The sequence below is a fragment of the Eptesicus fuscus genome, chromosome 16 (genome assembly GCF_027574615.1).
Source record: "Eptesicus fuscus isolate TK198812 chromosome 16, DD_ASM_mEF_20220401, whole genome shotgun sequence".
Classification (NCBI taxonomy): domain Eukaryota; kingdom Metazoa; phylum Chordata; class Mammalia; order Chiroptera; family Vespertilionidae; genus Eptesicus; species Eptesicus fuscus.
The window spans coordinates 40791336-40862966 of record NC_072488.1 but is presented as its reverse complement, the minus strand read 5'-3'; the positions used below and the strand labels follow the sequence as shown (position 1 = coordinate 40862966).

General features: G+C 43.5%; 2 protein-coding genes, 1 long non-coding RNA gene and 1 pseudogene across 5 annotated transcripts in view; 2 read left to right on the top strand and 2 right to left on the bottom strand.

The window, feature by feature from the left end:
* The window catches only part of PLEK (pleckstrin), a 24056-nt gene extending 3749 nt beyond the window's left edge, over positions 1-20307 (bottom strand). Inside the window, exons 1-7 of the mRNA XM_008147519.3 lie at positions 20190-20307; positions 9984-10139; positions 9540-9721; positions 7851-7942; positions 7073-7257; positions 5299-5403; positions 235-318 (exon numbers count right to left, since the gene is read on the bottom strand). Of these exons, the coding sequence (XP_008145741.1) occupies positions 235-318; positions 5299-5403; positions 7073-7257; positions 7851-7942; positions 9540-9721; positions 9984-10139; positions 20190-20231 (846 nt within the window). The 5' untranslated portion in view covers positions 20232-20307. The remainder of the gene's footprint in view (positions 1-234; positions 319-5298; positions 5404-7072; positions 7258-7850; positions 7943-9539; positions 9722-9983; positions 10140-20189) is intronic.
* Positions 20308-32130: 11823 nt separating this feature from the next.
* Positions 32131-37745, top strand: LOC103291527 (RNA-binding motif protein, X chromosome-like; annotated as a pseudogene).
* Positions 37746-39813: 2068 nt separating this feature from the next.
* Positions 39814-51770, bottom strand: LOC129151875 (uncharacterized). 2 transcript variants are annotated; one of them, XR_008558579.1, is made up of 4 exons: positions 51429-51770; positions 50952-51097; positions 47540-47630; positions 39814-40275 (listed from the first exon to the last, which is right to left on the bottom strand). It is a non-coding gene; the product is annotated as an uncharacterized LOC129151875 (long non-coding RNA). The 2 variants fall into 2 exon arrangements; XR_008558580.1 differs by lacking the exon at positions 39814-40275 and having other exon boundaries at positions 47345-47630.
* Positions 50794-67087, top strand: CNRIP1 (cannabinoid receptor interacting protein 1). Of its 2 annotated transcripts, none has more exons than XM_008147521.3 (3): positions 50794-51142; positions 53415-53565; positions 66104-67087. In XM_008147521.3, exons 1-3 carry the CDS (start codon positions 50964-50966, stop codon positions 66266-66268), a joined length of 495 nt encoding a protein of 164 aa, XP_008145743.1. In that variant the 5' UTR covers positions 50794-50963; the 3' UTR covers positions 66269-67087. The 2 variants fall into 2 exon arrangements, with proteins under 2 accessions (XP_008145743.1, XP_054584287.1); XM_054728312.1 differs by having other exon boundaries at positions 51019-51110.
* Positions 67088-71631: the final 4544 nt, after the last annotated feature.

Here is a 71631-nt window from a genome sequence, read left to right as displayed (position 1 = left end):
ATGACAATTTAGATATTTTCTTCCATCCCCGAGCTTATGCTCAAAGCCTAAGATCTCAAATCTTTGCAAATAAGAGGAGGTAGAAAACCGCAGAGACAGGTGGCAGAAAAATAAAAGTGGGAGGGTGAAGAGGGGAAGGGGATATCAGCAAAGCAGAAATGGGAGTGGAAAGCCCCATGAGCAGATGCAGTGGAGGCTTCCAGTAGAATGGGTTTATTGGCCACAGAATCTCACCCCAGCTGGGTCATAGTAGTGCAGATATGCAGGGTCTTCTCTCAGAATGAACTTCCTCACTTTCCAGTTCTTCCTCCGATGCCCCTATATCCAGGATCAACATAAGAAAAGGAATGATGAGTTCTTGGCATCACTCTGTATATATAGCACTTGCAAAATAAATCTTGGCTGAATTGGAAAAAAAAAAAAAAGATGAAATACTAATTCTAGGAGAAACAGGCCCCAACCCAGATCTTTGTCAGAGAGTTAGCACGGTGGCCCATGAACAATTTGAATGTCATTAAACTATAGATTAAATTATTTCTAAGATTGCCTTCCAACTTGATATTATACAAAACAGTACTCTGTATGTGCAATGTACTATGTTAGGTAATGTGGGGGCTATAAAGAGATTTAATTTAAGACATGTCCCTTCTCTTCATAGAGTTTATAGTCCATGTGGGAAAATAAAATATCAAGTATCCAAATGAAATAGTTGGTATAGATAATGGATTTGAAAAAATTAAAAGAGAGATGTGTAATTTGGGGTTTGGATGTCAAAGAAAGTCTTATGCCTATCCACCTGGCTGAGAAAAAGATAGGTGAGAAGACAATTGACAACAAAACAGCAGTAAGAGCAGTCAGACTAGAAGGCAAGGGTCATGAGGAACAATCAAGTCAAGTTTGGAAAAGTGGAAAGAGAATTAATAAAAATAAAAGGTGGGGTTGTTGCTGAGTCAGAAGTAAAAAGATTACAATCACATTTTAGGAAGATCCATGTAGTGACAACATACAGGATGGACTAGCTGGTTAGATTAGAGATAAACCAGGGCAAGATAAGATAATAAGGTAAAAAGAAAGTCATTAAGAAATGATTACAATAATTCAGGCATAAAATTATCAGGGACTAACATCAGGTAGCAGCAAAGGAAATGGGAAGGAATAGCTGCTGTGCCAGATGTGATGAGAAAGAAGAATAGAACTTGGCCTTTTCCAATAGAATTAAACACTGACACTGTTTGAACTGTGGGTTTTGAGGGCAGAATTTGTGTCTTGTTTGTCTTTGGTCCTCCAATGCCCAGCACTGTGCCTAGCACAGGGGAGTGCTTCATGTCTATTGCCTTGAATTCCCAGTTATTTCAATTAGCTTATAGCAGTTTATTAAAATGTCATGATAAAACTGATTGCATGCTTTCCCACAGAAATTCAAATGACTTAAATAAATCAGAAGCCAAAAATTTATTAGATTAAAAGATATGGAGTTTCTATCTTGCCAATACGAAGAATGTTGTTCTCTAACACTCCACACATTGACAGGCACATAAATGAATTTTCCAATATTTTTTCATTGTATGCATATAGAAAGCAATGAAACATTTACAATTTTAGCAAACAGTGCCTCCTTTATAATTCCGGGTCAGAGGGGCTTAAAGGGGGCTTTCAAGAATGGGTCTAAAACCAGAGGGAGTCAGACCTCCATTACCACCATTTGTCCACCATCCAGAGCTGAGGGGTCAGTGCTGACATGTACACATAAGGAACTACTGGACATCGAAATTGGGTCTCAAAAGAACTGTTGGTCCAGGGGGAAGCTCGCTACATATTGATTCATTTGCCTGTCAGCATAAATATTATTGCTCGTCTCACATTCAGTTCTTATTAGTATATATCTAGTGACATTTGATCTCGTTCATCTAGAGGAAATGATGAACAACATAGACTGAGGAACAAGAACAGAACCAGAAGCAAGGAGGCATCGATCGGACTATCGGGCCTCAGAGGGAGGATACGGGAGGGTAGGGGGAGGGTGGGGGGGAGGGGGAGAGTTCAACCAAAGGACCTGTATGCATGCATATAAGCCTATCCAACGGTTAAGTTCAACAGGGGATTGGGGCATGCGTGGGGAGAGGGGTGGGATGGGAATGGGGGGATGAGGACAAATATGTGACACCTTAATCAATAAAGAAATTAAAAATAAATAAATAAATAAAAAAAAAAAAAAAAAAAAAGAATGGGTCTAAGTTATTTGGTCAAGGAGCTCATCTCAAAAGAGTCTTTTACTTGCATGAAGGTTGAAGCCAGGAACTCTGTGAAGTCATATGGGAGAATACAGAATATTTCTATCTGCTATTTCACGTTCATAATGGCTTTTGCAAAGCATCAACTTCTAAAGTTCTTATGAATTTCTGCTCTTTGCCTTAATAGATGTTGCCCATAAGATGTGGACACTAACGTTTCGGTCCACACCATTTTATCCTGATCTGTGTATGTGGCATATCCTCCTATGAAATAACAGGGTGAATACCAACTTCTCATGAGTCAATAGAAGAGGAAGGTAACAGGAAGATGTGAAATCAGCCAACCCTGACTCCACCATAATCCCTTTAAGCCCTCACTGGCATCACAATGTGACAAGTTGAAGAGTTTGCTGTTCTGTCTGAACATCTTTCATCTAATGAGCATTTCCTGAGGGATTTTAAGGAATGCAATGGGTGCCTAGGGCTTCTAAGAATTGTTGCTGCTCTGTCAAAGTAATCTACTTACATTTTATTTAATTCATCCTACAAGTGTTTTTTGCCTATTATAGACCAAGAAGATACAAGAAAAACATACACGTATAACACATTATCCTTCCTCATCAAAGAATCTACATTGGTTGAGAAACCAGATATTTTATCCATTGTCACAACAGAATGAGTTATATTTAAAAAGATTATATTGGATATAATCCAATTTCATTTGTCCTCAAATTTGTTACATTCCCCCAAGGAGAATTACTAGTGTTTCCTCTGGGATGGGAGAAGTGGGGAGGAGAAGATGGGGAGGAAGGGGCCTGCCTCCGGTTGGACACTGCTTCTTCACCATTTAAGGTGTCGAGCACAGGTGTCCTTTTTCAAGATAAGCATTCTATGCAGGTTAATGGTGGCTAACTCCTAGCAGTAGACACAGGGTGGGTTAGTTTTTGTGCCACTTAAAGAGGACATTTTGAAAATTCCCTCAGATGACTCTGATATAAACCAGGGTTATAAACCACTGAACTAAGAGGTTGGAAACATTAAAGGGGGCTGTCAATTCAAATAGAAGAGGTTTTTGTTCTTTTCTCCACCTGCCTCCCAAAAATGAGAAGAAAGAATATTGTAAAAGAACAGAATTCCTGAATGCACATAGATTTCTGTGGGTTTTTTTTGTGTTTAAAGGAGGTTTATAAGGATGGTTATTTAAATAGTAGTGTTCTGATAATAGGATAAATTAGCTTTTGGGTAAAAGGCTAGCTCTGTGGTTTTCAGCCTGGCCACACACCAATGGGAGCTATAAAATCCAGAGACTCTAATCTAATTGGCCTGGCATGCAAGTTTAACAGGTCCCTGGAGGATTAGAGTGTGCATCAACTGGGCTGGCTAAGGCTAACCGGTAGCTATCAAAGGCCGAGTAAAGAAAGGCGAAGGAAAACATGGAACACGCCTACTCTGGTCCCCACTGTCTTCAACAGGCACTCAGGCACCCATTTCCATCAGCCACTTTTTGACCATCCAGGGCCTGCATTGGGGTACTTATGCAGTCCAGCTCAGACTTCGTTCAGCCCTTTTCAACCCTCACGTTCAGTTTTCTCAGGGCTCCTCTCTAGACTAAGGCTTCTCAGGTCAACTAACTCAAGAACAGTCATTAGTGGCCGATAACAATACAGAATTATAGAAGGAATCAACAACATAAGAAAATAATGAAATCCCCTCCTAAGGAACTTTTGTCTTAATGGCCACCTCCCAGCACCTGTAATCAAAGAGCGAGGATTAAACTAAAGAGGAAGCCAGCAATGGGCAAACTGTCTATCTTCCCTACGTAAGGCTGGCTTTGCTCCTATGATTTTCCTTTAATTTAGTCACTGGCCACCCTGTCATAAAAGTCATTACAAGAGTCTGTGAAATCTTTCTAAATCCTTGCTGTACTATTTCTTAGGACCCTGGTGTTAAGGTGGTTTACCACACTAATGCCCCACTCCCCCTAGTGAAACTCAGAATCCACATCTATACCTAATTTCAACTAGCCCAAATCCCTTCTTTCTAAAAGTAAACATATACTCAATATTGGTTCTCCCTTCTTTGCCCTGAAAGTTCAGGGGCCCATTATGAGGTAAGTCAAATCGCTCAGTCCCACAGGGCCTATAGACGGTGCACAAAAATCTCCTTACGGCAACCAGATTCTCCCTGTTACATGCTGAGCAGTGCCTGTAAGACAGCTCACAGCACAATCAGAAGGGCAAAGCCTTGGCTTCATAAACCTTTTGCTTCTGTGTCACCATGTGCTGGTATCAGTTGATTTCATCCTGATATTCCCATGTCTTCCTGTTGCTTCTGCCTCTACCAGGTGTTGGCTCTGGTTTTCTCACTCGACACAGCCCTTAACTCTTGGCATCTCATGCCTTGGCACCTGGTAACTAACTATAGCTCTTCAGCTCACCTAGCCCTTGCCTCCCAGTCTAATGCTAGCCTATACCTGCGGACACTTGGGAACTGCACATGACTTCCCCCCAGGACTGAGTCCATGCCCTCTCGCTGGATTTGACCTTCGTCTGCTGCAGACTTGGCCTCAGGCATGCCCTGGATTTGGTTTCACTATGTCCTACTCACAGGCTGGAATGGCATTTACTTGCTCTCAAGCATATATGATGTTCCTCTCTGGGTGTGGCTTATTCCTGTTTCCTGGTTACTTTGGGGGAAAGTGGGGGAGGAGGGATAAGCAAATGGAAGTATTTTTAATATGAAATATCTGTCTTTTCCATGCCATCTCATAGCCAACTGATTTCTTCCAGCTAATTAAAAGATCAATAATTTTCTTGAAACATCTCTTTTTCCCATGATATTGATAAAAGAGTTTCCTTTTTTTGAGGTGCATCTTCTGCCCTGCCTGCTTCGGTCCTCCTGTCCTAATGCCTCTTTGATCATTTACCAAGCTATTTGTCCATCTCTCAGTCTGCTGGTTTCATTTACTGGTTGACTATCAGCCAAATGAAATACCGTTTGGTGGTTTAGAAAAGAAAAGAACCTGAGAAGAGGGAAAGGCTAAAAGGGAATAGTAGTGGCCACTCACCTGCTTCAGTAAACATCCTTGCTTGATAATGACCCCTCTGAATTCTTCTTTCAGAATTACATCATCATCACTGGAATTCTCTTCACAGAAGAACCCACTGTCTGGCTATTGGGAAAGGAAATAACAAGTTTATTTTACCAGTCTTAGGCATATTGCTATGTGTACCATCTTTATACACACACACACACACACACACACACACACACACACACTTCACTACTTCCAGCCACTGGGATAGGCTCCTTCTCCTCCAGTGGTTCATATACCAACCTGAACTTTAAAGGCTGTCCTAGGATCTCAGAGGGAAGGCGAGGAGGGGGGGTGGTGGAATCAACCAAAGACCTTGTATGCATATATGCATAACCCATGGACACAGACAATCGAGTGGTCAAGGCCTGGGGCAGAGGGCGGGGACAGGCTGGAGGAAGTCAATGGGGGTGGGGGGGTGCGGAAATGAGGACATATGTAATATTTTCAACAATAAAGATTTATTTTAAAAAACATATAAATAAATAAAATAAACAATAAAAAAATAAAGGCTGTCCTTGGTTATCTCATTTCCCCTCCCCCTTAATCTTGTTTCTAGATGCTCTTCCTCTCTTTCCACTCATGCGATCTCGCTGATATCCTTTCATTTCTTTGGGTTCCCCATGCTATACATATTTTAAGTCTAGCTCAGCACATTTCTTCCTTCAAGGCCTTCCTTCTCTTCGGACCTCAAAGCCACATCCTAAAAAGCAGAGTTGGCTACTTTATAAGACATTGCACAACAAGATCTCCATTATGATCTCTGCCACTCAGCCCTCTTCTACTTTGAGAAGACCAAGAGCAGGTGCCCAGCCTCAACCTCTGAGGTCAGCAGGGAACTGGGACTTGCTCAGCCATAAGCAAGCAATGAATCATACAGAGAAAGAGGAGCCACTTTTTAAACCTTCAATGGGGAGGACTTCAGAAGTTCTAGCCCAATACCCTGGACTCAGTAACACATTAAACAGGAAATAAGCCTGGCCTGGACTTTGTGGCTGGATATTTTTAGAATCCCACATTTGAATGGCTATAAGCAGCCAAATTAGAGGTCTTAAAAATATGTATACTGACAGCGGAACTTCCCCCAAAGTGAAATGAAACTCTCTCTGGGACATTCCCATCATTTTTGTAAAAGGCTCTTAAGTAGCTTCCTAACTTCTGGGCTCTGACCCCACATAGAAACAAAACTGCCAAAACTCCCCTAGAAATTCACTGTTGCAGGATTTCTCACGTGGCCCAGGTTTAGGTCCACACTGTGTAATATCATGTGTTTCCTCATCTGTGGTAAGCAAGCCATGGGAACACAAGATGATTGGGGGAGGGAATGCAATACATACGTTTTGCATGAAATTAAATATTTTCATGTATATTTGGGGAAAAATACGATCAGCATAATGTGATTTTATAGATCTCCTCTTGAAAGGCAGCTCCATGCAGGCTGCAATTTTTTTTAATTGCTATACCTTCTTTGTTTTTATAAATGAATTATTACTTAGAATAAGAATAGATGTAAAGCTTTAAAAGTCCTTTTAAAGAAAACTGCTCAAGTAAACAATATTTTCCTTTAAACTGACTCACTTGGATGTGGCAGGTATTGAGCTGGGGGACAGCTGTCAAGTCAAAAACAGCTAACAACTCTGGGTAGAGGGCTGGGCCTCTCTTTCACATATGTGGGTGGCCCAGCCTCGAATCTGCCCAGAGCAGTCTCCATTACAGAAAGAGTAGCTAAGTAGCTTCTCTCACTTACAAAGTAGTAGAAGGCATCAGGGTTGTCCAGGAAAGGGTTTTCAGCAGTCCCATCCACTGCATTCTTGGACAGGTCTCCAGCAGGCTGCAGGTACCCTTCGTTGAGCAGTGAGGAGGCGATCATGAGGCCTTCCTGGCGATTCCGAACAGACTTGTTGGAAAGCAGCCAGTCGATGACACAGTTACCTGGATGGGACCATCAGAGGGAAGGTTAACTCTCCTAATCAAAGAACAAACCACTGACCGTCACCTCTGGAAAGCCCCAGAGCACCCACGTGTCTGACTTGTCTCATCTTCCCTGTTATTCCAGGAAGGAAAAACAAAATCAGTGGGATAGATACCCGGAAACAAAAGGAACTATGTGAAGGGTTTTGTTTTGTTTTTCTTTTCTTAAATCTACAAGCTCTTGAAGAAGCAATGCATCATTAAAGAAATAGTTCTTTACCCACTCGCACTTAAGTCTTATATATCTTGATTCTTGTCTATTCTTTTATTCAACTCTGAGTCTATTTTAACATAATGCCATTTATTGGGAGAAAAATGACTCTTTGATTGATATAGCTGGCATTTCCAAAACAATATCTTGGACAACAAAGTTCTTTTCTAACCTTCATTTTATGTCCATGCTGGAGAAGTTCAATTCTCATGTTCACCAGTCATCCTCCTATGACCCCATCTACCCAGCCTGCTACACACGCCCCACCCCACACGTAAGGCTGAGCGCGAACTCCATATTGCCTTCTCCAGCTGCCCCATTTCAGACTTGCAAGACCTTTTACCTGTGAAGCAGTGATTAAAAATCTTCTTGTCCTTCTCTAGGTTCAGCTCTTTTATTCCTTTTTCCGCGTCTTTCATGGACAAATACAGAGCCCTGCACAGAGTTGAAAACAGACGGATGAGTGGGGAGCATTTCAGAATGGCAAGTTCTCACAGGGACTTTGAGGGGCTGGCCAAGAGCACAAGCTTCTCCCCTCCCAGGTGGCCCCTGTGCCTAATCTCCCCACCAGAACACAAATAGTTAAAGGACAGAGCTGATATTTGCATAATTCTGTGTCCAGCATGGCATTCAACAGAATGCAGTAGGGAGGTAATTATTAGTTCTTAAATTTATTAAGCTCTTTGTTGATTTAAGTCCCAATGCCTGAGAGAGAAAGTTAGGTGGCAAGGATTAAGGTTCTCAGGGCCAGTTTTTCATAAACACTCATCTTCAAGGTCCCTTGATTTTCACATCCCAGTCCTTCAAGTGTCTTTAAGAGACCATCTAGTCTAGACATTGCCTCCAAGAAAGCGAATGTTTTAGCCAAGCTTATCTCTTATTCTAAAATTATGAGACAAGGCAAAATAGTAAGTTCTCATTTTTGTCCTTGAAGTAATAAACTCAAGATAGCCTTATAAGAGAAACTGCCAGCAAGTAACCAGAAAGCCTCTTTCATGTATCATGTGGTTCCATACAGCAGAAACACCATTCCCACTTAGCTCTGACAGCCATGGCCAGAAATGTGGTCACTTGATGCCCCCAGCCAGCAGCTACACTAGACCAGGAGCCTGTTCTTGGGTCTTTACCCAAAAGCTTTGCTGGTGAGAGAAGATTCTAAGTCTCCTCAAGCTCATTGTACAAACTTAATTAAACTCCTGTGACATGCCAAGTCCTGTGTTAGGCTGCTGAAAGGGTTTGTCTTTGGTCCCTCTCAGGGACAACCACATTGTGTAAACAGAACCCTTCTTAAACATTTTTAGCAGCCAACATGGAATTCTTTCTGGCTGGGCTCCTGTTTCAGGTTATACTCGACATAAATGCAAAACTATCAGGAAGCAATGATTCTTCTAGGAAGAAAAACAAAAGGCTCATGTGATAGAGGGAGATATGAAACATGCAGGAAGGAAAGAGCCCTGTTCTTATCAGGGGCTGAATTTTCCTGTGAGCCTCTAACAACCTTTAGACAACAACTATCACCTGCAATTCCAAGCCAGCCAACATCATAGGACATTAAACCAGGCCAGGGTTTCTGCCCAGGATGGGTGTTCACCTTGACTGGTCCTTGCTGACAGTATGAATGTATACACTTGAACTCAAGACCTTGCATACTTGGATGCACACCCCCTGCCTTTTCCTCCCTACCTAGAGATGCTGGAGCATTCTTTAAAGACTAGCTTATTATGGCTACTTCATAAATGCAATAAGTTCTCTCTCTCTCTCTGACTCTCTTTATCTCTTTGGATCTCTTTCTCTGCCAAGGTTTTCCAAAATGATGGAATGTATATTCCAGTAGCTTCCTCTCCTCAGCTGCTAGGCCTTGCAGAAGCCATGATCACTCCTTCAGATCCAGGTAAACATCTTAGTACACCTAGAGCCAGTATCGACGTGAAAGGGTGAATACAGCCTTCAGAGGTGACCAAAGCAAGCCCTGGAACATCTCCTCAAAGGGGAAAAAAACAAGGGGTAGAAGGAAGCAAACACAGAAAATCACCCTAAGTCAACGGTTTCTGGCAGTCGAATAGATCTCCTGGTGGATTTCCTCGCAAACTTCTGGCCTCCTTCAATGCACTTAATGGCCTTCTTGATGTCTCGAACCCAGCCATCTCTCTCTTCCAGGAAGGCTGCCTGGAAGAAGTTGTCCTGCTGTTTGGTTGTAGTGATCTTAAACACAAACTAAAAATAAAAATACATGCCATTAGGAATCATTCTTTTCAAGGGGCTGAGGTCCTTAATGAAGCACAGCAGTTGAGCCAACCCTGTCCTGGAAGTACTTGGCCAAGAGAGACCCAAACGCCCAGGGTGGATAGTGGAATGCAGGTGGACTAGCTCCTGAGGGAGCTAGTCCAGGGGGGAACCAATCATACTGTAGGCTATGCACAGACTCAAAGGTCAGTGTCTGACCAACCATTCATTGCGGCTATTCATGTCAACTCACCATCCTTTTGCCGAAGTCCTGACAGGGACTAGTCAGAGTGCTTCCTTTCAGGGGAATCATTCCTTTGGGGCTGTTGTCACTTTTCTTCTTATAGAATTCAATTCCATCTTCTAACAATACAACCCACATGGGTTTCCAGGTGTTGAACATACTCCCCTGTAATGACAACAAAAAGTCATGTAACAATATTTTCTGAAATTGTTCTATAGATGAGGTAGGACTTGGTAAATAGCCTACTGTTGACCAGTGTGGACTCAGGTGACCCACATTGGTGTGACCAGGGTGCTAGGCAAGCAGCCTTCAAGGGAGAAGCGACTGCCATTCTTTTGGAACTTTAAAAAAATATTTTTAAGATAAACTGTATGCATGTCCATCATCAGCCATAAGCCTCTCATGGGTCATTACCAAGGGTATATGGGATGGATCTCTACTATTCTTGTGCATTTCAGGTTGGCTTTCTGCTCCCACCCCTGCCCATTGTGTTCAGTTCAACTCAGGGATGGCAAATAGATTCTATCTCAAGTGCCAAGGTAGACTGAATAGTAGCCGATGCCTGAGGCTGGACTCATGGGGAAAGTGACATGACCCAACAGCTGTGTGTTTCTCAGGTGTGGAGGCCATGAAGGTGGCGTGCTAGCTGCAGTTTCTTCCATCCTGTGGTCTAAGATTTTATCTGAATGTGGATGTCAAGAAGAAACTCATACAGCAGCCTTGCATTCAGGATGGCTAAGTTGTATGAAAATCCCTTGCAAAAATGGTCTGTAATGCCAGAGTGTTGCTGTCCATGATTTTAGGAAAATCCTTATTGGAAAAGTTTTCAGTTTGGGCTAATGTCAACTTTCCCTGTAGCAGTACATTAACTGTTCTGACTAAATCAAGGAAGTCTCTCTTTCTTGTCTATATTTTGGGAGAGTTTGGGAAAATAAGGTTCTTTGCCTCTCACCATAGGACCCATGAGGTCACCCTGTCATGACTTCCACAAAATAGAATTATCATCCAGTTCCCAGAAGACCCTGCGGCTTATCTTAAAATGCAAAGAGCCTCTATATCAAGGTCAGTTGCCCAAAAGGAAGTCTATTTATGCAAAAAGGTTAAGTACTTGTGGGACTATCATTTTGCTTGTCCAAGTGTTTCCTTTATTTAGTTACTAAAAAAACTTTTAAAATTAGAACCCACTATCTCTTTGTTGCACAGGCAGAATGACTATCCATACTAACACTAGACTGTTTTTCTTTCTTAAAAAATGGGCAAGGTCAGACACTGCAAACACAGGAAGTAATTTCAGTTAAATGCCTTCCTATTTTGCATCTATCTGAGAGAAACTTATATCCAAAATATAAAGAGTTCCTGCAAACCAATAAGAAAAATAAAATCTACTTTTTAAATGGGAAAAAGACTGGAAGAGGCATTTCACTAAAGAATTTATCCCACCCAGCTCAGTGGTTGAGTGTCAGCCTATGAACCAGGAGGTCATGGTTCAATTCCCGGGCAGGGCATTTGCCCGGGTTGCAGGCTTGATCCCTAGTAGGGGGCATGCAGGAGGCATCATTGATGTCTTTATCTCTCTTTCTCTACATCCCGCCCCCTTCATCTCTGAAATCAATAATATATATATATATATATATATATATATATATATATATATATTTTTTAAAGAGGTTACTGGTGGGGGGCAATGAGGGAGTAAGGGTACATATGTAATACCTTAATCAATAAAGAAAAAAATTTAAAAAATAAATTTTAAAGAAGAGGTTATCAAAAAAGTATCTGAAAGGTTGTTTAACATCATTATTCACCAGGAAAATGCTGATTAAAAGCACAGTGAGATACCTCTACACACCATTAGAATATCTAACATTTACAAAAATTAAGAAGAGCAAGACTTGGCAACGATGGTAACTGGAATCCCCATATGTGGTGGGCAGGAGTGCAAAATGGCACATCAAACTGGAAAAGAATGTCCTAATTCTTAGGAGATATATGTTGAAATACTGAGGAGTGAAGTAGCATGATCTCCGAATCTTATTCTCATAAAATCTGTGTGCATACTTATATAGAAATACAGAGATATGAGAGAGAAAGCAAGTGCGGACATGTGTTAACAATTGATAAATCAAGGTAAATAGTATACAGGTAGTCGTACTCATTTTCTCATTTCTCTGTGGGTTTGACATTTTTTCAAAATAATTGGGGAAAAATAATAAATAAATGAACAACACAGGACACTACTATATATTAAAATCTAGGCTATACTTTCAGGGAAACATAGAAACAGGTCTATAAAATACTGAAAATAATAAAAACGATACAGAGCTAAGAGCAAAATGTTGGACTAAATGACTATGAATACCTTACAAGTCTAAAATTGTGTATTCTACCTCAGGCCCCTCAAAGATGAGTAACTGCCACAATCACTCAGCAGTTTTGACCTTAGTATTGGGATAAATTGGGAGAGGTCAGCCAGCACTGCATTCCTCCTGTAGGCAATTAAGGTAAAGCTACTTCTAATTCAAATGTAGCCTTAGGGGTCTGTCAACTCTCAGAGCAGGATGTGTCATTTGGGATTCAGGGCCATTATGCACATTGAGAAGGCTGATCCTCTGTAAGACAAGAGAAATAAGGCCAGCCTCGCAGAGTGGAAACTTTCTTCCAGGCTTGGTAGGGGTTAGCTGGGTTAGGATGATGGAATTACGGGGATCTCTCTTCTCCTAGCCATTGCTACAGCCACCAGCTTCTCACTGCAGTAAACTGACAGCACCTCCTCCCCACTACAACTGTACTTACCCATTCTTGATCCCAACCCTCTTGGCACTCACCCAAGAGCAAACCTGGAAGTGTGATCCTGGAATGTCCAGGGCACATTACACCTGGCCAGTACATGTGGAACTGGAACTAGAATCCAGGTCTCTTCATTCTCAATTTTATGCTCTTTCTACTTCCCCTCAGATGCCATCTTTATTTTGGTTCCTATGTACCTTTGAGTAATTCTGAAATCTAAGTCAACTTTTTCAGGCTGCTTAGCTAGTTATACATATGATCTCATAAAATCATGATTATAATTTTATATAATCATAAGATATAATACATTTTAAATATATATATAGCGTATGTCTGAAGTATTGAGGGGTGAGGTATTGTTTGTATTTTTCTGTAATGCCTTTTTTCATTATAGAAGAAAACCTATACAATGTACAATGGGTGGGTTTTAGATGCCGAATCAGGTTTATTAAAGTTTCCCAGTGAACAGCTGTTGATCATCGTGGGACTGGTATAATTTAGTGCTCAAGAGTCTGCCATTGCATAACGCCCAAAAGAAGAAATCTCAAAGGATGAGATATTTGACTGTATATTTTTTTTAAAATGAACTTCTGTACATTAAAAAAGCAGCAAAATAAAATATGGATATTTGTAATATATCATATAATTAAAAGTTAACATGTTTTTAAGAATTCTTTAGAATCATTAAAAATGTATAGAAGCACTCCTTAAATGAGAAAACAATGTAAATAGACCATTCTCAAGAGAAGAAATACTCAGGCTCAATAGACATAAAAATGTACTGCTTCAATAGTATTCAAAGAGACAAAAATAAGATATAATTCTGCTCATTGATAAGATTTTTTTAAAGATTTATAAAATATATTGGTAAAGATTTGGGGAACTGGGCATGAAAAGACAAAAAGGAGCATTATGAGCAGCAGTTTGATGTGGACTATTTCTTTAAAGCCTAAAAAAATAATAATAATAAATTTTTAAAAGCCTAAAGTGCCCTGGCTGGTTTGGCTCAGTGGATAGAGTATCGGCCTGCAGACTGAAGGATCCCGAGTTCAATTCCACCCAAGGGCACATGCCCAGGTCGTAAGCTCTATCCCTGGTGTGGGGTGTGCAGGAGGAAGCTGATCAATGATTCTCTCTCATCATTGATGTATCTATCTCTCTTTCCCTCCCCTTTCCTCTCTGAAATCAATAAAGATATATATATATATATATATATATATATATATATATATATATACATATATATATATATATAGTCTAAAGTCATTGTAGGCCATATAGAAGCATAAGATCTAAAGTGAGGACAGTAATATTCTGACTTTAAGTAGCGCATAACCAGTAGGTGACCATGGCTCTGGAGCTGGGTGGTCCAGGCTCAAATCCCAGTTCTGCCACTGGGTTCTTGAGCAAGTTCTTATACCTCATTTTCTATATCTGGCAAAGGGGGACAATGTTACTATCTATTTTTCAGCCTTATTGGGAGATTAAATAAAACAATTCATGTAGATTGCCAACGGCAGTATCTAGAACATAGTAAGCACTCAATAAGTAGTACCTATGTCCTAGGACTCTGTACTTATCAGGTGCACCTGGAGAATGACCTTGCGTTTAGGAAACCTCAAGGCTGCAGGTAAACCAGAGCCTGTTCAAAAGAGAGTGACAGGATGGCATCTCTTTTGGGAAATTGTTGAAGAAACTGGGTAGGTTTTAGCCCAAAAAGGAACAAGCAGAACTGACGAGGACTGACTTCAAAGGTGTCAAACATTGTCATAGATTATGGAGGTTTCAGAAAAAAAACAGTTTACGCATAACTTAGGAGAGAAAGTTAAATTAGTGAGTTCTCTGACACAAGAGGCATTCAAGCATGCTTGGTAACAGAATGGTAAAAGAAATGCGGCCTCCTGTGGAAAATTCAGTTAAAAGTTACTTTAATACTTAATACTCCTTTCAACCCTCACATTCTACACATCTATTCCAAACAGCCTGTTGTCCTTACTATCCCTGTGGCTATCCTCAATTTCAAGATACCCCTTTGAGTCTCTCCTACAAGCCAAAAATAAATACAGTTTTAAAACATATTTAACATGATCGTCTAAAAATGAATGCCCCATTGGAAAATTTTTCATACATTAAAAGTTACTGTAATATGGACCCCCGATTCCTTGGTTTCTGTGATTTAGACAAGTTTCTTTCTCTGAGACATGTTCATTCAACAAATAATGATAGAGCAACTCCTGTGCTTCAGACACTGGCCTGGGTGTTGGGGTGGAAAAATGAGTAAGACACAGTCTCTGCTCTTAAATGACTCACCATCTGACAGTGGGGGAGAGTGACCTTGAATGACACCTCCAGTTCAATGGGAAGGATGCAGAGTATGAGCAGCGTCACTGAAAAAAGCCACGACTCACTGCTGTGGGTTGGGGCAACTTTATTATGTTGTTTAGAACCCCTCCCCAGTCACTTCCCACGGAGTGAGAACACCTCCTTTAACTTCTCCTTTCCCTCCAACTTCTCTTTTCAGATGTTGACGTATAGCTGGAATTCAAGGAAAATTACCTGATGCTCAAAACTACGTGTGTAACTAAAGCAGAACTGTGAGTTGGCATGACCTATTCTCCCACACTCGTGGGCGTGTTGCTTTAAGTTGGTGTTGCATCAATTTACATCCTTATTTCTGCTGCATTGTAAATTGTATCTTCTGGTTTTCCAACCTGATCCATGAAATCACTTGTATAAAATCCCAGATAAATGGTTGTTTTGTGCCTACTTAAATTATCTGAAGGCAAGGAAACCAATCTATTCCCTAATATGTTTTTTTAAAATATATTTTACTAATTTTTTTACAGAGAGAAAGGGAGAGGGATAGAGAGTTAGAAACATCGATGAGAGAGAAACATCGATCAGTGGCCTCCTGCACACTCCCTACTGGGTATGTGCCCGCAACCAAGGTACATGCCCTTGACCAGAACCGAACCTGGGACCCTTGAGTCCGAAGGCCGACGCTCTATCCACTGAGCCAAACCAGTTAGGGCCCTAATATGTTTTTTACATTAATAAAACCTTCCAGGTTGGACAATTTCTCAATAAAATCATACTGGGTAAGCAATAGAGAAATGGTACGGAGTGCTTAACAGCATGATTTCTGTCTTAGGAATTTGAGTTCAAATTTGAAGACAGTCCTCATAGGCAAGTTACTTAATATTTCCAAACATTAGTCTCCTCACCTGTAAAATAAAGGTAATATTGTACTACTCCTCACTTTGTAAAGATTAAATGGGATATACTTAAAGGGCTTGGTACTGTGGCCAGCTTGTAGCAGGTGCTCGAAAGTGGTTAGCAGATAGGCAGATGGGATTACACAGTTTTGTAGGCAATTCTGTGAAATCATTCTGGCATAAGGTTATCCTGGGTACCGGCCATCACGACAACAGCGCTTTGAAATCTAAACCACTGCAATCCCAGCCCAAGAGGGCTGCCTGTAACACGATTAGGCACAGCTCTCTGTGACCCTGAGGCCACACGGCTGGGTCCCAGTCGAGCTATGCCACTTAATAGCTGTGTGACCTTGGGCAAGCCTCTTTGCTTCTCTGTGCCTTAGTTTCATCGTCTGTCAAGTAAGGCTAACAGCTGTACCCACTTTGTAGGGTTGTTATAAGTATTAAGTGCATTGATGCTTTAAATCTGTCCCTGCCGCAAGGTAAGCACCACTTCTATTAGTTATTAAGATGATGGGAATCAATGGGTACAAATCACTGGAAACCATTTCATGGTATTGTGTCCAGAAGACAACGTAGCTGTGAGAAAAAAAAAAAAAAAGTCCTAGACTCCTATTCTCTCTTTTACCCCAGGCTTTCCTCCTTCAACCACACCTCTCACAGGGCCTTTTCTTTCCTGTCCAACCCACTTGTCCTTGGGCACCCCAACTCCTGTGCTTTCTTCCAGCCTAAAAGGCCACCCAAGTCTCTAAGCTTACAATCTGGATCAGTTCTGCTACATGAAGTGCCCGTTGGATTGATTGTCAAACAATCAACAACAGTTTGCTCCATAAACTCCTAGGAATGAGGTTGGTTTGGGATGTGACTTGGTAGAGCCCAATTTGTAACCTGCTCCTTTCTCTTTTTCAAAGCTGTGCTTATGCACATGAGCATAACCTGCTCCACATGCCCCACCCCACACATAAGGCTGAGCGGGAACTCTATATTGCTTTCCCCAGCTGCCCCATTTCAGACTTGCAAGGCCTTTTACCTGTGAAGCCTCAGTTTTCTCATCTGTAAGATGGGGGTAAGGACACTATTGTATAGGGTGGTTAGGATTGAATGAGATCTTGTTCATAGAACAACTGACTGCTACATGGTAGTGAAGGGGATCAAAGTTTTGCCACCCTGAAGCTGCCTTTTGGGATATTGATTTTGAGATGGTTATTGAGAAATAAAAGACTCAGAAAGAAAGTCAAGCCCTCCCTACTATCCCTTCCAAGAGGTTCAGCTAGAAAAACCTACTCCAGGAAGGGAATCTTAGGATACTGCCTTAACCAAATTTGAATTAAGTATGGTAAGGGCTTCAGGCGGTACCCCTTAGCTTAGATACCCATGTCCCATTGTTCACCTGCCATGTATATTGTGCTCTTCCTCAACTACCTGTGAATTGCCAACCTCACTTCTGAAATCTAAGACCAGATCTCCCACTCCTTTTCTGCTTTGTCAAAAATGCCATATATACCCAACGTGGACTCACTCACTATCTATGGAATTTTCACGCTTATGTGAATTCCCATGCACATGCATTAAAATTTGATTTTCTCTTGTTAATCTGTCTCTGTTGATTTGATTATTAACTTAAAGGGTGAGAGAAAAAGCATTCATTGTTTTTAGGCCCCATAGTAGCTTCTAAGTATTTTTGTGTTTGTTTGGTTGGTTTTTAGTGACAAGATTCTGAGATAAGGAAATCCAGGTCTTACTTAGAATGAGAAAGTTGCAAAATGACAGAATTATGTATTTTCCTTCCTTTACGTAACCACCATCTCTATTTAAAGATCTTAGCTGACGCAAAGGAGGAAACCTGAATTGTGAAATGTGGGAAGTTTCCTTGCACAAAAGAAAAGCAGAAACCTATTGATTACCGATCCCAAGATTTCTGACTTGACAAAATCCTTGCACCAGAGTTTTCCTAGTGTTGTAGCTTTTTATCCCAAACATCTCTATCTCCAATAAAGTTATTTCATAAAAGAAGAATAAGGAGAAAGATATTTTTAGTACCACCTACGAATCTGAAACTGCATGAGAAAAAAAAAAAAGTGCCTGGAGGGAGTTTCATACATTATTGCCTGTCATGCTTTAATGTCAAAAACTATAGTCAAGGATTTGCACAGCCTTGCCAGAGGAAGATTTTCTTGGCCTTTGCTTCACCATTAACTTAGCAACCAAGCCAGAAATCAGTACATATCCCATGATATATAATATATATATGTATCTATATAAAATTTTTAACCCCATATATGAGGTACCTAAATGAAATTTAACATCTAAAGAAGTTAAGAACTTCACCACCTTCCCAGGAAATTCTGGCTTCAGCTGTAGTTCTGCAGCCAACAAGAGAATATTTCTGAAGCAAGCATTTCTTAAAAATGACAAATTAGGGAATCTTAATACATTAAAACACAGAGTGTTCAAAAGGTCCCAGAGATAAATGCAAAAATTACTGAAGATGTAAATATCAATATGAAATTTCACTATTTTTCTTTCTTGTTACATTTTCTAGATTGCCTTTTACAGGTCATGATCTGAAAAAATTAAAAATTATGTACTTATTAACTTAAGTCCATAACCCTAACTCTATCATTCCCATTTTCTAATTTAGCAAACTCATTTACTAAACATTTAGTCTTCTTTTTTTGTAATTTATAGAGTTTAAAATATGAAAATACATACTTAAAACAGTTTTTAAGTTATTTTTGAACAAAAAAAAAACTGTGCAGAAAATGTTTCCATTTACCCGCTCATCTCAGGATACTAACCAAAGCAATCATGAAATAAGTAAGTCAACATTAATTATTTTTGGTTCTCAAAAAGAGTATTGGTGCCTATTGCAAAGAATCTACATACACCTTTGTGTACATATGTGTGTCTTTTCCAAAGGATGTTTCAAAATATGGCCAGCTAGAGAAAATACAAACTGAGCATTTATGTAGTCTCCCTCATCCATTCATACCTCTCACTACCATAGATGCATTACAAATCCTAGCTTAGATTAAGTTTACTTTAAGAAAAATCCTTGTGTACTGGACTGAGCTCAGGGCCACAAATCAGAAACTCAGGTCTCAAAAGAGTGGGTTTCTGGCCCCAACTCTGTCACAGCCATGTGACCTTGGGCAGTCACCACCAGCTTCCGGGTCTCAATTTCCTCTTCTGTTAATGAGGGAATGAGGCCCGATTATCTAGGGTCCTTCCAGCTTTAAATTAAAAGAGAATCAGGCAGCAATGTGTCCTGTTTAACCTCCTTGTAAGTAGAACCTTTTGGCTAAAATGTTAAACCAACAAACAACATTCCATTAAAAAGCTGGGCATCTGAAGGAACATACTGAATTCAGTTCATTTCCGACAGGCTTAGCTCACTTGGAACAGTGTGACTGTACTTATTTATATGGGTATTGCCCACAGGATGCTAATAAGCCCTGAGTGTGAACTCAACATCCTGGAGAGTTTCACAGTGACATGGCATACGCTCACCAGCAGAAGAAAAACCAACAGTACTAACAAAATTCAAGTTCCTGATGCCACACCAGGGAGACTAAGCATTGCTGAGTGCACTTGTGTCCTTATTTTCCAATCTCTAAAATGGTGCTCTACCTACCACTTTAATGGCACGTTATATACATTAACTAAGAATTGTGAATGATTTCAGGCCAATAAAAAAAGATAGAGTTTTAATGTACCAATTCTAAGAAGAAAGCCCAAGTAATAAACTACAACTGGAGTATTATTATATCAGCTCATCTTTAACCATTTTCTGTTCTCTCTCCTCAAAAAAATAAAATAAAAAGGAGGGGAATTGGAATTTAAATAACAACTGAATAGTCTCTCCAAATAACCTCTACAGCAAAAGAGTTTGAGTCATAACAGGCATATGTGGCTCTTGAAAAGAGCCTTAGACCTTTGCCTTCCAGACCCTGTAGCCTGGAGTTCTCAGTCCCACAAGATCAAGCTCTGCTGACAACTGTGCTGAGTAAGTTCACCTTTAAGAACCAGAACGAAGTGGAACCTGTACTGGTTTCCTCCTGAACATTTACCTGCTGCGATGCTCTCCTAGTTCAACCCAATAAGTTCAGCATTCAACATTTCTAAAATGAGTGCACAGAGAGTGCAGGCTGGACTCTAATCCTCCCCAACCCTCTCTCCAGTGACACCCTGGTAGGTGGCACTTCTGGCTTACCTTTTTCACCAGGTAGCCCTCCCTGATCCGCTTTGGTTCCATGCTGGATGGACAGACAGCTGGGTCCGCTCTCAGACAAGTCCTCTCAGACGCTCAACCTCCTCTGAGAGCTGAGGCACTTGTGGGCTGCTTTTCTATAGTGAGGTCCCTTTCACAATTTCCCGTTGGCTGGCGATCGCATGATCACATCCTCTTCCCCTCACTGGGGTGGAAGATCAGAATAAGGAACTGCAGAGAGAAACAACCCCTTCTGTGCTAATGCTGGAGACTATTAAACGCACAGCTGTAAATTTGTATCACCATAAGGAAAACCATTCTCCTAAATAGAAGAAAAATGGTCAAAAGAAGAGGAAAAATGAACAAGAAAACCTTCTTAGTAGAAATAGTCCTGGCTTTGAAATTATTCTTGAGATCCTAGAAATGCTTAATAAACATTCCAAGAAATTTACAACCAGCAGGTTAGCATAACAAAGGTGGCTACTATTAAACGAATGCCCACTTCTATGCCAAGTACTCTACCCGCTATTGTTCAGCCAGCCTCATTGATTGCGGTCCTTACAAGAAATCCACAGGGGGAAGATTACTATTGTCTCTATCTGAGACATCAAATAAACTCATGCTCAGAAAAGTAAGCGGTTGTCTCAAGGTGACAGAGCAGGAAAAGGTAGAACCAGAAAAGAAGGCAGAGATCTTACCAGGGTACTGCTGCCTCCCGTCAGCCTGAGGACCATTTGACACACAGAATGCTAACCCTACAGTGGGCTGGTAAAAAAGCAATCCATACTCAAACATGTTTGAGAAATTGTACATTACAGCCCCAGCTTAGTGACTCGCCTTTAGATGAACAAATTCAAGTGCTACAGCAGACAATCTTATTGTAGTGGTGTTTAACCTTGTGTTTCCCAAATTTATTCGACCACGGAATTCTTTCTGAGCAATGTCTATTAACATTCTTGTTATAGGTTGAATTGTATCCTCCCTCCAAAGAAGTCCTAACCCCCACTACCTTAGCACGTGATCTTATTTGGAAATAGGATTTGGGGGGGATGAAGTTAGTTTAGCTAAAATGAGGTCATACTGGAGGAGGTGAGCCCTTAATCCAATATAGCTAATGATCCTATATAATAAAGAGGGAATATGCAAATTGACCATCATTCCATCACAAAGATGGCTGCACCCACAGCTGAGGCCAAGTTCCCTTAAGGAGCCTTAACAAGCAATCAGCAGGGACCTGAGGCTACGCCCTTCCCTGCCCCCGTGGGGCTTGACAGGGGACCTCAGCCATGCCCCTTCCCCGCCTCAGCACCGGGCTAGGGGACCTGAGGCTATGCCCCCCGCCCAGCAGGGTTTGACAAGGGTGGGGCTGGCTGGGTCTGGATCTAGCCCAATGGGGGAGGGGCAGCTGGGTCTGGGTCTCATGTGATTTTGAGGTGCATGTGGGTGGGCAGGGACTTGACTCTGGGTCCCGTGGTGTGCCCCAGACTCTGACAGGAGGAAGGTTTTCATATACATTTTACTAATTTTCTTTCATCTCTGACATTTCTATTATAGAGAAAGGGCAAATAGCAATATTAAATTATTTCCTCTAATTAATCCCCTTTTAATGTGCACGAATTTCATGTACCAGGTCACTAGTTTTATTAGAAGAGGAGTGGAACACACAGAGAGTAGACAGCCACAATACACCAGAGGCAGCAACTAGAGTGATACATCTGCAAGCCCAGGAATGCCGAGGATTACCTACAAGCACCAGAAGCTAGAAGCAAGCAAGCAAGAGTCTCCCCTGGAACAGTCATAGAGAACATGGCCCTGCCACACCTGGATTTCAAACTTCTAACCCTCAGAACTGTAAGACAATAAACTTCTGCTGCTGTAAGCTACCCAGTTGGTGGTACTCTGTTACAGAAGCCACAGGAAACAAATAGAATTCTGTAAAACTAGTATTCTATGCAACTTTGAGAATGTTTATCTGGCCATGTGAAAATGGGCAGGTTCTTTAATCCTTCTGTGCCTCAGTTTTCTCATTTGTAAGATGGGGATAACATCTATTCAATGGGGTCATTCTGAAGTTTAAATAAGGTAATACTTGAAAATGTTTAGAAAAGTGTCTGGGACATTTAGTAAGTGGCCGTAAATGTTAGTGATTTCTCATTTTCAAAGAGTCTCCATTATTCTAGGGTTGATCCATTTTTTAAGATATATATATACTAGTATATTTTTTATTTCAGAGAGGAAGGAAGAGGGAAAGAGAGATAGGAACATCAAAGATGAGAGAGAATCATTAATTGGCTGCCTCCTGCATGCCCCCTACTGGGGATCAAGCCCACAACCCAGGCATGTGTCCTTGACCAGAATCGAACTGTGACCTGTTTCATAGGTTGACGATCAACCACTTAGCCACATTTTTATAAAACATGAAAAGAATTACTTAAAGCAGAGATGCACCGAAACATACATTTTCACATATATATTTTAGCTTTAAGGTACCAAACATCAGTTCATAGGATATTTACAAACTAAAGTAATCATTAAACAAATTGACAGGGAAATTATCTTTGCATAAATTGTGGGGCTGATTCTTTTCAATGATAAGTTCAACAAAGATTATAGAAGTAATCGTAGGACTAGATTTTTGACTAGTTCCCGCTCCTCATTATATTAGCAGTTTTTGGCTGCAATCAATAGGAACCAACTCTGACTAACACAGGCAAATAGGAATTTACTAGAAGAGTGTGGAGTGACTAACTTATTCAAAGAAAAAATACTCAGGTCTTTGTGTGTGTGTTTTAATCTTTATGTTGAAAGTATTACATATGTCCCCTCCCCCCCCCCCCCCCCCAATAACTCCCTCCAGCCTGCCCCTGCCCATGCCCCAGGCCTTCACCACCCTATTGTCTGTATCCATGGGTTATGCACATAGGCATACAAAGAAGACTCCGGTCTTTGAAAGGACAGAAATCAGGGCAGCTGTGGGGTTCCAGGAAGAAAGAACTAGTACGTGGTGTCTTTGAGACACAAACGAAAAGAATTTCAGTGGTTTCCAGGCTCTGCAATAATTTCCAGGGACCCCACCTTTGATGGGACTAGACTGCCTCAGTGCTTCCCTCTCAGCCACCTGGACAGTGCCTGATGGAGGTGGGCTCATCCCCCAAAGTAAAATCAGGGCACGTTTAATAGTAGACGAGTGACAAGCCCCTGCAGAGGCAAAACCCCAGAAAATTCAGGGACAGGAAGGTCTGTTCTTGAGGTTTTCTAACAGCCTCCTGACTCACTCTCCTCCTTTCTTCCAACTCTGTATCTAACCAGCAGTCACTGCCCCTCTATTTTTCACTTTTCATTTTAGGCTCATGTAGATTACGTAAAACTATAGATGGCTCGCCGTCCACTTCTCGTTGCACCAAAATTAGTTGGAAATTATTAGAAAGCTTGGGGGCCTAGGAGTGGAAAAAATAAAAATTAGATGGCGCCTGAGCAAAACAGAAACCAAATAAAAGGATGGTTACCCTGTCTTCACTGAAACAAGTATTTTGCATTGTCTGTACTTTTACAGGCAATGGAAACAGTTCATAGATTTACCCAGTCTCGTTTCATGGCTAAATTTACCTCGTTTTGTTTCGTTAGCCAAGTGACTTCCAAACTGTAACGTATTCTCTTTGCCCGATTATGACCAGAGGTCGTAAAGAATCCTTACTCCAAAATATCACATTTCTAGGATGCCTACAGTATAAAAGCAACCCCCTGTGTTGTGAACAATTTATTTCAAGAAATATGTTTTGAATGCTTACTATGTGCCAGGCTCTGGACTAGGTAAAATGTCTTGCCACCAAGTAGCTTCTTGTGTTCATCAGCTGAACCTTAGCAGGGATGGATTAGAGGCCACACTCCTGCTTCTCCTCAAGCCACAGGTCATCATGCCTGCTTAGCATCACCTAGTGGTCAGGAGAGGGAACTGTCTGAATGAGTGACGTATTTAGGACTTGCACAAGCGTTGAAGCAAATGCTCTTCCCCTCTGTCAGATCCCGTCTCCAGATCAGATAATTAGAACCTCTTTGAATATCTTTTTTTTTTAATTTATGTGTGTCTAGGCTTACTTTTTAAAATCTCTTTCTGTCCTACTTCTAATCCTCCACATTAGATCAATACTTTGGAAACATTCTTATAGTACATTTTATTGGTGTAAGGAAAATGTAAGACTTAGAATAAGCAAAAAAAGATTACTGCATGTCGCCAATGGAAAATTATGCTTCATTTACAGCACACATTTACAGGTTATTTGATTCTATGGCGTTTGTGTTTTTCCTTATATTTGAATTATTTTACAGCTCCGTAAATTCTGTCTGACGGAGGTTCAACAGACTCTAGTTCACTCTATTCCACCCTATTCCACACACCCCCCCCAACAGAAAAAAAAAAAGGTTTTGCCTATTTGTAAATTGATTTGAACATTCTTTCACTTCATATAAACTTATCTTTGACATCTCCTTCTCCATTGTATTATATGTGAGTTGTGGTTTTATTTTTAGAATATAATAAAAAGCATTCGATAGAAATAAGTGGGAAAAGCAGGACACAAACCAGTTGGAGACTTTATGTGCTAGTTTTTAAACAGCACACACAGATCTTTGATTAGGCTGAAAAGGTGTCGAGTCCTGTGATGATCTAGGGCAGTGATGGCGAACCTATGACACGCGTGTCAGCACTGACACGCGTAGCCATTTCTGATGACACGCGGCCGCTGAGGCAGCCGCATGCCGAGGATGAAACGTTTGCTGCTCCTGAGGATGAAACATTTGCAAAATAATGTTTTTTTCCTCAAAGTGACACACTACCCGAGTTATGCTCAGTTTTTTGGCGAAGTTTGACGCACCAAGCTCAAAAGGTTGCCCATCACTGAATTTCTAGGTGTTGTGAACTTGTCAAGTTTGGAGTAAGATCGTGTTTAATAATGGTCCATGAATATTTCACGAGTAACAGGTATAGAGGGCTGGAGATTTTACGCTATCACTTCGGTGTCTAATGAACAGATAAATGGCATTTACGAATGCCAAAGTGTCCCCTGCTTTGGCGTAGCTTTAGCACACCGAAGGCTCCAGAAGGCTAAGCACAGCTTTTCAGGGTCCTGTCCCATCAGCACTTCTGCTGGGAGCAGCACCTTCACGTGGGCTCTGCAACAAGGCACGTGCTCCCAGTGCAGACATCAGCGCTCTAGGAGTCAGGCATCCACAGCCTGGATGCCGCCGACCTCAGGAGGCATCACCTGCGATGGTGGCCACATGGGCTGCAAGAGAGAATCATAAGGAGGGCCCACAGGAGAAATCCACAGGCACTGATAGGACCGTGTCCATGAGTCCAGGGAGTCATCTCCGGCAGAATCAGCAAAATACAAAGGGAACCAGAAACGGGGGCCAGAGCGCCCACCACAGAAGGCATGTGCAGAGCTCAAGAAATAGCATGTGCAACTGCTGTCGGGAGGCAAGATTTCTCCCCAGACTTGCAGGGCGGGGCCCACACAGGTTCCATATCTACATCGTGGTCACTGGATACCAAGGGTATCTTCACTCTTCAACTTGCTCAGTCCAGTTCTTTCCTAAAACGGGCCTCTGGAGATAGAGCTGCTTGGAGTTCCAGGTGTCACCCATCCTTCTTACACTTCCTGCCCACGGCTAGATGAGCTAAGTGGCATCACGTGTAGCTGAGGTCACTGCAGAGAGTTTTAAATAAGCTGTTTGAAAAGCTACTGATATCATCAGCTCAGAGCTGTTATTCCTAAATCAGCACAACGTATTCTCCAGCAGCAAACGTCCTTGCTGATTCCCGCCTGACTGCTCAGGACTCAGTGGGGGGACCAGAGCTGGGGGCGGGGCCAGAGCTGGGGGCGGGGCCAGGAGCTCAGCGAGATCACAGGCCCTCTAGCAGCCAACCTACCATAAAAGGTGAAAGGAATTGTTTCCCAAACAGAATTTAAACCAAATGAAATATCAGATCGTAATTTGTTCTGAAAATATTTAAACACTTTAGTGTTTAGAAACGTGTGTATATTTCATTCTGATTCAAACAGACTTCTCATTTATTTAAAAGACACCTTAGTCTCATTTACAGGGGGAAAAGTTAAATTGGGGGTTTATTTTAATATTTACCAAATAACTCTTGGAGGGGAAACTGGGCCAGATAACACCTTTCCAACACCTCCATTCTGCAATTCTACGAAATGAATAGGATTCAGTCACATTTGGTTTGTTTGCTTTTTTAAAATAGTTGGGTCTTTTTCAAGGCCTTAGTTTCCAGGATATTAAGAGCAATAACAGCCTTAGCGGGTTTTGGCTCAGAGAATGGAGCGTCGGTCTGTGGAACAAAGGGTCCCGGGTTTGATTCTGGTCAAGGGTTCAGGTCAAGGGCAGGTACCTTGGTTGCAAGCTCCTTCCCTGCCCCGCCCTGGTCAGGCACTTGTGAGAGGCAACCAATTGATGTGTTTCTCTCACATGGATATTTCTCTCTGTCTTTCCCTCTCTCTTCCACTCTCTCCGAAAATCAATGGAAAAATATCTTAGGTTGAGGATTTAAAAACAACAACAACTCTCTGTCTTAATGCAGAAATAAAACATGGAAAAAATACACACGGATATTTAAAATTCTCAGATGAATATCCTTTAAGCAGTCCTCCATGTAAATCATCTTTTTTTCTTTTTTCTTTATTGATTAAGGTATTACAAATGTATCCTTATCCCTCCATTGTCCCCCCCCCCATTCCCTCACCCTCATCCCGTTGTCTGCATCCATCGTTTATGCTTATATGCATGCATACAAGTCCTTTGGTTGATCTCTCCCCCTTACCTCCACCCTCCCTACCTTCCCTCTGAGGTTTGAGCATCTGATCGATGCTTCTCTGTGTAAATCATCTTTTATCACATTTGAGCAACACAAAGTTTGAGGTTGTAGTCTTTAGCAAAAACCAAAAGTGTGTATATTCTAGGTTACCAATTAAAGCAGGTAGATAAGTTCTGAAATATTATCAAGTTGTTATTCAATAAATCATGGTGGTGTAATGGATAGCATATGGAAAAAAACAAATTTTAGATTCTATATCTCACATTTTGTATCAAAATTAATTTCAGATGGATAATAAATTTAAATATTAAAAATGATATCAGGAAAGTCCTATCAGAAAACATGAGATAAAATTATTTTTATAATCCCAGAATGGAGATGTCATAAAAAAACTAATCAATTAAATTCCATAAAAGTAAAAAATAGTGTATTAGAAAAACACCACAAAGCAAAAAGCTAAATTTCAAATTGAAATAAAATATTTATTACATATTTCAGGCAAAAGGCTTATTTTTTCATGTAATAAGAATTTATACAAGAAAATAGAATCACAATAAACAAAAATGGGTAAAGGACATGAATTAATAGTTCTTAGGAAAGGGGGTTAAATGATTCTTAAAGTTATGAAAAAAATATGTAAACCCATTCATAATAAAAGGAATCACAAAGGAATGATGAGATTCTATTCTTTACATATCAGATGGCTCAGACTCCAAACTTATGCACCCTATGTTGACAAAGGTGTAGGTAGGAAATAGGCACATCGTTGGTGGGGAGTATAAAGTTAAACAAACTCTACAGAAAGAAATTTGATTATATTTATCAAAATTACAAAAAGCACATGTTCTCTGATGCAGCGAATCTGCTCCTGAGCAAGAATCCTATGGATATACTTACCTGTGTACAAATGATACATATACAAGGACTCCCCTCGCTGTGTTATAAAGGAGCATCTTCGGTCATCTCTAGTTTTTTCTCCTTTATTGGTCATCATAGCAGTTACCAATACTGTCCTTAGGACATACTTACTGGTTCTGTCTGTCTCCCCTTAAGAGAGTGCATGTATGTGAGTAAAGGGAGAGCAGCAGTTCTGTTTGGGGAGATAATCCTGGGTTTGCCTTCTCACAGCACCACTTCCTTGTATAAATGTGGACGACTACATACCACAAATTGGTTACATGTCTTGCTTACTGGGAGAGCAGTGAATTTGCATGCACACCTTGGGTCTACATAACTAGAATCATATAAAGTGACAGGTAGAGAACTAGGACAGTACATTCTCTGTTTCGAGATGAATCCCATATACCTTGACCTCATTCATGAAAACTATGTTTGCACTCCCTGTGTGAAGTTGCTGGATCACCAATAAGAACAAAGATGTTTTGCATGCTGTTTTCCTCAACCTGTTTCTGTCTATAGAGTAAACTTAGTGCAAGACTCAGTTCCATTGGGTCCTACTAATTGGATTTTCAGTCTGAGCCTGTAACTACTGCTGATGTCAGGCCAATGCACCCAAAGGACAGGCTGCATCCCAGCATCTAGAATGGGCCTGGCATTTAGTAGGAGCTCTACAAATAATATTAAATGATAAGTGAATGGATGAATGTATATTGTTAAGTGAAAAAGAGCAAGGTGCACCATGGTAGCACTGCATGTTACCATTTGTGTAAAATAATATTGCTTCTATTTGCACAGGCTAACTCTGACAGAATGCACAAGTAATTCGCACCTCAATAGATGAATATATCATTTCTGTATTGGTGGTTATAGAATTTATTTTTAAAGCTAGGACACAGATCTTTCTCGGAAAACAATTATGGGCTGCTCTATTATGTATGTAAATACATAAATGATTAATCAAGGTTGAATATAATAATGAGATTTTTTATATCATAATCATGATTTTGAACTGGAAAATTATTAAAGCAAGCATTAATGGGATATCTTCATTATCTATTTGCTTCCAGAAGTACAGTGTTCTAGGTGCTCTAAGGGGCATGCCACACACACACACACACACACAAAGGCCCTGAATAGGAGCAGAAGCTGGGCGTGGTGTGCAGTAGATAATCAGGTGTCAAACAACATAGAATCTCACTGATCCCACCAGAATAGAAAGGTTGGAAAACAATATAGCCTAAAGTGCTTATTCCAGTCCTCTCAGGTCTCACAGTTCTATATTGCCTGAGTTTCACTGTTTGAAAATAGTTGTTATGTAAGTTTTGTTCATTTCGCTAGTTGTTTATCACAAAGTGGAAATTCTTGTTGCTGTTAAGCTTTCATGCAAGGAAAAAGTAGAAATCAATTTTATTCTTCATAACTTATCAAAGAGAAATAGAATATATCCAAGGTCAATTAAAATGGTACTGTGGTCATTTTAAACACACACAAACAACAACAATTCTTACCTTTTAGAGGTTCTGTTAAAATCTTTATGCCCATGGACACAGACAACAATGTAGTGAGGGAGGGGGTGGGGTGGGCGGGAATGAGTGGAGGGGAAAATGGGGGATATCTATAATAGTGTCAACAATAAAAAATATTTAAGGATCCAGTGACATAATTTCTGGGATGTGTGGCAAAAAAATACAGGTGAGGATGAAATATATGTACATTTTGATGTATATACAAAGATATCTATATATATATAAAAGGCTACTATGCAAAGTGTCCCCTCAGGAGTTCAACTGGGATACCAGTTCAATGGGTCGCTATGACATGCACTGACCACCAGGGGGTGGCGCAGAACTAAGGAAGGCCCCGGCCAGCAACCAGCAGCGGGAAGGAAGGCCCCCGCCCGGCCCTGATCGAAGCCAGGGGGACCCTACCTGGGTACGAATTTCACGCACCAGCCCTCTAGTATGTGAATATATATATGCCATGAATTCATAATTATTGAAGTTGGGTGATGAGTACTAAAAAAATTTCTAGTAAATTTTTTACTAAATTAAAAAAACGATAATTTACTAAATTTAATATACTAAAAAAGTTTTTATAGAAAAAAGTTTTCTGAAATCAATTCTAAGAATCTGTTTTAATGCCCACTTCTGCCGTGTCAACTCAAATGATCTGAGAGCAGATGTTTGAAGGCAGAAAGGGCAGAACATGGAGGCATGTGGCACAGAAAAGACACTGAAGGGAAGGGAAACTGAAAAGCCAACGGCAATCTTCAACTGCTGCATCTTATCAGTTCAGATGACTGCCTCCCCCATCACCCGGATACCAGGACCTGGCGCCACGCCAGGCTGACCTTGGGTTCTGCACTTACCACGTGGCTGAGAGAAACTCTGCCCAACACGTGTAACTGCTGCCGTGACTGCTTGGTCCTTATTTTAGAGAGTGAGATTTCACAAAATCGCAAAAACAATCTGTCCTATCACTAACGCCTGCTAAATAGAACCTGGATCACCATGGTAACAGCAAAGGCAGGCAGTGGGGGAGAGATATGTTCTTTGCCAGAGCAATAAAAAAGCAGGTGAAAAGGAAAAGTCAGAGAAAGCATCCCATCCATCCCTCAGGATCCAGCTCAGACTCTGTCTCCTCTCAATCCCCAGGGCCTCCTCTATCTAGCTATGTTCATAAAAAACCTAGTCTATGCATCCCAGGCAGGAGAAATTCTCTCCATCTTGTAGAAGGGAAAAGTGAGGCTCAGAGAGACTAAGAAACTCTCTAAAATCTAATAAGTGCCAAAGCTAAGAGTGAAACCCAGGTCCACCTAGTGTCAAGGCCCACGTTCTCTTACCTCTGATCCTGCATTTAGCATTTGCAAGTGCTCATTCAGACATTACCCATGTAAGCCTGCATGTCATCACTTATAAACACATGGACTACATCATAAAGGCAAAGGTAAACATAAAAATCATTTTTAAGCATTTAAAGGTCCAGAGTGCTTTTGAGAATGCATATTTCATTCCCCTCTCCCAAATTTCAACCAAATAAGAGCATAAATCTCTTTCTGTTATGGAAACCTGAGAAGAGACACATAAGCAAAGAGCTGCTTTAGGGATGGACCAAACAATCAATATTCTAGGACATCAATCTCTGTATCTAAATATAATTAGGATAAATAAAAATTATACTGTTCAGTTCAGGTGTCTTCATACAACTCTTCAAACTAGCAGTGAAATGTAAATCAACCTTATTCTTGTTCAATGGCTATAATAAATCCTGTATTTAAACATTTTAAAATGTGGTAAAGAAAAGAATATGTATTATCTCATATTTGTTTCTAAGTAAGGTGTGTGTGTGTGTGGGGGGGGGGTTGTTGGTAATGTTATTTTGGGATATTGTTTATTTAGGAATTTTTATGTTTTGTTGAACACAAATACTTTATCTTCAATGCAGCTGCCTTGTCATACTCAAAGACAGAAATGAAGGGGGCTCTGGTCAAGAAGATGCTGCTGGAATAGAACATCCACCACTAACTACCACTGCAGCTGATGAATTCTAGCTATATTTTAGTCTTTGCATCATAAGTCATTCAAGAATTAAAATCCTAAAAGGACCCATGCCTCCAATGTTATACAAAAATTAACTCAATAGCTCTAAATGTACAAACAAACCTAGAAAAACTTGCAGAAGAAATATAGGAAAAAAAACTCATTGAAACCCTAGGTTAGGCAAAGTTTTTTAGATACAACAGCAAATTCGTAATGCATAAGAAACACAAATTGATGAGTTGGAATTCTTTAAAATTAACAACTCCTGCTCCTCCAAAGGTATCACTGAGAAAATGAAAGGACAGATTGGAAGAAAATATTTGCAGAACAGATTTCTGTACTGAACTGGAATATATGAAGAACTCTCAAAATTCAGTAATAAAAAACAAACAACCCAATACAAAAATTGTAAAAAAAAAAACAAAAAAAACTAACAAACAAAAACACTTGCTGGTTGGCTGGACGAGGGCCTCCCAAAGATGCCCACATCCGAATCCCTAGAATATGTGTGAATATATTAGGTAAGGTATCGCATGGCAAAAGAGACTTTGCAAATATAATGAAATTAAGGATTTTGAGATGAGGAGATTATCCTGGATTATTCAGTTGGGCCCTATGTAATCACAATGGTTTTCAGAAAAGGGAGACAAGGTCGGAATCAGGAAAAGGTGATGTGATGACAGAAGCAGAGAGAAGATTGGAAGATGCTGTGCTGCTGGTTTTGAAGATGGAGCCTTCTTCAAAAGGCACCACACTAAGAGCCGAGAATGCAGGTGGTCTTTAGAACCTAGAAAAGACAAGGAAAGGTTTATTCCCAAAGCTGTCCACAGAAATGCCATCCTGCCAATGCCTTATTTTAGAACTTTTGACCTCCAAACTGCAAGATAATGTGTGTGGTAATTTGTTATATATATATTCCCTTCATAATTTTCTTTAAACTGTTTTATGCAGTTTAACTGTTATATATATGCATAAAACATAAAGAGTTTAAAGAAAAATTATAAATTGAATATGTGCAACCACCACCCAAGTCAAGAAATAGAACGTTTCCAGCATTCTATAAAACCTATGTGTCCTTCCCTGTCGTATATTTCTCCTTCCTCCCAGAAATCACCACTATCTGGACTGCATGATAATCACTTTCCGTTTTCCTTTGTAATTTAAATGCACACATAGAAGTGTATCTCTAACCAGTATAGTCATTTTGCTCATTCCTCACATTTTTTAACTGTGGAAAAGACAAGTAACATACAAATTTCCATCTTGATTATTTTTAAGTGTACAGCTCAATAGTATTAAATACATTCACAGTGTTGTGCAACAGCGCTCCAGAACTTTTCATCTTGCAAACTGAAACTTTACACCCATTAAACAACTCCCATATCCCCCTTCACATCCCTTGGTACCCATCATACTTTCTGTTTCTATGAGTAAGTGAAATCATATAATATTTGTCTTTTTGTGACTAGATTATTTCTCACAGACCATAATGTCCTCAAGTTTTATCTATGTTGTCAAATGTATCAGAATTTTCTTCCTTTTTAAGGCCAAATAATATCCCTTTTAATGAATATACCACATGTCATTTGTCTGTTTGTCAATGAACATTTGGGTTCCTTCCACCTTTTGGCTATTGTGAATAATGCTGTCATGAACATTATTGTATAATTATCTCTTCAAGATGCTGCTTTCAGTTCATATATATATATATATATATATATATATATACTCATAAGTAATATTGCTGGACCATACGGTAATTCTATTTTTTTTAGGAAGCACCATGCTGTTTTCCATAGTGAGTGCACCATTGTACATTCCCACCAACAGTACACAAGAGTTCCAATTTTTTCACATCCTCACCAACACTTGTTATTTTCTGTGTTGTTGTTTTTCATACCGACCATCATATTGGATGTGAGGTGATACCTCATTATGATTTGATTTGCATTTCCCTAATGATTAGTAATGTTGAGCATCTTTTCATGTGCTTGTTGGTCATTTATATATTTTCTCTGGAGAAATGTTTATTTGAGTCCTTTGTCAATTTTTTAATAGTTATTTGGCTTTTTGTTGTTGCGTTGTAGAAATTAGTTATGTATTTTGGATATTAACCCTTACTAGATATAGGATTTACAGTTTCTCCCATTCCATAGGTTGCCTTTTTACACTATTGACTGTGCCCTTTGATGCAGAGAAGTTTTTGATTTTGATGAGTCCAATTTATCTATTTTTACTTTTATAGCCTGTGCTTTTGGTATTACATCCAAGAAATCATTGCCAAACCCAGTGTCATAAAGCTTCCCCCCTATGTTTTCTTCTAAGACTTGTATACGTTTAGGCTTTTCATTTAGGCCTTTGATTCATTTTCAGTTTTTATTGTTGTTGTTGTTGCTGTTTTGCATGTGGATACCAGTATTTATAACACTACTTGTTGCAAAGACTGTCCTTTCCCCCACTGAAGGGTCTTTGCATCTTTGTTGAAATCATTTGACCATCTATGCAAGCGTTTATTTTGGGGCTCTATTCTATTTCATTTGTCTATATGTCTGCCTTTATGCCAACACCAAACCGTTTTGATTATTGTAGCTTAATTTTACTTGTTTTAGAACTATATGAAATTCTATTATTCATATTTTTTTAATCCTCACCTGAAGATAGTTTCCCATTGATTTTCAGAGAGTGGAAGAGAGAGGGAAAGACAGAGAGAAATATCCATGTGAGAGAAACACACCGATTGGTTGCCTTCTGCACACGCCCGGACCAACGCCCAGGCAGGGAGGAGCCCACAACCAAGGTACATACATGCCCTTGACCAGAATTGTACATGCTCTGTCCACTGAGCCAAATTGGCCAGGGCCTATTTGTGTTCTTTTTTTAATGTGACTTAAAAACTGTGTGTTTTTTTTAAAAACTGATTTCAGAGAGGAAGAGAGAGGGAGAGAGAGATAGAAACATCAATGATGGGAGAGAATCATTGGTTGCCTTCTGCACAACCCCAGTGTGTGCCCTTGACCCTTCAGTCTGCAGGCCGACACTCTATCCACTGAGCCAAGCCAGCTAGGGCTATTACTTGTATTCTTGAGGACCTTATTTCTTTTGTTTAGTATTGAGAGATGCATTTATATTATTTCATATAGCTCTAAATAGTTCATTTTCGTTAAAATAGTATTCTGTTGTCTAAAATGTATCCATTCACTCCTTGCACAATAATTCCAGCAGTTCTCTCTTGTCTTCGGAGCCAGTGGCCCTCCCATGTGCCGAGCCGCTAGGAAGGCCTGTTCATGAGATCTTAGAAGCTTGAAACTGTGGTCACCCCTCAGACTCTCACCAGGCGGGAAAATCATTGAAGCTGATCACCCAAGAAAGCTCTTCATTGGTGGCCTCGATACAGAAACAAATGAGAAAACCCTTGAAGCAGTATTTGGCAAATATAGGCAAAGAGTAGAAAAACTCTTGAAGATCATGAAACCAACAAATTGAGAGGATTTTCTTTTGTCACCTTTGAAAGCAGCTAGAGTCATGAATGGAAAAGTCCTCAGATGGAAACCATGAAGGTAGAACAAGACACTAATCCATCATTTGAAAGTAGTAAAAGTGGGCCACCTCCCCCTCCAAGAAGCAGAGGCCCTCCAAGAGGCCTTAGAGGAGGCAGAGGAGGAAGTGGAGGGACCAGGAGACCTCACTCACGTGGAGGGCACATGGATGATAGTGGCTATTCCCTGAATTTTAATGTGAGTTCTTCCAGGGTACCACTTCCAGTAAAAAGAGGACCACCACAGAGAAGTGGGGGTCCTCCTCCAAAAAGATCTGCTCCTTACCCAAGCTGGTTTAGCTCAATGGATAGAGCATTGGCCTGTGGACTAAAGGATCCCAGGTTCGATTCCAGGTCAGGGCACATGCCTGGTTTTGGGCTCGATCCCTGCTGGGGGCTAATTCCAGCAAGTCATAAATGCAAGAAATTCATCAAAAGGTTGGTGAACCTTGAGGCTTCAGCAGGGGTGAAGATACATATTATTGCCTGCTGCCAGACAGCTGAGGGCATTTCCCCAAACCTGAAAAGATACATATTATTACCTGCTGCTGGCCAAATAGCTGAATAGCCGAAGGCAGTTCCCCTAACCTGATACTTTACTGCTTTCCAAACTTTACCTTTGATATGTATATCTGCTTTGCTCTAGGGCAGTAGTCGGCAAACTCATTAGTCAATAGAGCCAAATATCAACAGTACAACAATTGAAATTTCTTTTGAGAGCCAAATTTTTTAAACTTAAACTTCTTCTAATGCCACTTCTTCAAAATAGACTTGCCCAGGCCGTGGTATTTTGTGGAAGGGCCACACTCAAGGGGCCAAAGAGCTGCATGTGGCTCACGAGCCACAGTTTGCTAACCATGGCTCTAGGGCAAAAATGTGTGAATAAAAAGCCCTGGGTCCAGAGATTCAGGAAGAACTTAGTTACTAAAGCTAAGCTCCATCTGGCTCCCCCGTGTCTTCCAAATTTGTATTTCATGTCTAGTCTCTTTATTAATTTACTCACAACCCTTCTCCAGATTCCTGAACCCTTCTAGATGCAGGATAACACTCCGGCAGATTCCCTCAGTGTGGGGCATGCAGGAGGCAGCTGATCCATGATTCTATCTTATCATTGATGTTTCTCTCTCTCCTCTCCCTTCTCTGAAATCAAGAAAAAATATATATATCTAATCTAATAATAGACAAATATGCAAATTGACCGCACCTTCGCTACACCTAAGCCACGCCCACCAGCCAAGCCACGCCCACCAACCAATCAGGATGAGTATGCAAATTGCCCCAACAAAGATGGCAGCTAATTTGCATATCAAGACAGCGTCCAAAGAAGCCAACAGCTGCAGAAGGGAGTAAAGCTTGGGGGAAGGGCGGGGCGGAGGCGGGGCCAGGGGGAAGGAGAAGGGCGGGGCGGAGGCGGGGCCGGGGGTGAAGGGAAACGCGGGCGGGCTGGAGGAGAAGGCAGGGCCGGGGGTGAAGGGAAACTCGGGCGGGCTGGAGGAGAAAGCGGGGCGGGCGGGGCGGAGGCGGGGCCGGGGGTGAAGGGAAACGCAGGCCGGCTGGAGGAGAAGGCAGGGCAGGCGGAGCGGAGGCAGGGCCGGGGGCGAAGGGAAACGTGGGCGGGCTGGAGGAGAAGGCGAGGCGGGTGATAAAGGCGGAGCGGAGGCGGGGCCGGGGGCGAAGGGAAACGCGGGCAGGCTGGAGGAGAAGGTGATGCGGGCGGCAAGGGCGGGGGACAAGGGCGGGGCAGAGGCGGGGCCGGGGCCGAAGGGAAACGCGGGCGGGCTGGAGGAGAAGGTGAGGCGGGCGGCAAGGGCGGGGGACAAGGGCGGGGCAGAGGCGGGGCCGGGGCCGAAGGGAAACGCGGGCGGGCTGGAGGAGAAGGTGAGGCGGGCGGCAAGGGCGGGGGACAAGGGCGGGGCGGAGGCGGGGCCGGGGCCGAAGGGAAACGTGGGCGGGCTGGAGGAGAAGGCGAGGCGGGTGATAAAGGGAGGAACGGAGGCGGGGTAGAGTGCAGCAGGAAATCCTATTGCAGGATTTTTCCTGCAACGGGAAAGCTAGTATTAAAATAAAAGTAATTTCACTTAAAAAAAAAAAAGTCTGCTCCATCAGGACCAGATCCCAGCAACAGTGGAATGGGAGCTCCCCATCACGTGGAAGAGATAGTAATGAAAGCCCACCTCGAAGGCAACACCTGCCTTATGGTACAGATGTTTATTTGTTCCCAAGAGATGATAGATAGTCTACTAAAGACAGCTATTCACACAGAGATTATCCAAATTCTCATAATACAAGAGATTATGCACCACCACTGAGCAATTATACTTATCGTGATTATGGTCATTCCAGTTCATGTGATGACTATCCATCAAGAGGCTATAGCGATAGAGATGGCTACAGTTGTGATCATGACTATTCAGATCATTCAAGTGGTGGTTCCTACAGGGATCCACATTACAGTTATGGTAACTCACATAGTGCTCCACCTACAGGAGGGCCCATCATTTTATGGTGGAAAGCAGTCGCTGTGATGACTACAGCAGTTATGGTGAAGTTGAGACAGTTACTTAAGCAGCCAAAATGATCTCTACTCACATGATCATGATCGGGTTGGCAGACAAGACAGAGGGCTTCCCCCTTCAATGGGAAGGGGGGACCCTTCTCCACCTGATTCCTACAGCATTTCAAGCTACCAAGCACTAACTGATGGTGGCCCTGCAGGAAGCCGATCTGACAGAGGGGGAGGCAGAAGCAGATATTAAAAACAAAACTTGGCAGCAAAATCCCTGTTCAACGAAACAAACAAAAAGCGGAACCTATCTGTCATAACCACCCTAGGGCTACTAAAAAAAAAATTTGTAACCTTTTAAAAATTTCCTGTTAAGTTCCCCTTCCATAATTTTTATGTCCTTGTGAGGAAAAAAGTAAAACATGTTTAATCTTATGACATTGCTTTCAATAAGCAAATATTAAATGTGTTAAGGCTTGACTTGTGTACTAGTGTTGTAATTTTCCAAGTAAAAGTGTCTCTAAAGGCAAGCATTCTAAGATCTACAAACATCAAGCCACCTAAAATGGAGAGATGAATCCCTCTGCCTATATAAACAAGCTAGCTATTAGAGGGTGGTTGGGGTATGCTACTCATAGAACCTCAGGCAGTCTTCAAACTGAAATCTCAAATGTTCTCAGTATGAAAAACCTGAGATCAGATGCTTATATAAAGAAAGTGCTATTTGGTCGGCCTGTGGACCCAAGGGTCTTGGGTTCGATTCCCAGTCAAGGGCATGTACCTTGGTTGTGGGCTCCTCCCTGCCTGGTCCCTGGTCGTGGTATGTGCAAGAGGCAACCAATCAATGTCTTTCTCTCACATCAATATTTCTCTCTGTCTTTCCCTCTCTCTTCTACTCTCCCTAAAAATCAATGGGAAGATATCCTCGGTTGAGGATATTTTTTAACAACAAGAAAGAAAGAAAGTGCTATTCACACAGTAAACCCAAAACAAATGGATAGCACTGGCTAGATTTTGCCTTTTTGACATTTCCCTCAGAGTCTACGAGAACCTCCCCTCCTGCCCCGCTTTCCCAATAAGACCATTTAAGTGTGTGTTAAGCAGCTACAAAATACTAAACAAAACGTTTGGACAAAATCAAATAAATAATTAATATTCGTTCTACTGCTGGTAAATATTTTATTCTTTCCCCACATCTACCAGTATAATACTTTTTTGGAAATGGATTGCTGCTATTTGATCTCATTGGGCTTTTCATTCTTTTTCATATTATGAGGGGCAGAAATAGAATATTGGAAACTAATTATAATTATAAGAAATATTAATCATGCTCTGTTAACCATGATGGTTCTGTTCTGATTAGAAAGCACATTTTCACCTGGCTGGGAGTTGTAGGCCCTGGGACAAGGGGGCTAACATCAGAATGCAGTCCATCCTCCTGTCCTGAGAACTGCCTATCATTATGGAAAGATTTACAACCTTGTGGCTGAGACAATCTAGTCCTGGAAGCACCTGCTCCTTACAACCCCAGCCCCTATTACCTGTAATCTGATCCTGGGGCACCCACCTTCTGTGATCCCCCACCCCACAGCCCACAAGATTTGTAATCTATAATGATTATCACGATCCCACTTTCCCTTGAATGTAATTTCTACTTTTCTACATAATCTTTGCCCTTCTACCCAATATAAGCAGCTGGCTTATAGTGAGATGCAGAGCAGATTTTTGTGGCTGACCTGCTGCTCTCCCATACTGTAGGCACTAATGGAATAAATGTTCATATATGATTCAACCATGTCTCTGCTGAGTTGGCTCAAGTAGTGACAAGGAGCCCGGACCCCTTGGTTGTCCAGTTACAACCTGAGTATATTTTATAGTCTCTTTTGACATACTTCATCTTTATGATTTCATTGTTAGGGTCGCCAAAGGAAGAATGGATGAGGCCAAAACGGGTAAAGAATTATACATTTATTAGGTCATCTGGAAAACCAGATGGGCTGAGCCCCAAAATGGCACCAGCACCCAGAGACAGGGAGTCAGAGATTTTAAAGGACTCTAGGCAGGCTTTTTCTGGATGGAGAATTCTCTGGGAGGATCTGGAGGGGAAAGATAATGGTCTTATCAAGAGGAATGTGAGCCCTAGCTGGTTTGGCTCAGTGGATAGAGTGTCAGCCTGTGGACTGAAGGGTCCCAGGTTCAATTTTGTTCAAGGGCACATGCCCTGGTTTCGGATTCAATCCCCAGTTTGGGGTAGCTTATCAATGATTCTCTCTCATCATTGCTGTTTCTATCTTTTTCTCCCTCTCTCTCCCTCTCTCTCCCTCTCTGAAATCAACAAAAATATATTTAAAAAGTAAAAAAAAAAAGAGGAATGTGGTCTTAGCAAATGGAAACAAGCGAAAGGGAATGTCAGTTGAGAAGTGGTCTAAAGGTCAGTTCCCTGGGGAGGGGGGTATCAATTCAATTATTTGATCATAATTAACATTCCAGCCTTTGTGTTTTATGGAATAGGAACAGAGGTCATACATATCTTCCGTAGTTACTTCCGGGGGAGAGGACATGGAGATCATAGGGGGATGGACTTTGTAGTCAGCTGGAACACTGTATAGATTCCTCATGGTTGGAGCGAGGGGTCACAGCACCATGATGTCCCCAAGAGACTAGCTGGTAAAGGCTCAAAAGCAGTCCTGTTGAGGGACTTAGGAGGTAAAAGCTGGTCCAGAGGCTGCCACAGTGTCACTTATCTGGTTTTGCTGCTTTTCTGGGCCTGGAGCTGAAATACACTAAGACCTAGATGTTAGCTTTAGGAAGGAAAAGATCAGGGGTCCAAGCTGCCTGACTAGTGATATGAAATGGGGAGGATAGGTTACCCTGGGGGCGAGGTTCTTGTTTTCCCAGTTTGCCCCTTGCTAGGCATCTGGAGCTTTCTGTCCCAGTGAGTTTCTATACGTGTACCTGGCCCATCGTTCTTGCTCTGAGGGGTCTCAAGGTCTTCATCCCTCCCTCAAGGATTTTTGGCACTGAATCCTTTCAGAGAAAAGGGGGCACAGGGTCTCTTAGCTGCTTCCTGCTGAAAGGGGACAATGTTTTCCTTCAGAGCCCAAATCCTTGCTCTCTGTCAGAGGGACAATGAGGCCTGGGAACAAAAGGAGGTTGTGATGGTGTCTAGGGGTGGTATTTCCTGAATATAAGTAGGGTTTGTTTTCAGCACCAAATGTCAGGGTGACCTAAGGAGGAATGCACAAAGCCAAAAGGGGTAAAGAATTGTAAATGTATTAGGTCAAAATGGCGTCAACACCCAGGGAAAGGAAGTTAGAGATTTTAAAAGACTCTAAGTGGGCTTTTTCTGGGCGGAGAATTCTCTGAGAGGGTCCAGATCCTGGGAAGGTCTGGAGAGGAAGGATAATGGTCTTAGCAAGAGGGATGTGGTCTTAGCAGGTGGACTGTGGTCTAAGCAAAAGGTAATGTTGGTTGTGAAGTGGTCTAAAGGTCAGTCCCAGGGAAGGGGTATTCATTCAATTATTTGATCAGACCTAACATTCACCTTTTGTTTCTTTAAACATTCCATCCATAGCTACTTTACATTTCCTATCTGCTATTCTAATATCTAAAGTTCTTGGTGGTCTAAGTTGTAGTTTATTAATTATTTGGACTCTCATTCTCTTTTTATCTACATGGTTTTAGACTGCAATTTCATTTGCTTCCTGTTCAATTCTGCCTGCTCAGAGGCACTTGAGGTTCTTTGGGTTTTTTATTTACTGCTTTGGAAGGTTCTCTATTTGCTGTGATATATAAGCAATCTAATAAAAATTGTGTTTTATGTAGGTTCTAGTTGTTTTGTAAGAGGAGACTATGTGGTCTACTGTCATGCCAAAAGCAGAAGTCCTTTTTCAGTAGGTTGGTAAGGCATTATGGTCTTGCTGGAGAACAATAAATGGAAATTACTCCACTAACCAAACCAGGCTTTTGGTTGTTTTTGTTTTTGTTTTTTTGGTGGTGGTGGTGGTGGTGGTGGTGGTGGTGGTTGGTTGTTTTTTTAAATAAGGTAGACAAGAGCTAGGTTATCCTCAGTTGAGGACAAAAGCTAAACCTGGACCACAGAGAGGATTTGTAGCAATTTGGAAAGAGAAATAGGTAACTGGAAAGAGGAACAAACTCCACTGGATGAGTTTGATTAAGTTTCTGCTGTTTGGTGAGAAATGTGAATAACAAACTTACCATAAATATGTCTGTCCAGTATAAAAAAAAAAAAGTGAATTTGGATCTACTTTGGAAGATTGGGGGCCAAGCTGCCTGACTAGTGGTATGAAATGGGGAGGATAGGTTACCCTGGGGGCGAGGTTCTTGTTTTCCCAGTTTGCCCCTTGCTAGGTGTCTGGAGCTTTCTGTCCCAGTGAGTTTCTATACCTGTACCTGGCCCCTCATTCTTGCTCTGGAGGGTCTCAAGGTCTTCATCCCTCCCTCAAGGATTTTTGGCACTGAATCTTTTCAGGATGAAATTCTGAATATGGCTCTGAGGTAGGTGAGAGTGAGAGCTAGGATCTATTACCTATATTAGGTACTATCTGGAGAATGGAATTTACATGATATTATTTTGGTCTCTTACAGAAATCTTCACTTGTTTAAGATGGAATGTCTCTTAGTTTTTACAGTATACTAATATAAAAATTCATTTGAAGAACAATATGTCTTTTGCAAAACCACATTTTAAGATATTTATTAAATTACTTCGTGTACCTTGAACAAAAACGCACACACATACAAAATTTCTCCTTAAATTCAGTGCCAGAAAAAAACTTTGTCTCTTTAGAAAAATGTTTGCTTATTTTTTATCAGACTAAATAATCCATATATTTCCTGTCTCAACTTTTTTCCCTTCACTCCCCCCAAAAGTCAGATCTAAACTGAGTAAGCTCAGTTGTAACCAGTGCATCCGGGGTGCCTGGTCTCATTTCTGTCTCTGATCCTGTTTATAAAAATAGCGTGATTATCCTTTCATTTCATAGCCTAAAAGTAATACATATTCATTATTCATTCTAGGAAATATAAACAAGAAAAACAAAGAGGAAAAAGGCAAATGTTATTTTTTAACCTTTTGCATTCGGATGTCGAGTGTGACTCGACACGGTTAGCATTAGAATAAAGAAATCGAGAAAAAAGCAAGCGAGTGCAAAGGGTTAAAACCATAGTGTACATTCTCTGATTATACCACTCCCACCCCACACCAACTTTATTAGTAGTATTTAGTTGCCAAAGCGCTCTGATTCTGACTTGTGTAAGGAAAGGCATTTTTTCTTTTTCTTATACGCATTTTAGATTCATTGCCTTATGCCAATGTGGCATATTTGGAGGTGGCAAATTCTGTTACCCTTCACTTACTTAAATAATAAAAGGTAGTGGTTAGAAGGATAATGGTGAGCTCCTATAATGTAAACAGAATGCCCAGTCCTCAGGATGCACAGGAACCTTGGTGGCCCTCAGCCCCAGCAAAGGAATTGTTAGGGGCAGAAATAGAATATTGGAAACTAATTATAAATTATAAGAAATATTAATCATGCTCTATTAACCATGATGGTTCTGTTCTGATTAGAAAGCACATTTTCACCTGGCTGGGAGTTGTAGGCCCTGGGACATGGGAGCTAACATCAGAATGCAGTCCATCCTCCTGTCCTGAGAACTGCCTATCATTATGGAAAGATTTACAACCTGAGGCCAAAACAATCTAGTCCTGGAGGCACCTGTCCCTATTGGTTGTAATCTAGTCCCAGGGTGCCTGGAGGTGCCCACCCTCCTGCAACCCGCCAGCCCACATGGCATAACCTGTCATGATTATCCCGTGCCTACTTTCTCATGCCTGTAATTCCTACTTCCCCACATAATCTTTGCCCTTCTGCCCAATATAAGCAGCTGGCTTATGATGGGATGGGTGCAGAGCAGATTTTTGTGGGTGACCTGCTGCTCTCCCATACTGCCAGCATTATTGGAATAATATATGATTCAACCCTGTCTCTGCTGAATTGGCCCAAGTAGTGACAGGTAGCCTGGACCCATTGTTTGTCCGGTTTCATTATTTCATTACATAAATATTAATTTATATTTACACAAATATTAATCCTTATGACATACTCTATTATCAATAAAAAATTATTCATATCCTTTTATAATTTATAAGTTACAAGGATATTATTTTAAATTTATTTAAAATGTCCTTTTAAGTCAGGGGTTGGCAAACTTTTTAAGTAAAGATCCAAATAATAAATATTTTAGATTATAGGCCATACAGTCTCTGTTGCAATTTCTCAAATCTGCTGTTTTACTACAAGAGCAGCCCTAGGCAATATCTCAACAAATGAGTATAGCTGTGTTCCAATAAAACTTTATCTATCGACACTGAAATATGAATGATGTAATTTTCACCTGTCATTAAATATAATTATTCTTCCTATGTTTCCAATCATTTAAAAATACAAAACCATCCTTAGTTCATGAAACATACAAAAAATAGGCAGAATCAAATTAGGCCCAAGGGCTATATTTTGTTGACCTAGTTTTAAATATTTGTGGTGCAGTGACCACTAAAAAAAAATTCTATTTATTCAAACAAAAACATATCTATGCTTTGGGGCTTCCTTACATGGAAGATTTCTGATCGACCTGACATTTCCTAGGGAGAACCATCCTACCTAATAATAGACAAATATGCAAATTTACCGTACCTTTGCTATGCCCGTGATTGGCCAGGAGGCGTGGGGGGGGGGCGGGACTCGGGGTGGCCAGGGTGGCCAATTGGGCCGGCGGGACGCTGAGCTCCCGTCGCCAGCAGCGGCTCGAGCTTAGCGTCTGCGCCATGGCTGTGCTGCGGCACAGAAGGGGCCTCTGGGACAGCGAGCTCACGTCCCACTGTGGACCATCAAAAGCAGGGGAGCTGGGTCCCTGTCCGCTCAGGCACCAGGCCTTTCAGAAGCCTCCGGCAAGGTGGAGGCTTCTGAAAGGCCCTGGTGCACCAGTGGACAGGCACCCAGCTCCCCTGCGATCGAAAGCAAAAGTGTGGGAGTTGGGTGCCTGTCCACTCAGGCACCAGCGATCGAAAGCAGAAGCGTGGGAGCTGGGTGCCTGTCCGCTCAGGCACTAGGCCTTTCAGAAGCCTTTGCTGCGCCGGAGGCTTCTGAAAGGCCTGGTGCACCAGCGGACAGGCACCCAGCTCCCCCGTAATCGAAAGCGAAAGCGTGTAGGCGACCCTACACGTGCATGATTCAATCATGCACTGGGCCTCTAGTCTTATTAATAAATGCTTTTGTACCTGAGGTACCTAACCTCCAAGTTGGCCCCCAGTGATATCCACCTCCTGTAGTCACCCCTGGTGAAGTTCCCTCCCTTATCACAATAGCATATGGTAATGGTGATGGTATGTCACTTCCAAGATCCTATATAATAAAAGCCCAGCAACCAAATGGCGGAATGACCAGAATGACCATTTGACCGGTCACTATGATGTGCACTCACCACCAGGGGGCAGACGCTCAACGCAGGAGCTGCCCCCTAGTGGTCAGCATGCTCCCAAAGTGGGAGTGCCATGGCTGACTGGGATGAATGCCACTCCCACAGTGGGAGCAGCTGCTCAGAGGGCAGGTCCACAGCCACTCAGCTGACCGGGATGAGCAGCTGTGCAGCCGCTTGGCTGACTGGAATGAGTGGTACTCCCACAGCAGGCCGATCCCCGCAGGCCACATCCCCCACCAGTGCACATATTTTGTGCACCGGGCCTCTAGTAAGGTTATAAAGACTGTAGTTTCTGTCTTGGATCTCTGCTATGTTTTGTGGTGAGGCCCAAAGGGTGAGGAACTGAAGCCTCCAGCCCACAATCAGAAAGGAACTGAGGCTTCCTGGCAACACCCATGTGAGTGAGCTTGGAAACAGACCCTCCACTCCCATCAAATCTTCAGGACACTGTATCCTTGGCTAACAGCTTGAATGGTTGAAACTTTGCACCAAAATCATCCAACTAAACTCTCCTGAGCTCCTGACTCCCCAGAAATTGTAAGGTAATACATGCACATTGTTTTCAGCTGCTAAGTTATAATTTTTTATACATCCATAGATAAGGAATACAGCACCTATGTTAGACTGAGTTCCTCACACCAGCTACTCTACATAAATTGCAGCTCTCAAGACCCTCTTCTTTGACTCAAACCCAGTCCTTTGTCTAAGTGCCCCATCCATGAACCCTGCTGTACTCAGACACAACTCCAGTGTTCGGAATGTCTATGTGTCATTCATGGAACTAGTTAAAAAAAAAAAAATGAGGGGGGAAATTCCCTGCACATTATTTTCCATAAAACACTGGTCAGATTTTCAGAATCTAGAGCCTTAATAGCATCTTTCCATCTCAAGAAAATAAATAAATAAAAGCCTATTTACTGCTTCCTACCCTGTTAACTCCCCACCTCTCCTCATGTACAATTTTCAGCATGTTCTCGGACAGTGTGTTGTGCTTTAAGTGACAGTTTCATCTTTGAGAACTGTGCTTTGATTTTCAATCAGTCACCTTATTTCCTTTATAATGCACAATCTATTCCACTGTTTATGGCTTCTTACTCATCAGTATTACAGGTCCTGTGATTACTTAAGATGACATTTTGTAAAGCATAAGGCAGGAGAAGAAAGAAAATAATGGAGCCAATTTCATGATCCTGACAAGCTTGGAGCCAGACCAGTTGTCATTAGCAGGAAATTGTCTCATTGTATTTTGTGATTTCAGAGCCTGAGACTTTCATAATGTCCACCAATACTTTAAATACATTTAGAGAAGGATTGAGACTGTATATTCTGTTTCAGTTTGAGGATATTTGAGGCATCTGAGCATGCAGGGAACATATGTGCATGATGTATGGAAAGAGAGGTGGGAGTCAGGATGTGAGAAACACCCAGGTGCTCTATCTTCCTTTACTCAATTTGTTTCTTACTTGATTGAAGAACTCTAAATGTAAAATAAACTTCAAGAGATCATTAAAAATTCCTATCCAAAAGTGTACTCCTAGGGGACAAAAGGAATGAAAAAGAGAGTAAAATGTGCTGGGTTTGGATTTTACATATACAAGGGTGGGCAAAAGTGGGTTTACAGTTGTGAATACACAAGAATTTACTCTTATATTATTATTTATTTATTAATCATAGTATTATTTATTTGTATTATTTTCTATCCTTACTTATGATTTATCTTTTAGGTAATAATGGCTAGTATTTAACTTACTTTTGCCGACACTTGTATGTATACACACACACACACACACACACACACACACACACACACACACACAAAATGTCCCATATCATAATACTGATAACTTTTTAAAGTCTATAATATGAATTTACCATAGAGACTGGAATAGTGAACATGGAATGTTGTTAGCTTAATTCCCAATTTCTAAAAGAATGGTAATAATGGTTGCCCTGCTGACAGACAGTATTTAAGGCCATCAATTTGAGGTAATAACACTAGACACCTTAAAAAATATAGTAAGTATACTTTCAAGTGAACAGAAATAGCTACAGTATATTGAGCTTATATGTGACTACTACTCTTGTGTGTTTTATGTTATCTCATTTGGTTCTATGAACATTATATATGTTCCCATCATCATTGTACTAATGAAAACACTGGATCCTGGAGAGACTACGTAGCTTGTTTTGCTCAAGGTCACCTAGTTTGTACTCAGCAGAACTGGGATATAAATACAGGTCCATTAGACTCCATACCCAGATTTGTTGCATATTTGTACCAATGATGAGAAATTTCCCAGTTACTTTTACATTTATTAATTTCATTTTAAGAAGTTGCATTTTATGGTTCTGAATATGTTTTTAATAATGCATGTTGCCTAGCATTAGTAACACCTCATATTTGAAAAGCAATTTTTTAAAACATTTTTCATTTCTTCATTTAATTCTCACTACATTGAGAAGGAAGCATTTTAATTCCCATCTTACAACAATAAAAATTGAAATACAAACATTTTAAGTGCTTTGCATAAAGAAAACAATTAATACCTGAGCCAGAATTCAAACTGAAGTCATCTCACTACACGTCCAAAACTTTCATCAATACACAGGTAGAAGTTGGTTTGAGACTGTAGGACTGCTGATCAAAAAGTGAAAAAAAAAAGTAAAATTTCCAAAAAGAACTAAAGTAATTCTGAAAACCTAAAGTAATTCTCTTTCCATCCCCATTCACCAGAATAACCATTGTTTGCTGTGTACGTCTAATGCTTTTTCAAATTAATAAAAATATGTACAAATTAATATGGTTTTAAATTTTTAAGTGTTTTAAAATACCATCATACTATAGATATTATTTACAATTAGATTTTTCTCTTTACATTATTCCAGATAAATCATATAGATATAACTAATTACTTTTCAAGACATGGAAGAATTTCCATATGAACATATTTACAACAAGGATAGGAATTCAATTTTGCCACAACCTGCATGGCTAGGGTTCAGGATCTGAAGAAGGGTCTGGCGCACAAATGAAAATGCTATACAAGAAATATGAATTTAGAAGGCATTGGGGGCCAGGGGTGTCTCTTTCGAGATTCTGGCCAGTCTGCTTTTTATTCAGTTTTAGATACACATCTTGCCCTCAGTAAAGCACAGCAAACAGGTAGCAGACAGACCGTCTCAAAGGTCAATAAAGATCAGTAAACATTTACTTTGAGGCTATCAGGTCAGGTAATTGCTTCAAGCCACCACTATCTCAACACAGCCCTGCTAAGTCCAAGGTCCATCGGCCTTCTGCATTCCTTGGTGCACTCTTATGACAATATTGGGAAAGCAGTGGCTTCCCACACAATTTAACAAATATTTATGGAGCACTACCATGTCCTGGACTGGGGATATGCCAATGGACAAAACAGACAAAAATGCCTGCCCTTGGACTTTCACAGTTTACCACAGTGTAGTAACAGTTGTCAATAACAGTTTTAGCATACATGTTTGCCAATATAACATATAACTTATTATTTTAAGAAGTTACATAAATTCTATAGTATGGGCATATGAAAACTTATTCAGCCATTTATTTTTGACATTCAGTTTATTCTTTATTTTTATTTTTGTAGTCAATGTTGCAATAAATACCCATATTACACATATCCAGGGTGATGATGCCTTTATTTCTTCTGAAGGGTAGGTTTTAAAAAGTAGGATTGTTGACTCAAGGGATATATATGTGTAATTTTAAATTTTCAGTAAATTCCTCAGATTACTTCTAATAAAAGGTTATAGCAGTTATACTTTTCTCCAATGTATAACAGTACTGATTTCGCTACATCTTGCCAACACTAAAGTTTACGTATTTGCAATGTTTGCCAACTCTGTGTTTCCTCCCAGACCTCACCCTATGTGTGTCTTCATTTGGCTGGTCCTCCTAATTGGAATCCTTTATAATAAAACTAATTACAAATATAGTGAAAAAAACTGCCAAGCTGATAGGCCAAAATAGTTTTGATATTACTTGTTTAATTTGCATTCCTCCGGCTCTTCTCCTAGGAATGGCTGAGCATCCTTACCTGTGTCTACTGCTCTTTGGGTTTCAAATTAATAATGATTGCTAATATTAGAGCCAGGTACTGAAATGTGCATCTCTCATTTGTTCTTTATCACAACTCTATCAGAGAGATAGCATCTGCTTCCCTGGCCCACTTTACAGATGAGAAAACGGTTTCCCAGAAATTATGAAGCCCCAGGTCACACAACAGGTGAAGTGGTGGAGTGTGGATTTTTAACAAGTCTGACTGTAGTGCTTCTGGGTGGAACAACTACACAAACTACTTCTGCTGCCAGGGACACTTTCAACCCATTCCATCCAGTCTGACGACCTCCCTTCAAGTGGGAACAAGCTGATTAAATTAGCAAATACTTTAAGGTTCCCCGTGCAGAAGACACTATGATAGACATTATTTGGTGATCTGAAGAGGCAAAGTCTTATTGAGAAACCAAAAAACATTATATAAGCAACTATGGTGTGATCGGCAAATCTATCCAGTGCCAGGGAAGCAATCATACAAAATTCTGCAGCTCTACACAGTATAATACTATTCAGAAGAGTGTAGGGAATATTGCAAGCAACTCTGGGATGAGAGTTAAAACTGATCTATTTTTGCAGAATAATGTAGGAAAGAAATCACTTTCGAGATGACGCTACTTCTAAAGAAAAGTACCAGCCAGGGGGAACAAATACTACCAAACAGACCCGTTCCTACCACTAGTCCTCACTAACCGCTTCTCCGTCACCCAGGTGTGCTCACCGGTGCTGGTACTATCCACCTGGGTGGTGCTGAAGCGAAGCTCGCTCTGCGCTCTCTGAACCCATTCTCAATCGAGCCCTCACACCCCAGGTCTCTGCTTGCTTCCCAAATCAGGATCTGTCAACCGACTCCTGCCTTGAAGTCTCTGTAATCATACTTAATATGCAAATGTGTCCGGCCAAGTGCTCTGCCAATAATCTTTGATGGAGGATCCCGCCTGGACATAGTCCACCAACTATGCCTTCCAGATATGCCAGTTGCCTTTTACAGGGTTAATAGCTCACCCATCAAGAACTATAAATATATGTGCGTGATTCATTACCGTGTCATTCTCGAGACAAGGACATGCCTGATTAAAACATACACCGCCAGAAGGTGTACCTCCTTAAGCTTTGCTTATTTTCTTTCTCTTCGTCTTTCCCCTTTTCTCGCGCACATTCCGAATCCAGTGTAGCTTGCAGTCCGCAGGAGAAGGAACTGCGCCTTTCCTCGGCCATTTCCCCTCCGCTTCGGAAAGACTCCTATTTCCTGACATTTAAATCACGGGCTAGCGGTTCCCTGCGCTGCTCGCTTCCAGTCTCCCTTTCGCCTCTCAGCCTCCCCCTGCCTGCCTGGGACCCCATCCGCGAGCAATGGTGTCCACATCCCTCTGCTGACCGAGGAGGCATCCACCTTCGGAGGTCTCGCTTCTGGATGTCGTGTCTGTCGCTGAACCCCTTCCTCCCAATCCTCTCCATCGACCAAACCGCGCCGCTCTAGGAGGAGCCTAAATAGCCTCCTCTCCCCTAGCTGCAGGGGATTGTGGTGCGTAAACAGGATTAACTCTCTCGCCCCCAGCCGCGCCGATCTCCCCGTAGCCCGCAGGCTGGAGCGAGCCCACGGGTGCCCGGAGGGCGCAGCACGGGGAGCGGGGGAATGGGGAGGCCCGGGGCCTCGCAGCGGTCCCTGCGGTGCGCTTCCCCGCCTAGTGGGGCGGGAGGCCACAGCCTCAGGAGCTGCTCCAGAGCCCGTGCGGACTGCAGCGACGGCGTGAGCCACTAACGGCAGCCTTCCCTCCGCCTCCTCCTCCCCTACTCGCGCTTCCTCTCCGCCCACCGCTCTCCAGCCGCTGGGTCACAGCCCGCGCTCTCCTCCGCGCCCGCCCTGCCGACCTGTGCCCAGCCATGGGGGACCTGCCCGGCCTGGTGCGCCTCTCCATCGCGCTGCGCATCCAGCCCAATGACGGCCCGGTCTTCTTCAAGGTGGACGGGCAGCGCTTCGGCCAGAACCGCACCATCAAGCTGCTCACCGGCTCCTCCTACAAGGTGGAGGTGAAGATTAAGCCCAGCACGCTGCAGGTCGAGTGAGTGCGGGAGCGCGCCCAGGATGCCCGGCCCCCTTGGGGTACGCGCGGAGGACAGAGGCCCCGGGACGCCTGAGCCTCCCGGGCCCCTCCTGGCTCGCGCCGCACCCAGGGGGACCCGGAGGTGGGGGGCAGAAGTCCTCGTTCCCTTGGTCCCCTTCTCTGCCTTACCCTTGCCTTTCCTCTATTCTGGCTTCCCTCCACCCATCGCGGGGTGGGATGTTTAAAACAGCGACAGGAAGCCAGGGGTTCAGGGTTGGTTTTGTTCGTTTGTTTGTTTGTTTACCTGCAAAATTCTCATCCCTTCTGTCCAGCCTCCGCGCGGACCCCCAGGCGGCCGGGGCGGTGCAGATGGGCGCAGTTCGCCGCGGAGTTCACCTTCCGCAATCCCGGTCCTCCTCTCCCGTGTCCTGGCGTCCCGCCCCGGCCTGCCCACGAGCTATAGGCTGAGGAATGGAGCGTACAGGCGGCGGTAGGGTGGTCATTGTAGCTCCCCGAGGACGCTCCCCACTCCTCCATCTGCCCTTCCGCGGCTGTGGACGCCGGGCTGGAGGAGCAGCCACAGTCAGAGCGCAGCCTCCTCTGCTTGGCCTAATTTGCCGGTTTCCCGTGCCGGGTGTTTTTCTTTTTCTCCTGAGTTTTCTGTTCAGCCTGGTGATGGCGCCTGGGATTAACAACAAAAAAATGTGGGGTTTTTGTGTGTTGGTTTTTTTTTTCTTTTCGTTTACTCGTGGCAGGATTATCTCTTCCCTGCTACCCCAGCTGATGCACCTAGTAGACCCCTGGCTGGAAGTCAGTGCGGGAGGGTTCATAGGTTATGGGGAAGCATCCAGGGGTGGGGTCCTTTACCTTTCAGCCTCCACCTAAACCTGATGTGAAGTCTAGTGGGGAAGGAGGAAATAGCCAGCATTTATATCATCTACCATATACTGAGTTGGGGTCAGGGGGTGAGGGGGGGTGTATGTGCCTGAATCCACCAGAGACCTTTTCAGCGTAAGTGTGCATCTGCAGTCATTAATGCACTGAACTTGTATTGGCCTTCAGGTGGCAGGCCCTAATTCAAGGACCTAAGACCTCGGTTTTTTCTGGTGCTCCTGGTCCACCTATTTGTCAGCAGCTCCCCCCCACCCCCACCCCGCCCCAAATAGCTTCATGGATCCATTGTCCTCACATTTCCCAGTGTGATCAGTGCATCTCCATGAGATCCAGACATTTTCTTTCCCCTCTTTCCAAGGAACCGCTTCTCTCAAGTTATCTGTTCTCTACGCCATTTTCTTGAGGGTAGTTCTCTACTTTTCAAGCTAATCTACAAGTGAATCTGTGTTAATGACAAAACGATTTTTTTCTAGATAAAACTTAATTTTATCAAGGGGATTTCGATGTCCTAACCCAGGGGTTCTTGAGCCTAGAGGTCTTGTTAAAACACAGAAGGCTGAGTCCCACCCTAGAGTGGGGCTTAAGAATTTGCTTTTTAATAGGTTGTCAAGAGATCTGGTATTGGTAGTTCAGGACTATTTGAGGGCCATTACCCTAACAAAGGAATGATGCCAGTGAGAATGTCTGGTGTTGTAGCTGGCTTGAGGAAGAGTACCCCAACTCATGGGATCCTTGATTGGTGGAACAGAAAAATCATGAGAGAACTAGTTTAGTGGTTCTCAACCTTACCTACACATTAGAACCACCTAGTGAGTCGTAAAATAAGTTTACCAGTGCCCAAACCAGACCAATTGAATTCTTCTCTGGGGTTTGGGATGGGGCTGGGTATAGGTAGGCTTTTAATAGCTCCACAAAAGAGACACTAAAGAGGAGGACTACTGCTAAAGTCTAACTTGGCCTTGTACAAGTATTCTAGATGAGAATACTGTCCATCCAGGGAATTATGTAGTTGGTCTAAGACAGGGGTCCTCAAACTTTTTAAACAGGGGGCCAGTTCACTGTCCCTCAGACCGTTGGAGGGCCGGACTATAGTTTAAAAAAAACTATGAACAAATTCCTATGCACACTGCACATATCTTATTTTGAAGTAAAAAAACAAAATGGCAAAAACACCCGCATGTGGCCCGCGGGCCGTAGTTTGAGGATGCCTGGTCTAAGATTACGTGACTGGTGAGTTGGAGAACTCAAGCCTCTTGAATTTTCAGAACTTTCTACCACACCGTAATGTTTTCTTCAGCCACACCCTGTAGGTTTCCTGCCTAGGGTTGTGGTCAAGACCAAGAAAGGGTACCTAAGCTAATTCCCACCACATGTGCTCAACTCAAGTCCATTGCAGGAACATTTCCATTGGTGGTGTGGTTGTCCCACTGGAGCTGAAGTCGAAGGAGCCTGATGGGGACAGAATTGTTTATACGGGCACGTATGATACAGAAGGTGTGGCCCCAACCAAGAGTGGAGAACGACAACCCATCCAAATCACCATGCCGGTAAGGCCTGCTGGGGGGTGTAGGGGGTGGTGTTTGGGCAAATAGCAGTTACAGAAAAGAAAACAATCACTATCTCCCTTTAAGAAAAGGTATGGCTGAAACCGGTTTGGCTCAGTGGATAGAGCGTCGGCCTACGGACTCAAGGGTCCCAGGTTCGATTCCGGTCAAGGGCATGTACCTTGGTTGCGGGCACATCCCCAGTAGGGGGTGTGCAAGAGGCAGCTGATCGATGTTTCTAACTCTCTATCCCTATCTCTTCCTCTCTGTAAAAAAATCAATAAAATATATTTATTAAAAAAGAAAGAAAGAAAAGGTATAAAATGAAATATTTAAACTCATGGTTTCATATTAGAATCTATTTGCCCTTAATGTCCCAATATAATTAATTAAATAATCCATACTTCCCCAAAGGTCAGTTTCATAGTCACTTTTTATATGGGAATAATTTTAAGGCCCTTTTTACACTTTCTAATCTATTCCATTGATCTGTCTATTCTTATGCCAGTCCTGCATTGTTTTAAATATATTGCTTTGATAATATGTGTTCATGTATTTTGTAACTGGCCACCTTACTAGATTTGCATACTGAACATTTTCAGTTAATGATCTTGTGTTTTTCAGCTAGAAAATCATAATCTACATATAAGTGCATCATTTTCTGATTTTTTTTCCCTCCACCTTATTGCATTGGCTAATGTTTCTAGAATAAATTTGCGTGCCAGTGTTGGTAAAGGATAGCCTTGTCTCCAGAATTACATTGTTAGGTATAATGTTAGTTTCAAGTATCTATTATGTTAAAGCATCCTTTTTCTAGCTCACTAAGAGGTATTTTTAAAATTGGGAGGTATGTGAAATTTCATCTAATTTCTTTTCTTGTCTATGGAGATAACTTATCTCCTTTGATATATTAATGTAATAATTATATAATATACTTTCAAGTGCTAAAATACCTTTATTTTCTAAAATAAGTCCTACTTAAACATCATGTATGGTTCTTAATATATTGCTAAATTCAATATGCTCATATTTTATTTCTAGTTTTTAGATTTTTATTTTATTATTATTTTTTTTATTTTCTTGGTTTGTCAACAAATAAATATATGAGGATTTCCTATATGTTAAGCACTGGGAGAATAGTGGTAAACAAAATAGACATTCCTGGTTTTACAGAGTTTCTAATCTAGAGGAGCAAAACATAATTATACATGATTATCAATAATAGAGCAAATTATTATTATTATTATTATATAAAGTGTAGTGAAAAAATAATGGTGCCTGTGAAGCACATACCAGGGTCTTATCCTAGTTTAAGGTATCGAGGATGGCTTTCTTTTTTAAAATATATTTTTATTGATTTCAGAGAGGAAGGGAAAGGGAGAGAGAGATAGAAGCATCAGTGAGGAGAGAGAATCATCTATCGGCTGCCTCCTGCATGCCCCCTCCTGGGGATCAAGGCCACAACCCGGGCATGTCCCTTGACGGAATCAAACCCAGGACCCTTCAGGCCTCAGGCTCTATCCACTGAGCCAAACCAGCTCGGGTGAGGATGGCTTTCTTAAAGGAAGAACTAAAGAATGAATAAGAGTTTGAGGAAGAGGGAGCATGTGAGGAAAGAAGAGGGGCTTGGAATCCGGTAGGAATTAATAGATCACACTACACTAAAAGTCACAGATGCTTTTTATACTGAATTTACTTGGTAATGAAGTAACATCGTATGTTTATCAATATAATAAGCTTGTACTGTGCTCCCAAGTCAATGGATTTCTGAATGATCTTATTAATAACTTGGTGAATTTCACCTATCTCCACTGGAGGTGGGTGGCATAGGGAATGCACAGAAAGTCTCTGGGGATTCTAGACCAACTGGTGGTAAGACCACAGAAATTATTTAAAACAAGCTCTTCAGATTACTCATTTATTACTGGGGACAACAAATGCATCTTCTCTCCTTGGAATCTGATGGGTTCTCTTTCACATTAGTTGTGAAATTAAAATGTACCAAGGCTTGCAACTTTTAAGGACACTACAGCAAATATCCAGGTATATAGTAGAATGACAATTGTAGAATACAATAGACTGGGTGGCTTAAACAACAAATATTTATTTCTCACAGATCTGGAGGCTAGAAGTCTAAGATCAAGGTGCTAACAGATCTGGCATCCAGTGAGAGCACTCTTCCAGTTTCATAGAAGGCTGCTTTCTTGGTGTGTCATCACATGAAGGAAGAGAGAGAGAGAGAGAGAGAGGAGAGAGAGAGAGAGATCCTATTCATGAGAGCTCCACCCCCAGGACCTCCAAAAGGCCCCACCTCCAAATATATTGAGAATTTAGGCTTGAATATTGGATAAATTCAAACATTCAGTCCATATCAGTGTTAAAGTTTTCAACAGGTAACAATTTGTCTATGTTCTCACTGAAGGAGAAAAAAGAAACCACTGATGATCAACTTGTAGCTCTTTTACTTATATGAACAGCTTAGTACAGTGATGATAGTTCCTAGATAGGAATTAGGAAACCTAGGTAATGCCAGTGGTCTTGATCCAGCATCTAGAAGGGTTCAGCAATCTGGAGAAGGGACTGTGCATAAATTAAATAAGAGTCCAGAGACAAAACATAATTTTGAAAGGCATATTGGGGAGTCGGAGAAAGACTTAGCTAAAGGAACTAAGCTCTCCTTGTCGCAGGACCCCTTGCTTTTTATTAACACAATTTGTCCTAAGGCAAGGTGGAGATATACACATCAAAGGGTAGGGTTAGGTACAGAATCCATTGTCAGATTGGAAGAGTTACCTCCGGCTGTTCAGGTGTTTGGCCAGGAGGAGGCAATAACATGTAGATTAAGATGCCCTGAGCTGTCTGGCAGCAAGCAATCATCCTTTTCAGATTTGGGGAAATGCCTTTCAGCCAACCCAGATGATTCAGCCCTTGCTGACATGCTGGAATTGGCTTCCGGCACCTAGGTTCTTGGCCTGCTCCTATCATTAGCTGGCTGCCTAGTCTAAACCAAGAGAAAGTCACTTCACCTCTCTGAATCTTAGTTCTTACATTCATAACATGGAGATGTTAAAAATCCATCACAAGCCGAAACTGGTTTGGCTCAGTGGATAGAGCGTCGGCCTGCGGACTGAAAGGTCCCAGGTTCGATTCCGGTCAAGGGCATGTACCTTGGTTGCGGGCATATCCCCAGTAGGGGGTGTGCAAGAGGCAGCTGATCGATGTTTCTCTTTCATCGATGTTTCTAACTCTCCCTCTCTCTTCCTCTCTGTAAAAAAAAAAAAAAATCAATAAAATATATTTTTAAAAAATCCATCACAAGACCAATGTGGAATGACATGTGTGAAAGTGTTGCATGAAATAAAGAGTACTATACAAATGCACAGAATTATACCTGTGTGTAAACTGCATCACCCAGGGAGCCCATCTGGGTAAATTTTCCTTGGAAGGCACAGATGGGTTGAGAGGGAGTAGAGAGCCTATGTAATTTCTTCTGTTCTTCCAGAAGACTGTCAGCTTTTAAAACTCCATCTGTTGTTAGCCAAAGGAGAAGAGATTCTGAGCTAGGTAGTGAAATGCCCAGAAAATAGAACTCCAGAAGAAAGAATAGGAAGGAAGAAGGCTAATGGGAAGTTAAAACAACTAAGGCATGGTAAGCACCAGTTAAGTTTACTACAACATGCCTGTGGGTGCAACATCAATAAAGGAGAAACAAAAGCGACTCTGAAGCACCTCATGTGCCATTTATTTAGTTGTGACTGTTGCTGTCAGCAGACTTCTAGTTTGCTCTCTTGTGTTACTGAGACTTTCTTAGTTTTAAGGTTATGCAGACATAAGTCTTTTCTTACCTGTTGTTATAATCAGTTTGTTTTTTAAAAACCAACTTTTGTGTTTATTTTTTTTTTTAAAGGCCTCAGCATTGTTTCTTCCACTCACCCAGCATGGTTTCAGGCTTCTTCTCTCAAAAGATCAGCTAGTGTTTGTAAAATATCTTTATAATTTAACTTAACTCAATTGCACTTAAAATGTGTAATGCCCTGTGCTGGTCAATAATAGTAAGTAATACTAAACCCTCTTCAAATGAGTTGGTGATTTATAAAACAAAATTTCACTTTATTATTGTTGCTAATAGCCTATCGTACATAAACTTTTAGTATTTTCATTAGCATATATGTATCCTTAATAGAATTTATAAAATTCCTAGGATTTGAGAAATACATGTTAATTTTTTAGGGATGATAAATCCATTTCACCATTTAAAATATTCTTTCTGATTATGAAAGTAATATATATTGCAAAAAATCTGAGTAGGAAAGATAGAAAAAACACTCAATTTTTTTTTTTTTTTTTTTTTACAGTTCATGTCAATGTCTTTCTTTTTATGTTTCTTTTTTTTTTTTTTTTTTTTTTAATTTCTTTATTGATTAAGGTGTCACATATTTGTCCTCATCCCCCCATTCCCATCCCACCCCTCTCCCCACGCATGCCCCAATCCCCTGTTGAACTTAACCGTTGGATAGGCTTATATGCATGCATACAAGTCCTTTGGTTGAACTCTTCCCCTCCCCCCACCCTCCCCCTACCCTCCCCTATCCTCCCTCTGAGGCCCGATAGTCCAATCGATGCCTCCTTGCTTCTGGTTCTGTTCTTGTTCCTCAGTCTATGTTGTTCATCATTTCCCCGAGATCATATGTCACTAGATATATACTAATAAGAACTGAATGTGAGACGAGCAATAATAGTTATGCTGACAGGCAAATGAATCAATCTGTAGCGAGCTTCCCCCTGGACCAACAGTTCTTTTGAGACCCAATTTCAATGTCCAGTAGTTCCTTATGTGTACATGTCAGCACTGACCCCTCAGCTCTGGATGGTGGACAAATGGTGGTAATGGAGGTCCGACTCCCTCTGGTTTGGTCTCGGCCGAACCCAGGGGCACGGCGTCACCCGGACTAAGGGGCACCCATACCCAAGGGGCACGTGGTCTCACCCGGGCCTGGGACCCAGCCTCACCCGGATGGATCCAGGGGCGCACGGCCTCACCCGGACCCAGAATCTGGCTTCACCCGTACCCAGGGACGCTTGGCCTCTCCCAGACCCAGGGCCACTTGGGCTCACCCGGGCCTAGGTGCACGAGGCCTCATCTGGATCCAGGGACACATGGTCGCACCCGGACCCAGGGACGCTTGGCCTCTCCCAGACCCAGGGCCACTTGGGCTCACCCGGGCCTAGGTGCACGAGGCCTCACCCGGATCCAGGGACACATGGTCTCACCCGGACCCAGGGACGCTTGGCCTCTCCCAGACCCAGGGCCACTTGGGCTCACCCGGGCCTAGGTGCACGAGGCCTCACCCGGATCCAGGGACACATGGTCTCACCCGGACCCAGGGACGCTTGGCCTCTCCCAGACCCAGGGCCACTTGGGCTCACCCGGGCCTAGGTGCACGAGGCCTCACCCGGATCCAGGGACACATGGTCTCACCCGGACCCAGGGACGCTTGGCCTCTCCCAGACCCAGGGCCACTTGGGCTCACCCGGGCCTAGGTGCACGAGGCCTCACCCGGATCCAGGGACACATGGTCTCACCCGGACCCAGGGACGCTTGGCCTCTCCCAGACCCAGGGCCACTTGGGCTCACCCGGGCCTAGGTGCACGAGGCCTCACCCGGATCCAGGGACACATGGTCTCACCCGGACCCAGGGACACTTGGCCTCTCCCAGACCCAGGGCCACTTGGGCTCACCCGGGCCTAGGTGCACGAGGCCTCACCCGGATCCAGGGACACATGGTCTCACCCGGACCCAGGGACGCTTGGCCTCTCCCAGACCCAGGGCCACTTGGGCTCACCCGGGCCTAGGTGCACGAGGCCTCACCCGGATCCAGGGACACATGGTCTCACCCGGACCCAGGGACGCTTGGCCTCTCCCAGACCCAGGGCCACTTGGGCTCACCCGGGCCTAGGTGCACGAGGCCACACCCGGATCCAGGGACACATGGTCTCACCCGGACCCAGGGACGCTTGGCCTCTCCCAGACCCAGGGCCACTTGGGCTCACCCGGGCCTAGGTGCACGAGGCCTCACCCGGATCCAGGGACACATGGTCTCACCCGGACCCAGGGACGCTTGGCCTCTCCCAGACCCAGGGCCACTTGGGCTCACCCGGGCCTAGGTGCACGAGGCCTCACCCGGATCCAGGGACACATGGTCTCACCCGGACCCAGGGACTCTTGGCCTCTCCCAGACCCAGGGCCACTTGGGCTCACCCGGGCCTAGGTGCACGAGCCTCACCCGGATCCAGGGACACATGGTCGCACCCGGACCCAGGGACGCTTGGCCTCTCCCAGACCCAGGGCCACTTGGGCTCACCCGGGCCTAGGTGCACGAGGCCTCACCCGGATCCAGGGACACATGGTCTCACCCGGACCCAGGGACGCTTGGCCTCTCCCAGACCCAGGGCCACTTGGGCTCACCCGGGCCTAGGTGCACGAGGCCTCACCCGGATCCAGGGACACATGGTCTCACCCGGACCCAGGGACGCTTGGCCTCTCCCAGACCCAGGGCCACTTGGGCTCACCCGGGCCTAGGTGCACGAGGCCACACCCGGATCCAGGGACACTTGGTCTCACCCGGACCCAGGGCCGCTTGGCCTCTCCCAGACCCAGGGCCACTTGGGCTCACCCGGGCCTAGGTGCACGAGGCCTTACCTGGATCCAGGGACACATGGTCTCACCCGGACCCAGGGACGCTTGGCCTCTCCCAGACCCAGGGCCACTTGGGCTCACCCGGGCCTAGGTGCACGAGCTTCACCCGGATCCAGGGACACATGGTCTCACCTGGACCCAGGGACGCTTGGCCTCTCCCAGACCCAGGGCCACTTGGGCTCACCCGGGCCTAGGTGCACGAGGCCTCACCCGGATCCAGGGACACATGGTCTCACCCGGACCCAGGGACGCTTGGCCTCTCCCAGACCCAGGGCCACTTGGGCTCACCCGGGCCTAGGTGCACGAGGCCTCACCCGGATCCAGGGACACATGGTCTCACCCGGACCCAGGGACGCTTGGCCTCTCCCAGACCCAGGGCCACTTGGGCTCACCCGGGCCTAGGTGCACGAGGCCACACCCGGATCCAGGGACACATGGTCTCACCCGGACCCAGGGACGCTTGGCCTCTCCCAGACCCAGGGCCACTTGGGCTCACCCGGGCCTAGGTGCACGAGGCCTCACCCGGATCCAGGGACACATGGTCTCACCCGGACCCAGGGACGCTTGGCCTCTCCCAGACCCAGGGCCACTTGGGCTCACCCGGGCCTAGGTGCACAAGGCCTCACCTGGATCCAGGGACACATGGTCTCACCCGGACCCAGGGACGCTTGGCCTCTTCCAGACCCAGGGCCACTTGGGCTCACCCGGGCCTAGGTGCACGAGGTCTCACCCGGATCCAGGGACACACGGTCTCACCCGGACCCAGGGACGCCTGGCCTCCCCCAGACCCAGGGGCACGTGGCCTCACCCGGGCCTAGGCGCACGAGGCCTCACCCGGATCCAGGGACTCACGGTCTCACCCGGACCCAGGGACGCCTGGCCTCCCCCAGACCCAGGGGCACGTGGCCTCACCCGGGCCTAGGCGCACGAGGCCTCACCCGGATCCAGGGACTCACGGTCTCACCCGGACCCAGGGACGCCTGGCCTCCCCCAGACCCAGGGGCACGCGGCCCCACCCGGGCCTAGGTGCACGAGGCCCCACCCGGATCCAGGGACACATGGTCTCGCCTGGACCCAGGGGTGCGTGGCCTCTCTCAGACCCAGGGGCACGTGGCCTCACCTGGACCTAGGTGCACGAAGCCACCCGGACCCAGGGGCGCGTTACCTCTCTCAGACCCCTGGTCGCGTGGTCTCACCCGGATCCAGGGGCTCACGGCCTCACCCGTACTCGGGACCCAGCCTTACCCGGATCCAGGGGCCCACGGCCTCACCCGGACCCAGGGTTCAGATTCGCCCGGACCCAGGGGCACATGGCCTCACCCGAACCCGGAATCCAGCTTCACCTGGACCCAGGGGCGCGTGGCCTCACCCAAACCCAGGGGCGTGAGGCCTCACCTAGACCCAGAGGCGTGTGACCACATCTGAGCCCAGAGGCTCGCAGGCTCGCCTGGACTTGGGTCTCAGCGGGGTTTCGTCTTCTTGATCCCAATTCCTGTTGGTCAATTCCCTCTCAGCAATTCCTTCGGTCATTTTCTCAGAGCTCCAGGGCGGCTGCCGCAGAACTCGTTGGGCGGCGGGCTCGGCAAGGCTCTGGTGTGCCCGGTGCCCGGCGGTGGGCTGGTCCGGTGTCGCTGCGTCGGCCCTTGGGTCTGCAACGGTGGCCAGTCGCTGAGCGTGCGCACCTGGCCACTTCGGGGCATTGAGATTCTTGAAGGACTCGGAGGTCAGCAAGCACGGAGTCTCCCTTCCCATGTCTCCCAAGGGCTCATCTGTCCGTGCTCGGCAGCGAGTGGAGCCGTCCCCTCATCCGGAGACCGCCGGGGGAACTGCGCCGAGCACGTTCCAGGCCACCATTGTGTCGCCTGAGCCATAGTTCTTAAAGTGTGGACTTTGGGTCACCGGCATCAGCATCATCCTGCGTACCCCTCTCTTTTATTCTAGTTGTAGAGCATCTGCTCAGCCAGCCCCCCGGTCTTTCTGGCTGGTGTCTGCTCTGCTCTCCCGTCGTAGTCTCAATACTGTTGTTGTAGGCAACGATCAGGCTGCCGCCCTATGTCTCCATCTTGGTCCTCCTTTGTACAGTTAAGTCTTGATTGTTGTTGGTGTCACTGGGAGGAATTTTCCTCCAGGCCAATTGGCCGCGAGGACCCTCTTTGTCTATATAGGAAGAGTTGCTGTGCAGGAGACATGTTTGTGGGCCGGGTCTTGATGCAGCAATGCCTTGGCGCTCACTGAGTCTGCCTCTAGAATGCCTCCCTTATGCAAGTGATTGAAATCTGGTGTCATCTCCCACCAACCACTAGATGCCCTCGTTTCTGGGTCTCCAATGTAGTGTGGGTCAGCCACTACCTGAGGCACTCAGCAGGAAAAAGCTTCTGCTCAGCTTGGCTGGGGCGGAGCTACAGGGTGGAGCCTACAACCTTGGCTTCCTGTCAGCCCCGCCCTATGAGGCTCCTGCGTCTGTGTCCCTCTGTATTCCTTGCAAACACCTCTGAGAGAAACGCGCCCTGGAGTTTCGCCCACTGCCAAACAGTCCAGTCCCTCCCCTAATGAATCTGGACTCCCAGATTCTCGCCTGGAACTGGGTCTCAGCGCAGTCTGGCGTCCCTGTCTCCTTCCCAGCAGGGCCACCCAGTGGCGCAGGCAAAAGTCCGTCCTCTGCGCACCTTCCAGTGCGCGCGTCTGGAGCCGCCGCTTCTCTGTGCCTCCGCCACCACAGCCCAAATTCATTCCCCCAGCGTGCGCCTGGCTTCCCAGGGTTTCGCCCGGAACTGGGGTTCAGTGCAGTCAGAACTGGGGTTCAGCACGGTCCTGAGCTTATGTCTCCTTCCCGCTAGGGCAGTTCAGTGGCGCAGGCAACAGTCCGTCCTTTGCGCCCCTTCCCGTGCGTGCCTCTGGAGCTCTGCCTTCCCCCGCTCCTCTGTGCCTGCGCCCCACAGCCCAGATTCATTCCTCCAGCCTGCGCCTGGCTTCCCAGGGTTTCGCCCGGAACTGGCGCTCAGTGCAGTCGGAGCCGGCGCTTAGCACACTCCGGAGCCTTTATCTCCTTCCTGCCAGTGAACGCCGGCCAGGCCGTCAGCCGCCCCTTCCTCTCCGGCTCCATCCTCCCCGCAGGCGCGCGTGCTCGTGTCTCCGCCAGTTTCTCCATACCTCAGGCTTTTACGGCTCCCCCGATTGTCCCCGTGGCCTTCTCCTTCCCCCCAGCTGTGGGCATTTCAGTCCACCAGCTCTCCTGTGGTTCTGGACGATGTCCGTTCTGACCTCTAGTTGTGCCTTTGAAATTGTTGTGCCCGGCTGCAGGTTAGGTGTTTCACCTATGCCGCCATCTTGGTTTCTCAACACTCAATTTTTTTAACTTAGAGTTCTATTATTAATATGTTTTCATTTTCCCCCATATATCTTATTTTATGGATTTGAGCTCATACTGTGTATAAACCGTTTTTATCCATCTTTTTCCTGTTGGCATTGTTCTAATCACTTTCTGACCTCATTTATAACCCTTTTTCATGATTATACAGAGGGGGTAAAAGTAGGTTTACAGTTGTTTGTAAAAAAATAATACAAAAATAAACTGTTTTGCATGCTCACAACTGTAAACCTACTTTTGCCCCACCCTGTATAAATCCATCATATGGCTATTCCACCATTTTCATAATATTTTCCTATTATTAGATGCTTAGCTTCTGGTATTTAGAAATGTTTGCTAAGCTGATAGGTCAATAATATCTTTGTAAAAGTACATTGCTTAAATTAGTAAGTATATTTGAATATCTTCAGATATTAGACATCTTTTCTTTTTAATGACCTGTGTTCCAGTTTTCTCCAAATGTTCATATTTTTAGTACTTTAAACATTATGATAGTTTTATGAAAAATTATAGGTCGAATTGCTGAACCCAAGTATACTCAGAACCTTTAACTTGGTACAAATTACCTTTCCAAAGGCTATATAACTCAGTTCCCACTGGCAGTATTTAGAATAGCTGTTTCCTTGTAGCACACTAAAAAGCCATATTTCTATTTCTAATCAACTTTGAGGTATAGTTTACATATAATAAATATGACTATCTTAAGCACACTGATTAGTAAGCTTTGACAAACATATACATATACTTCTATAACCACAACCACAATCAAACATTTTCATCATCCCTAAAAGTTCCCTCTTGCACATTTTCATCAATCATCATCCCTTCCTCCCACCCCAGGCCCTGGGTAACCACAGATGTTCCCTGTCAACTTACATTATATCCTGTCACTATAGATTATATATATATATATATATATATATATATATATATATATAGTTTTATATAAATAGAATCATACAGTATGTATTCTTTGGGGTCTGGATTCTTTTGATTAGCAAGTCTTTGAGGTCCAGATCCAGTCTGGTCACTGCCTGAATCAGTATGTTCCCTTTGTTGTTGAGTAAATGCCATTTGATAGATATGCCAAATATTGTCTGTCATCAGGTGAATGATCCCAGTCTGGGGCTATTATGGATAAAGCTGTTGTAGACTTGCATAGGTCTTTAAGCCATTACTCTCTAGACAGAGATACTCTATTTTTCTTACCTGGGAGTAGATTTATGGATCCTAGGTATATCCTCCATTCTTTCAAGTCAAGCAAACTGCCCAAAGGAAAGCCAGATCTTGTTTGGGGAATCAAATTAGCAGGATGAGGCCATAGTGCAGGATATAATTTTGAGAGCATCTTGGAAAGCTATCTGGGAAGCACCTGATCACCCTCCTCCTGTCGCAGCCACAAGCATAAGGCTCCTAGCTCTCACTGCCCTCCCCCTTTCTGTCTTCTGGCTCCTGACAAGTCTAAGAATCCTGCCAAGTCAGTCCCCGTCCCCTCCCATGACAAGGGAGGGTCAGAGGATAAAATAACGACAGGCATGGCGCTGTTTAATGCCAGATCCCCTAAATAGCTCCAGGAGGTGGTAGCTGGGTCAGGCTACCCCACAGGCCACTTGAGCACCTGCCCAGTGGCCTCTGGGGTGTTCTGTGCCCTCTTCTCAGCGACATGAGAATCATGGGCTTATGGTTCAGGGGAATTCTGTGCAGTGACTTGCAGGGCCTACCTTCTAAAAGTAGAATGCAAACTTCTTTTTTTTTAATTTAAATTCTTTATTGTTTAAAGTATTGCATATAGAATGCAAACTTCTTGAGAGTAAGAATAATGCCTTATACAAATTTTTATATGTGCAAAGCACCTAGTAGGTACTCAAATATGATTTTGATAAGGTATAATCAAAGCCTGAGGCATGGATCTTGACTTATAAACACTAGGTAGTAATATTTGAAAGTTAAAGTAGGGTCTTTAACAATCAAATGCTTGCAATAACATCGTTTTTCTTGGAATTAAAATTGATGATGGAAGGGCAGTTGTATCTTACGTTGTGCTTGTGTTATTTTGGACAGCTGTCTTTTGAAATAGAAACCAAAAAACAACCATTAGACATTATTCCCTGTTCTCTTCCCAATCCCCCTTTCTGTGGCAAATTCTAAAATTCTCAGATTCTAAGAGCGGTTCCCAGAAATTAAATTTGGAAAACAGATACATTTTGTGGAGGTATTTTTGTTAAAGACAATATGATAGCGCATGCCACCCACACGAGGGGATAAGATTTCATAGAGGGGAAAAATGGTTTACAGACAGTTTTTCAGGACAATATCTCCCGTAATAAAGGAAGATAGTTCATTAAAGGTCTAAGCTTTGCTGACCCAAAGAGCCTTGGTTGATTATCCTGGATGATGGAAGAGCTTACTAACGTTAGCTCTTGCCTAGTGCTCAGGGAAGAATGGGGTTTTTATGGGGCGTGTTTCTCTTCCCTCAGTTCACTGACATTGGGACCTTCGAGACGGTGTGGCAAGTCAAGTTCTACAATTACCACAAGCGAGATCACTGCCAGTGGGGCAGCCCCTTCTCGGTCATTGAGTATGAGTGCAAGCCCAACGAGACACGCAGCCTCATGTGGGTGAACAAGGAGTCCTTCCTCTGAAGATGGCTCTCTCTGAGGTTTCTGGACGATCGCTTCCGAAATCTATTCCTAGATAACCCAGCACAAGCCTTCACCAAGGCACACCACACGGTTGCTGTTTCCCGTCGGTGCCAATGACCTACTAGCCCCGATTATTTTGAAAGTGTAATTCCCCTCTGAGGCAATGTCCCTGACAAAAGAACGTGATGTACCATCCCGAGAAGATCCCTTTCTGTGTCCTGTGCTGGTTCCCTGCATCCAATTGTTCTCGGTCAGGCCGCTGGCCGCTTGCGAGGACCTCCGTGGAATTGGCAGGCGAGTCCCATATTTCACGGTTCCGCCGAGTGACTGTGGTGTTTTGTTTCTAAGTTGAGTGATTCCCCTTTTTTGTTAGCCTTTACGTAAAAAATAACAACGTGTGTGGGTTCTTTCCCAAGTGTAATATGCTAACGTGTAACTTGCAATGTTGTGCAACTCTCAAAGCAGGCTTTGTGAGAATGCAATGCCAACGGCAGGGAATGGGACTCACGTGGGCTTCCTGTAAACAGCTCAGCTTTTTCAGGGAAGGAAGATAACAAAATAAAAGGAGAACTATTGAACAAGTGTTCACAATGCATTTAAACAGTTTCAAGTATCTTCATTGTGCTGTGACCTAGTGGCAATGGGGAAAGGCATGGTGTGGACACGGGAGTTACAGGGTTACCTCCTTGGCAAGCTGCCCTAGTGTTCACACGTGCATATTGGTGACCTCCCCACACTCCCCTTCACTTGAACTTTGTAAAACTGTGTATGGAACTGTAATCAACTTTTGATATTTCTTAATAAAGGTGTTGAAAATCATACTCCGACTTACCTTTTTACTTTGGGCAATACCTATTCATCAGGTGGACCTCAGCTCCAGGCCAGCGCCACCCCAGGTCTCCATCTGCACTGCAGGGGGAGAGCGGTAGACCTGGACTAGAAGGAGCATACTTACTCCAAAACCAGCTCTGACCATTTAACCGGCATGCTCCAGCCAGCTCTAACTGGGCTAATGTGGGCTCAAGCACTTGATGGGCAATCAAAAAGTGCTTGTCCCTGTCCGTTCTCCATTCTGCCTTCCGTGGTGAGCGTTCCATCATCAGCAGGCTCCGTAGCTGAGCAGCTTGAGGGTGTGGGGCTGTAATAGTATGTGCCCACCAGGGTGGACACCTCCTTGCCTGCTCCCAGGGCACTACAAGTTACCTGGCACAAAGCCCACCCTGCACCAAGCCTGAGGATGAATCCCTCAGAAGGAAAAAAATAAACATTCTTTTGAAAAGTAACCGACTGCCCTGGCCGGTGTTGCTCACTGGTCAGAGCATCAGCCTGCACACCTAAGGGTCTGGGGTTCAATTCCCGGTCAAGGGCATGTATCCGGGTTGCAGGTTTGATCTCCATCCCCTCAGGTTGCCTGCGGGAAGCAACCAAACAATGTGTTTTTTCTCACATAAATGTTTCTTTCTCTCCCCATCTCTCCCTCCCTTCCACTCTCTAAAAATCAATTAAAAAAAATCCTTGGGTGAGGATTAAAAAAAGAAACGCATCATACTACTTTGCAACAGTATTCACCTGGGAAGCACAAATCCTATTGGGTTAGAAAAAGTTGGTTGGGGGTTTGGTTTTTTGCTACCCGTAAACCCTCCGTGTAAGAACACGCAAGGTGAATAGGAGTATTGCGAAGAGTCAGTTTATTGTAGAACTGAATTTGGAGGGCTGGTACCGAAACCCTTTCCACCTTTGTCACCTGCCTGCAATGAGGCTGTCCTGCCAGCAGGGCACAGCACTGCCTTGGATTTGGGCTAGTCTTGAACGGGTTTAGGAGAGCAGTATGTTTCTCAATCCGCTTGTTTTTCGAAAATCATAGTGTCTATTACAACTGCTGATAAATATAAGCATTAGCCCATTCCTAATTACTGTGATTTTTTTTTATTGATTTCAGAGAGGAAGAGAGAGGGACAGAGAGATAGAAACATTGATGAGTGAGAAACATTGATCGGCTGCCTCCTGCACACCCATAACTGGGGATTGAATCCACAATCCAGGCATGTGCCCTGACCAGGAATAGAACCGGTGACCTCTTGGTGCATGGGTCGACGCTCAACTATTGAACAACACTGCCCGGCCTAATTACTGTGATTGTAAAAGCCAACACTCGATTATTTACACAGACACTGAGATATTTAAAAGGATGTATTTACTACAGACAGTGGCTTAAGTTTTCTTCCAGAATATCCAATGGAAGTGCAGTGATTAGAAGGTATGAAAATATGAAAACCACATATTTTAATCTAATGAAGTATGTGACTAGTAAATATTTTCATTTGTGAAACAGGTTTCAAGCTAGTGATCCATCAGAGCTTTAGTATTTGTTTTGAGGGATGGAAGCAATATGGCTTTTGCAATAGTTCCATGGCCTTTAAAAAAAAAAAAAAAAACTACAGGTGCCCTAGCCAGTTTGTCTCAGTGGATAGAGCATTGGCCTTCGGACTGAAGGGTTCCAGGGTTAGGATCCCCTCAACGGCACGTATCTCAGTTGCAGGCTCCTCCCTGGCCGGGCCCTGGTCGGACTCAAGCAGGAGGCAACCAATCCATGTGTTTCTCTCACACAGATGTTTCTCTCTGTCTTTCCCTCTCTCTTCCACTCTCCCCAAAAAGCAATGGAAAAATATCCTCGGGCAAGGATTAACAAAACAAACAACAGCAACAAAAAATAAAAAACTAGAGGTTTTGATTTTTTTAATTTATTGATTGATTTTAGAGAGAGAGGAAGGGAGAAAGAGAGAAACATCGATTTTTGCTGTTCCACCTATTTATGCATTCACTGGTCAATTCCTGTATATGCAACCTCAGCACACAGGGATTTTTGGGTTTAGAATGATTTGAGGCAGAACAGGAGGAAATGTGGCCCGTTGTAACTGCACACACTGTCCCCCAGAGGAGCCGGAAGGTGAGCCCTGAATGGGAAGCTGGAGCAACCGAGTCCCACAAACACGCTGGCTGAGCCTAAGGGCTCATTTCACCTTTCTGTGTCTGTTTGCTTGTCTCCAACACAAGGAGTTGGGCTATGAAAATTCTAAAGCCCTCTAAGATTTAGAGTTTTTACCTCTATTTCATACTCCTTGTTTTAAAAAAAAGTGTGTGTGTGTGTGTGTGTGTGTGTGTGTGTGTGTGTGTGTGTGTTCCCTTGGGGCCAAGAGATAAGGCTGAATCAGGTAGATGGGGAGGAGAGGGAGATGAAGTAAACAGGAAATCTTAACAGCTAATCTGCCACATTAAGTGATCTCTCCTGGCATATACTGTTCCACTTATGATTGGACTCCAGCCCAGTGTCTCTGGCCACTTCTCGCACAGCTCTCCTCCTGCTCCCAAACTTGAGTGCTCAGCTATATCAAGCTGCTGAGTTGTAACTTTGCCCCTCAGCCATCTGGAAGGGCTATTTTTACACAAGTTGTAGCCACGTCTCTCTACTTCGAAGCATCAGATGGCTACCCAGAAGCTTGAGGAACAAGGCCATCCTTCTAATTATGTTGATGACTAAACCCCTTTGAACAGGTGGGAGAGTAGAAATGCCTTGAATTTGTATTTTGTCACTCCTGGCTTAATGAGAAGTCACTTACCCAGCAATCTAAACTATCTGGACTACAGCCGAGAGCAGAAAACATGCCAAAAAATAACCCTCCCGGCCATGATGTCACCTGTCCATTCACGAAGGGCTGGGGTCTTCTTGCAAAACGCCATGACTCCCATTTCCGAGACAGTTCTAACAAGTAGGGTGATCTGGTTTCAGGCTTTTAGGAAATTGGAAGCAGAATAACTAGAGGCAAGATACCTAGAGGTAGGTATCCTGAAAATAAATTTTTTTTTCCACAGAGAGAAAACAAAGAAAAAATAGAAAAAGCAGATAAAGTAAGTCAAAAATACACTAGATAGGGATGATGGACACACAATTGTGTAGTAAATCACAGTAGTTTCTGCGACTATCAAATACAAATTGATATACATAATCATGGCCCTAATTCACCTAGGGAGGTGATCCATTGTCTTCAGAGATGGATTGTCATGACTCATTGTTTTAAGAGTTCAGATACTGGAGTCTAGATGTCTCGATTCAAATCCTGGCTCAGCTACTTACTGTGTGACCTTAGGCAAATCATTTCATTTCTCTGTGCTTCAATTTTATCATTTGGAAAATGGAGATAATAATAGTACTTACCTTGTACAATGGTTGTGAGGATCAAATAAATGACTGTGTGTGAAACCTTTAGAATAGTGTCTATACATCATATTATTCAGTACATCTTTAAAAGGCAGGGCAAAATACATTTTCAAACAACAGTATTAAAAATACCAAGAGAAAAACTGAAGGCATTTCAAGGAATAAAACTTACTTTCGCAGGATATCCCCTGCCTAGATTGAGAAGAGTGGCCAACGTTGGTGCTCTCTTTTGTGTGTGCAAAGTTTTATGGTTTTATTAACACAAATACAATGTGTACACGGTCTGTACTCATTTCTTCGCTGAGCAGCCTGGCAGTTGGGGCTGGTGACCTGATGGCCAGCTGGGCTGCCCTTTCCACCATGGCAGATGCGGGGAGCAATCTGAGCATGGTGGGGTCAGCAGCACTTCGAGCTCCCTGACGCTGTGGACCAAGAACTTCCGAAGGCCACTGGGCAGCAAGTGCTCTGTGTCCTTGATGCTCCCATAACCAGCACTGGGCATCCAGATCTGGCCCCCGCTTCCTCTGCGCACCCTGTTGTCAATGTCTCTGAGTTCCCGCCAGTCCTGCTGAATTTTGACCTACCGGTCTGTCTGGCGCCGGATGACCTTCTTGGTCCTCTTTTTCACAATCTTAGGTTGCGCGAGGGGTCTGAGGGCAGCCATGGTGCCAAGTAGGAGACTCCTGCCACCTCCGCAGGCAGCACCGAGGAAGAGTTGTGCTCTTTTGTTATACTAAAAATAAATAAATAAATAAATAAATAAAAGCATGTAGAGTTTATATACATATATGTTTTAATCCTCACCTGAGGATATTTTTCCATTGATTTTTTTTTTAGAGAGAGTGGAAGGGAGAGGGAGAGACAGAGAGAAACACTGATGTGAGAGAGACACATCGATTGGTTACCTCCCGCATGCCCCGACCAGAGCCAGGAGCCTGCAACCGAGGTACATGCCCTTGACCAGAATCAAACCCAGGACCCTTCGGTCCACAGGCTGACACTCTATCCACTGAGCCAAACTGGCTAGGGCTAGCGATCATATTTTCAATTATTTAAAAATAAATCGTTTGAAGTAGTATGTTTTATAAGATATGGTAGGAAAAGACTGTCTCCACAAATGGGCTTCATTAAGTCTCTTTTATAAAGA

Bases quoted from the DNA above. Each gene is read 5' to 3' on its own strand.
- CNRIP1 (XM_008147521.3), top strand. From the start codon at position 50,964: ATGGGGGACCTGCCCGGCCTGGTGCGCCTCTCCATCGCGCTGCGCATC. The intron at 51,143-53,414 runs GTGAGTGCGGGA...AGTCCATTGCAG, and splicing joins CCCAGCACGCTGCAGGTCGA to GAACATTTCCATTGGTGGTG. The intron at 53,566-66,103 runs GTAAGGCCTGCT...CTCTTCCCTCAG, and splicing joins CCATCCAAATCACCATGCCG to TTCACTGACATTGGGACCTT.